This window comes from Benincasa hispida, chromosome 9 (genome assembly GCF_027475165.1).
Source record: "Benincasa hispida cultivar pf3 chromosome 9, pf3_genome.v1.1, whole genome shotgun sequence".
Taxonomy (NCBI): domain Eukaryota; kingdom Viridiplantae; phylum Streptophyta; class Magnoliopsida; order Cucurbitales; family Cucurbitaceae; genus Benincasa; species Benincasa hispida.
This window is the reverse complement of record NC_143486.1, coordinates 32,633,863-32,705,951: the sequence shown is the minus strand read 5'-3', so window position 1 is coordinate 32,705,951 and position 72,089 is coordinate 32,633,863. Positions and strand designations below refer to the sequence as shown.

At 35.5% G+C, this 72,089-nt stretch overlaps 2 protein-coding genes, 1 non-coding gene and 1 pseudogene across 7 annotated transcripts in view; 3 read left to right on the top strand and 1 right to left on the bottom strand.

Annotated features, from left to right (window-relative positions):
• Positions 1-4,636, top strand: part of LOC150033746 (protein GIGANTEA-like) — an 8,459-nt pseudogene extending 3,823 nt beyond the window's left edge. Inside the window, exons 4-7 of the transcript XR_016531701.1 lie at positions 2,794-2,862; positions 3,075-3,294; positions 3,444-3,536; positions 4,038-4,636. The product of XR_016531701.1 is annotated as a protein GIGANTEA-like (transcript). The remainder of the gene's footprint in view (positions 1-2,793; positions 2,863-3,074; positions 3,295-3,443; positions 3,537-4,037) is intronic.
• A 15,990-nt stretch (positions 4,637-20,626) lies between these two features.
• Positions 20,627-21,268, bottom strand: LOC120084663 (uncharacterized). The gene has a single exon (XM_039040473.1). It carries the CDS (start codon positions 21,266-21,268, stop codon positions 20,627-20,629), a length of 642 nt encoding a protein of 213 aa, XP_038896401.1.
• A 1,101-nt stretch (positions 21,269-22,369) lies between these two features.
• Positions 22,370-22,472, top strand: LOC120087415 (small nucleolar RNA R71). Its single transcript, XR_005484555.1, has one exon. It is a non-coding gene; the product is annotated as a small nucleolar RNA R71 (small nucleolar RNA).
• Positions 22,473-69,017: 46,545 nt separating this feature from the next.
• The window catches only part of LOC120087314 (lipase class 3 family protein), a 22,599-nt gene continuing 19,527 nt past the window's right edge, over positions 69,018-72,089 (top strand). Inside the window, exon 1 of one of the 4 annotated variants that reach the window (XM_039044283.2) lies at positions 69,018-69,512. In XM_039044283.2, coding sequence (XP_038900211.2) covers positions 69,240-69,512 — 273 coding nt within the window. In that variant the 5' untranslated portion in view covers positions 69,018-69,239. The remainder of the gene's footprint in view (positions 69,513-72,089) is intronic. The other 3 variants (XM_090317962.1, XM_039044284.2, XM_090317963.1) reach the window with 3 other exon arrangements.

The window sequence follows — 72,089 nt, the reverse complement described above, 5'->3', positions numbered from 1 at the left end:
AACGTTTACAGTTAACTTGCGTATTTAATGGATTTCTTCATAGTTGTTCATCGTTAAGACAATGTGGCACTTGTGTTGGAGACACTTGGGAGCTGTTTGGTAACATTCTTTGTTTGTGGTTTTTTGTCTTTTGTTTGCAATCTTCAGTAATTTATTTTTTGTTTCTTGTTTCTTATTTTCAAGAAATATTTTCAGAATTATGTATAAATTTTAAAAACAGAAAAATTAAATTATGTTTCTAGCTCCTGTTTCGAATTTTTTCAAAAACTATAAATAGAAGTACTGGTCTATCACTTTTTACTAATAAAATTTACTAAAAGTTTAAATACTATTTCGGTCCTTGTACTTTGAGTTTTGTACCATTTTAGTTCATGTACTTTCAAATGTCTAAATTTAGGTCGTGTGCTTTTTAATAAAGATTAAAATTTATTCGTTCTTTTTGTTAGTTTGAAGTTAATTTTGTCAAAATCGGTTAAATAATACTAATACTGTTAAGATATTAATATATTTATATTTATTGTTGTACTCCATACTTTGGAGAATATTCTCATATTATTTATTCAAAATAAAGGCATATATATATAGGGAAGCAAGAAACCCTAATTTAGGAAATGTATGATTATTGTAAAGGATAACTATACATAATAATATAAATACATATTATAACACTCCCCTTTAAGCTAGAGCAAATATGTTAATCATGCCCAACTTGTTGCATAGATAGTTTATTCTTGCTCCGTTTACAACATTGGTAAGTATATCTCCCAATTATTATCCAGTCTTCACATATTTTGTAGATATCTTTTGGAGACATTAACACTTTTTGTATTTTCTTGCAAATAAAATGACAATCCACTTCAATATGTTTAGTTTGTTCATAAAACACTAAGTTAGATGCAATGTGAAGTGCAGCTTGATATAATTTAGCTGGCATGGTAACACTAAACCCATCTCAGATAAAAGTTGGTGTATCTATACTATTTCACACACGGATTGTCATGGCTCTATATTCAAACTCAACACTCAAACATGAAACTACATTATGTTTCTTAGTTTTCTATGACATTAAGTTTCCTCTTACAAAGACAAAATATCCAAAGGTCGATCTCCTATCTTCTCGAGATCCAGCCCAATCAGCAACTGAAAAACATTCAATTCTTGTATGACCGTGATCTTTATATAAGATCTCACGTCCTGGTGCAACATTTAAATAAAAATAACGATCCACTATAGGAGAAGACATAAATTGACTCACAATACTCACAGAATAAGTGTTGTCTGGTCGTGTCACTGTTAATAATTTAACTTTTCAACTAATCTTCTATATGTCAGGATCTTTAAATAATTCTCCTTCTTTAGCAAGTTGCAAATTTGTTATCATAGGCGTACTACATAGTTTGACTCCTAGTTTCCAATCTCAGACAACAAATCAAGTACATATTTCCATTGTGACAAATGAATACCTTTCTTGCTCCTCATTACTTCAATACCCAAAAAATACTTCAATTGTCCCAAGTCTTTAGTATGGAATTGACCCTGAAGGAAAGTCTTGAGAGAAGATATACCTAATACATCATTTCCAGTGATAATTGATTATACGAAATAAACAAAGTAGGGTTAGTATAAGTACATTTACCTTTTCGAAGGGCAATGGGAAGATCATCACTCGATTCTAAATCAGATGTCGAAGAAGCCATTGGTGTAGGACATGTGTCGAAAGGTTGTTGTGGAAATTTCCTGGAGTAGACTTGAGTAATGGATGGACGAGAAGGAAGAGATACAAAAGGAGACGGAGTAGGAAATGATGGGGGAGAGGTAATCTTATAGATAAAAAGATCATCATCTTCCCCTCGACAATGGCTCGAGGATGATGGACCACAAGGTATATTTTGGGAAAACGTAACATTAGGAGAGACAAGATAACTACTTTTTCATCTTGCTCTCCATCCAGATGCTAAGGTGGCCAATGTGTGGATTGCGGGTCTAGAGGCTTGGTATTGTGCCTTCGTCGTAGTCTCAATGATTTGAAGATTCATGAATGGACTTCTTTATCCCATCTTAGGTCTTCTATCAGATTATGTCCTTCTTCCGATACCTGGTCTTGGTCCCTTGATTCATCTTTGTCTTTTTCTAAAAAATCTCTTATGGCATATTTCGTGCGTACAATTGAGCCTCTTGTGAAGGATCTTTATTATGTTATTTGAAAGGAACATTTCCTAAGAAAATAAAAAAAAATTGTTTTTTGTTTTTGGCATATTTCTATGGAAGTTTTTGGTTGGTCTTTTACGTGTCCTAATAACATTTTTTTATTTTCTCACTTTATTTTTAGTGGGTCATCCTTTTGGTGGTACTAAAAAGATGGTTAGGTTAGCAATTAGGCACGTATTCTTTTGGATTCTTTGGGGCGAGTGCAATGATCGTCTTTTCAAAGATTCTATTAGGAACTAAGATATTATGAGCTACCTTTGTCCCATATCAGTTAGAATGAGATAACCAATGTGGTACTTAAGTGGTTTGGCTCTCTCATCTTAGTAGCTAGCTTTTGGGGTGTGGTTCTCCAAGGTGCTTAAGTATCTAACAGATTCTTGTTCCTCCTTTGATGGGTTTATGAATTTGGCTGTCTACTGCTTTTTATTGGTGCAAAACTAAGCATCATTTTCCTCATTTTGGTTTATCTTAGTTTCCAATTGGAAATGTTTGCTGTAATCACCTATACGGGTTGGGGTTTTCCCATATTTCATTTATTTTATCTAAAGAATATATTTATTGAATTGCACTTTTTCTCTTAAATAGGTAGTTGATGCATTATGCAACGTGGTATCAGCTTCCCCAGCTAAAGCGGCTACAGCAATTGTTCTTCAGGTCTACATTTCTTTACTTCTTTAGTGTTTGCTTCCTAGTGCTGTTACCTTTACCAAAGAAAGAGTCGTTAGGTGATACTATTAGGGATTAGTTTTCTACATCTGATAACCAGTTTTTGAATCAATACCTCATTTTCTATTTCATGGTGTTATTGTTAATGAACATAAGACTTCATGTGTTTAGTCATTTTCATGGCCTTCTGTGCTTGTCAGGCCGAGAGGGAGTTGCAACCTTGGATTGCAAAAGATGATGATCAAGGTCAGAAGATGTGGAGAATGAAACCAGCGGATCATCAAATTGATAGTTGAGCTAATGAGAAATCATGATACTCCAGAATCACTGGTCGTATTGGCGAGTGCGTCAGATCTTCTGTTGCGTGCCACAGATGGGATGCTTGTAGATGGGGAAGCCTGTACTTTGCCACAACTAGAGGTAACAATGCAGTTCAAATTTGGATCAAGGAAATTATGTTTCTATTCCTCAGTCACACGGGAAACAAATAGTAAAATTTATATAAATGTTGTTTGTCTTCAAGCTTATTAATTATATGCCAATGTTCTCTTCTTGTCATGGAAGCACAGCTATTGGAAGTGACTGCTAGAGCAGTTAAGCCTGTACTGGAGTGGGGAGAATCTGGACTGTCCATTGCTGATGGCCTTTCCAATCTCTTAAAGGTAATATACATCGTTTCTGCACCCAAAGTAATCAAGTATTGCAATTTTTCAATGTACGACTATTTTGTAACAAAAGCAAAAATAAGTGTCAGACCTAAGAACAACTCCAACTTGTCAGGGCACTACTGGCCCTCTTATAATTCAAAGATTCAAATCTTCGTCTCCTTTGAATTGTAATTTCATGGGTTGACCTACCAGTAATAACAGTCAATGAGAACAATGAAGAGCACGAGAGAACAAATTCAAGGCGTTGCTACCACATAACTAGGATTGCACGTCAGACCCAAATTCTCTAACAGATTTAATATCCTACGAATTTCTTTACAACAAAATTTAGTAATGTCAAGCAAAGTTGTCTCTTGAGATTAGTTAAAGTGTAGCTAGTCTGCATATGGAAACAAATTGTAATACTCTAAAAAGAAGCAAACATAATCTTTTTCTTCCCAAATCTCTGTGAAGTACCTTTTGCCAATGTCTGTTGTCTGTTGTTTGTGTTTGTAGTGTCGTCTACCCGCTACTGTTCGATGCCTTTCTCATCCAAGTGCGCATGTCCGAGCTCTAAGCACATCAGTTCTTCGTGATATTCCGCACACCAGTTCAATTAAGTCTAGTTCAAAATCGATCAACATAAATGGCATCTATCCCTCTTATCAGTATTTCAGTTCAGGTATCATTGACTGGAAAGCAGATATTGAGAAGTGCTTGGGATGGGAAGTTCGTAGTCAACTTGCAACTGGACAAGCAACTCAGTTTCTTCAAGCTGCCGCCAAGGAATTAGGCTGCTCTATTTTCCTATGACATCCATGTAAACTTAGGTTTGTCCATTAATGTAGTGTCATGGAAGTATACAAGTTTGCGGAGACGATTTGTGTTATGTTTCTTATATGATACCGTAGATTATTATTATCCAATAATTCCTTGTTTGGTCCTGTATACATATCCTCTCACCAAGATGGTTGTGTATGAGGCCTTATAATGATGTGTTCAATTAGTTTTAGGTGTTTGGTAGTTCTCATGTACTTTTCTCTAGCATCAACTCAAGTATATGTTGTTTGGAACTAACACAAGTTTCTCTGATGTAATTTATTTCACCTTCTCCATATCCTTTCATTCCAGGTATATCTCAGGGCTGATTGTCTTCGTTGCTGTTTGAAGATTAGGATCTGTCTAGTTGCTAATGAAAACCGTTTTAACCTAGGTTTTGGGTCTAGTTTTCATTTGGTCCCTAAGTTTCAATAGGTTACGTATTGAGTCCTTAAATTTTGAATTTAATTTCAATTTAGATTTTAGATTTCATAATGTGATAATTTTACCATTGAGATAATGAGTTTTGAGTTTGGTGATAAGTTTTGAGATTTACACTTTAAACGTGGATTTTTCATTAGATACTCATTTTTAGTCTTAGACATTAATGTTTATTAATTAATTTAAAATAATTAAGAAGTGAAGTTTTAAAATTAATCTTAATAGTGATGAAAAATAGTGAAACTTAGGTTTCGTTTGGTAATTGTTTTATTTTTAGTTTATTATTTTCTTTAACTAAACCTATAAACACTTTTGCCACCTTTAACCTTTTTTTTATTTGTTATCTACTTCTTAACAATATTTTCAAAATCTTAGTAGATTTTGAAAACTAGAAAAAAAATTTAGTTTTCAAAAACTTGTTTTGGAATTTGGATTTGGTTAAAAATTTAACTCTTGCACTTAAAAAAAATGGAAATCGTTGTAAAAATTGAGAGAAAATAAGCTTAATTGTTTTTTTTTAAAAAAAAATGATTACCAAAACCTTAACTAACTAAAAAGAATTAATTCATTTAAATTAATTAATAGATATTAATACCAAAGATCGAACGTGACTTGGTAAAAAATCGAGGTAAAAAGTGGAAATCTTAGACAAAATTGAAACAAATTTAAATTTCAAGGGTAAAACTTTAACAGTATAAAATTTGGAGACTAAATTATAATCTAACACAAAATTAAATGACTGTGAGTCTATTTAGATTGATTCGAGGAAAAAGTGTTTTTCAAAAAACTTATTTTTACTTAAACACTTTTGATAAAAATCGATTAAAGTGTATTTGAAAAGCAATTTTGAGTGATTATCAAACACTTCAAATTCTTTCGAAATGACATATTTTTTAAATTAAATACTTGAAAATGTATTCCAAATACCTAAGACTCTGCTTTGTAACTATTTATGCTCCGTTTGGTAACCAACTTGCTTTTTTGTTTTGGTTTTTGAAAACTAAGCCTATGGACATTACTTTCACCTCAAAATTTCTTCCTTTGTTATCTACTTTTCATTAGTGGTTTAAAAAATAAACCAAATTTTGAGAATTAAAAAAGTAGCTTTCAAACCTTTTTTTTTAAAAAAAAAAAAAATTGGCTAAAAATTCAATCATTGATAATTTTGAAAGATGTAAATCATTGTAAGAACTGTGGATGAAACAAGCTTAATTTTTAAAATTAAAAACAAAAAATTAAATGGTTACTAAATGGGGCTTTAATTTTTTGTTCACCTCCAAATTTCTTCCTTTTGTTATCTAAACTTTGTCAATAGTTTAAAATACCAAGCAAAATTTTGAAAACTAAAAAAAAAAAAAAATAGTTTTTAAGAACTTGTTTTTGTTAGTGAAATTTGATTATTGTATTTAAGAAAAATGTAAATTATTATAAGAAATGGAGAGAAAATACTCGGTTTTCAAAAACCAAAAACAAAAAACGAAGTAGTTCTCAAACAGGGCCTAAATGTATAATATTTTTAGATTTAGGGACTAAATGAAAATTAGACCCAAAATTTATGGGTTAAAAAGGATATCAAATTTGGATTTAAGAAAAATTCTTACTAGGAGATAAATTAGATCACAGTTAAATAAATAAATTAGATTACGTTTGGAAAGGATGTTAGATTAGGTTTATGTTTCGTTTAGGATTGGTGTAACTTTTAAAATAATTGTTGGTAGTTGGGCTTCTAGAAAAATTAGCTATGGATAGAAGTAAAAGAGTGTTTGGTAAATTTTAATTTTAAATTATAAAAAATTAGTTAAGGTGTTTGGTAAATTAATCCTAAATTAGTGTAATTTAGTTATATAATTATTTGAAAATATATAATATGAATTGCAAACCTTTTTGTTTAATTAAAAAAGTTGTGAAATATTTTTTTATAAAAAATAATTATTATAAGAATTTGAATCGATTAAAATTTGGAATAAATGTGAGAAAATAAATTAATGAAATGAAAATTTGAGATGGGTAAGGGAATATACTAAATTTTTAGAAAAGCTAAAATCTAAAAGCTCCATCAAATAATTTTTGCACGTTAAAACAATTTTAAAAGTGATTCTGGAGAGATTAATCAATAAGATTTTTTAGTAAACAGACTAGGCAATTAAGATTCTTCTAAAATAACTTTTTACGATTTCATATGCAATCTCAAATGGGGCTTTAGCCTCGTAAAGGAGAGTTGTCACTCATTAGTTAACATATTCAACCTTTGTGAAGCCAAACATTTGTGCACGTCTGAATATTTGATATTTTAGGCAAATTAGAACAACATGAAGATGTTGTCCCTAGCGTCTCGACGCTGTAAATATGGTTTCTATAAATTCATCTTCGTGTATTTGATTTTAGGGCATTCATTTTGCTTTCTTACGAACGGTTTTTAGAATAGTTTTAAGAGTTTTTCTTCACTTTTTCATTTACTTGTATGATCACATCAATTCCATGGAGATTTTATCATATGGTCACGAATCAGGATGCTCAACTAGAGTTCACATTTCTAATTCAAGGGTTGGCTCAACTTCAATTATAGAACCATGTAGGTTCTTTTTTCTTTTTTGTTCTTGCTTTTATTTTGTATGAGATGCCAAAAGGAAGAATAGGGTCAAGCTCTACAATCTCAAACTCTATCACCCGAGACTCCTTCAGATGAAGTTCAAGCTCATAGTAACCTTACATACTTGTTCTGTGTTAGGTTTTATGTCCTAAAACTCATGGTTTGTAAACAATTAAACTTATTAGGTTAACAATAAAGATTTATTGAGGTTTATTCAATAAAGTTGCTATTGTATATATGAATTGCTCATTTCATTTTAGAAAGAACCTAAATCCAATAAATAAGATTCATGGCTATCAAGTATTTTATGTGGAGACATAAGAGTGGATCAAGTTCGAGTAGATAGCTAAAACGGTCTATAGTATACGGATAAGGTTAGGTACCTTATTCTAGGGATACTATTGGATGCGGCCCACTTTGTATTTACTACAAACGATGTGATCCTGAATCGTTCATATGGAGACATGCGAGTGGGGACGTCCTGTGTAAAGAGTTTGTATAAGACCGGACCAAGAAATTAATCACTCTTACTTTATAGCATTGTTTAATGTTTAAGACTGACTATTTCAAAGCGATGATCTAAGTAACTTGACCTTATCCTGAGCTAACTATGAACTCCTATTTATTAAGGATTATCTTTAGATTAGCATGGGTGAGAGTTTGCCCAACAGCGCCGGCTCAATAAACCTCTAATTTCAGGAATAAGAACAGGTAGATAGTTAGGAATATAAGGTGCAAAGACGGAATTCACCCTTACCCACTTTTAGGGATAGTAGAGACATTGTTCCCTTAACTGCTTACTCCAGGTCTTGAACAAGGGGTCTCATCTTCTCACTAGCCCGAGAGGGACTCGGTTTAGTGATTGGATAACAAACCAATTGTTCATTAGAGAATCAATGGGACTTAAGGAGCAAAATGTATTCTCGGGCATAAAACAGCTTTTGACCCAGTTGTTATCTTACTGATTATGATTAAATCAAGTGGACAAAAATATATCTACAGTGAGAAGAGTGCAGCTATGGGCTTTAATGGAGTGACCTAGTAATTAACGAATGTTGATTAATTTGGTTTAAAGAGTTTAGCCAATTAATTTCGGATCATTGGAGTCATAATTTGTAGGCTCATTAAGTCCCCTTACTAGCTCACAAACGGATCAAACCTTAGAATAGCATGATGAGTAAATTTGAAACGTTCAAATTCAAATTAAGAAAATTATTAATTATATATGATATAATTAAAATGTTTAATTATCGAACTAAATGAAATTGGGGAGTTGGAAAATATTTAAATATTAACTACATGAATAGGGATTCATGATCGTGGAATTGGTAGTTCAAAAATTTAATTTGATATTAAATTATTTTAATTAATTCAATTATTTAATTGATTATTTGAAATTAACTTTATTTATTTAAATTAATTTAGTATGAAATTAATTTAAATGGTATTTTATTTTATTTAATCAATTAAGTAAATTGATTTTAAAAATTTTTAATTTAAGAAAATCAATAAAGAAATTGGATAGTGGGATATCCCATAAAATCCACTTATTTAGACACTAAAAATTCCACTATTAGTGGTTAGTTTTGTTGTCAATTTTAGGTGCAAATAGTTTTCATGTACGATTGAACAAAAAGGAATTTCAACTGCTCTAAGTAGTTGAGGCAGATTTGGAATTTTGGAGAAAAAAAGAGTTCTTCATCTATTTCCACATAAAACTTTCTCATCTCCAAAAGATTGCCTAAATTACTTCTTATTTTGAATTCCACCATCCAATCTAAGGGTCAAGAAATAGTAGGGAAGATCTTATGGTGGTCTACATCAAGTTCTTGATCAATTTCTATTGGATTTTATATCCTAAAACTCGTGGCTTGTAAACATTAAGCTTATTCTGAAAATTCAATAAGTTGTTATTGAATATATGAATTGTTTATTTCGTTTTAAAAATAAATCCAATAAACTAAAAGATTCATGACTATTACACGAGTACTTGAACTTTATGTGGAGACATAAAAGTGGATGAGATTTGAGTAAAGAGTCAAAATGGTCTATAGTATATGAATAAGGTTGGGTGCCTTATTTTGGTAACACTATTGGATGTAGCCCACTCTGTAGTTGTTACAAGCAGTTGTAAAGTGCTGCAGACGAAGCAATCCTAATTTGTACATGTAATGACATGAGGAGTGGGAGCGTCCTGTGCAATGAGTTTGTACAAGATCGAACCACAAAATAAGTCACTCTTACTTTCTAACGCTATTTATTGTTTAAGTCTGACTATTTTAAAGTGATGACCTAGGTAACTTAACCTTAATCCTGAGCCAACTATGAACTCCTGTTTATTCGGGATTATCCTTAGATTTCCATAGGTGAGGAGGGTTGCTCAACAACACTGACTCAATAAACCTCCATTTCAAGGGTAAGACCGGGAAGATAGTTGGGGACATAGGATGCAAGATGGAATTCCTTCCTACCCACTTTGAGGGATAGTAGAGAGGTTATTCCCTTAAATGCTGACTTTGGGTCTTGAACAAAGGGTCCCACCCTCTCATTGGCGTGAGAGGGACTCGATTTGATGATCAGATCACAAACCAATTGTTCATTAGAGGATCAGTGAAACTTAAGGAACAAGAGGTAATCTCAGGGGTAAAACAGTCTTTTGACCCAAGTGTTATTACGAACAATCTGTGAAGGGTTTGTTGGGAATGACCTAGAACTCGTAGTTCGTGTTAAACATTCTATTTATCAATATAATGACTTGTTGATTTTGCATCTTATTATGAAAATTCAATAAATGTATCCTTGGCTATAGTCTGAATACTGTAACTTTATGTAGTGACATAAATGGAATCAAGTTGACAGTATATAGCCTAAATTATCTAATAAGTATATGGATGAAATTGGGTATCTCATCCTGGTAACACCATTGGATGCGGCCCACTCTGCAGTTGTAAAGTGCAACAAACGATGTGATCCACAAATCGTTCATGTTGAGACATGTGAGTGGGGGCATCCTATGGAATGAGTTTGCAAATAGACTGGACCACGAAAATAGTCACTTTTCTTTATACCGTTTACTTTTAAAATTGACTATTTTATTTATCAAATAACCTAGGTTAGCTCGATCTTAATCCTGAGCTAGCTATGAACTCCTATTTGTTTGTGATTATCCTTTGATTTGCAAACGGTGAGAGTAGTCAAACAACACTACTCAATAAGCTTCCCATTTTGGGGATAAGATCGGATGAATAGATGGGGACATAGCCTTGCAAGATGAAATTCGCTTCTACCCTATTTAGGGTTAATAGATAGGTTGTTCTCTTAAGTACTGATACCAGGTCTTGAATAATCGGGGTCCCCCTTCTCATGATAGAGAAAGGATTTGATTCATAGAGATTATAAATCAGAATTGTTCATTAGAGGGTCAGTAGGAACTTAAGAAACAAGATGTATTCACAAGGTAAAACAATAATTTTGACCTAGCTGTGATTACGAACAACCTGTGAATGATCGACTTACTGATTATGGTTATTAAGTGGACATAATATATCTACAGTGAGGGGAGTTCAACTATGGGCTATAGTGGAGTGTCTTATTAGTTAACGAATGGGGGTTAGATCGGACTAATGAGTTTAGCCAATTAATCTCAAATCATTGAAGCTCATGATTTATAGGTCCGCGAGGTCCCCCTACGAGCTCGTAAATGGTTAAGCTTTAGTGTTGCTTGAGAAATTAATTTGAAACGTTCAAATTAAAAGGAATAAGAGAATATATATTTAAATGTCCCCTACACTCCAGCCATCTCGTGAAGTTCGAACCGCCTCATGAGCTTCAGACATCCCGTGCACTCTAGCCATCTCAAGAACCTCCAATTGTCTCGTGAAGTTTCAACCATCTCGTGAGCTTCAGACGTCCCATGCATTCCAACTGTCCCATGAAGGTCCAACCGTCTCGTGAAGTTTTAGTCGTCTCGTGACGTTGCGCTTCAGCCGTCTCATGACCTGTCAGCTCGCATGCACCAGCTGCTCCATCCAATCACCCACTTAGCTGAAGATGGCTCAGCCGGTTTTGGAGCTATTTCAAGGGTTTTTCAAGTGGTTCAAGTCAATTCAAAGTGTTTAGAGGCGGTTCGAGACAATTTACTATTTATTATTGTAATAATTTAGGTTGTTTGCTTGCTTATGCTGCCAAAACTGGTCCATATTAATGTGTGTTTAATTATTTATGCATTATGAATGTATGTTATATTTAAATAAATCTTGTATATGCATATAGTATGCCATGTAGATTTAAAATCCCACCATAGAAAGCATGTGGCATGCATTGAAAGTATGTTATAAATGGTTATATATATAGTATGCATGTATTAGGATTTAATGCTTTAATGTAAAGTGTTTGGTGAATAGGGGAAGTAATTCATAATAAGTGGGTGAAGGATGTGTCCTAACGTATCCTGCGGTCTCTTCCATTAGATTGGACCGTGAGATTCTTATTTTGCTGTTTGTTGCTATCGTCATTCTCTCTAGGAGTGTTTTGTATAAAATAAATTGGAAGAATAAGTTCTAAGTATAAGTGATGCGTTTATGCTTTGATGCATTTAAGTAATTGTAACGTATTGGGGCGTTAGATATATGCAGCAGAACGCACACAACTCCTTCTAATGACGTTCAAATTTTCCTAAACCAGACCTAAGTATAAATCTAATTTAGGTTCTTGGTAAATCCAGGGTTGAACTCAGGGATTCAGTTAACCAAACGCAGACATTGCGTTGTATCTCTGTGGGGGTTTTCCTAAATAAATGTGAGAAATGGTTATTTACACTAAATTGTTGTGCCTATGCAAGAGATGCAAAAGAGTTGAGTAGTTAGTGATGGATCATGTGAGAATGGAGTTTAATGTAAGTGGATGTGTCAGTCTAAGATGAATGTACACAAACCAGGATGTGATGTGGATGAGATGGAGTGATTTGCTTATCTTTTGTTTATACGTTAGACTTCATTCAACATTTCTCAATACGAATAACATACAAAACCTATCTCTAGGATGCATGTGTTTAACACAGAATGCAACAAACACCAGTAAGTCTATCTCTAGCTGTACTAGGCATCCTACTTGATGCAGCTTAATTATTCTTTCGAACAATCTAAGTTAAAGATGCTTTTTACCAATTTGTCATGTTGGCTTAAGCATTGAAATGAAGTTTGCATAAAGTATTAATGTATTCAACATAAACAAGAGACAAACAAGGGTAAAGTGTGATGGATCAAATATATGAATTTTATAAAGAAACAGAGAGTCTTTACAAACGCAATATTTGATCAAATGAAATGAAAGCGATAAATGAGATGAAGGAAACTGAATCAAGCCAAAGGATACAATCTCTTGTATTTCTTTGGCTCAATCTCGTTTGTGTACAATCACTTGTATAGGAATTGGACGAAGTGTCTTTCTTACGATTGGCTTCCTCCGCTCCCTGACCGGCGGTGGTGGTGGTTCTCAACCCTTCTGATCGTCTTGGCATCACAACACAACTTCTAAAAGACTAAAACTATGACTACACTATATAGAGAGAAAGGATCTTGATAATTTTCGAACTTTTTTTTATTCTAGAGGGACTTCATCTATTTATAGCCGTTGGTCACGTCCACTTGGTGTGGGCAGCATTAAAGTCCATGCCCTGGTTAGCCGCCTGACTCTCGGAAGCTTTTCAGATGCCACCTTTTGCAGGTGCTCATACTTGCAAGTGGTGTGTGACACAATCAGCTTGGATCAATGAATCTTCTCTGCGTTGAACTCCCTCCGACACATGGCCCATGCGTTAGAGCTTTTCCTGCGGCATTTGTCTAATACGTTAGCGTTAATCCTCGTGTTGAAATCCTGCAATACAGTGCATTAACGCCGCGATATTTAGTAATAAAACTTCTTTTGCATGAGTTTGCTAATGTTTGAATAAATCAATGCGTTTCTTCTAAAAATGAGGAGAATTTATTATTAAAAACCTTAGTTGTTCCAATTTAAGAGAAAAAATAACTTGTACTTCTATAAGTTATCACCACCCCCAAATTTGAACAATGCTTGTCCTCAAGCATTCCAAAATAATTCTTTGTTATCTCCTTTGCTTCAAGTGTGCAGAGTTCGCCTCTCATCATATTTAGTCATAAGCTTGAGATAAAAGTTTGGAAAATATAACTCAGATTGACTCTTTTCTTAAAAGGACTAATGTTTAGTTTCAGGTGCAACAGGCCTTTTATCACAACTCCTTTCATTTCTTAAAACATTCCTGTTTTTTCTAAACCAGCAATGCGTTAGATGCTGTTTTTTTTTTTAAATAAATGTCGGATAAAATTATGAATTTACTTACCCATGCGTTGTTCCACGTGTCCCGCTTTCGTTTTGGCTTGCCCCCACGGGTGTCATGCGAGCATCCAACTACGGGTGAGAACCCTTCACAACTAAACTCATATCTAAGATTCATGCATTTCAAGATATAATTTCTTTAGACTAGATAGAGGAGTTATATGGGACGCGTTGGTCTAGGAGACTTAACTTCGTTTTGACTTGCCCCCATGGGTGTCATGCGAGTATCCAACTACGGCTAAGTGCCTGTTCCAACTTAACTTATGACATTTTAAGGTTTTTCTTTTAAAGTAATGACAGAGGAGTTGCGTTTAACATTTTTCTTATTTTGTTCCATTTTCTTTATGATGTACTTGTTTGACGCGTCTTAACTCAGATTTCCCTCATTCCCAAATTTGGAGATGAGCTATACTCATCCCAAATTTGGAGATGAGCTGTACTCATCCCAAATTTGGAGACGAACTAAATCCACATTTCTCAAAGAGAAACAAAATTTCAAAAAGCCTTTGAGAATCCGAAAGGAGTTTAAGACTTAAAGCTTGTATGCATTAGAAAGAAGACATAGTCTTTTTAGAGAAGTTCAAGCCTTGTTGATTTTCCTAACACCTACTCTATACTTATAGATTTCATATAATTTATATCATTGAGGTCAGGAAAGCACAAGACTTTAGAAAATATCTAAAGAACAAAAATCAAGTATGCCAAGGTCAAAACACAAGGAACAAAATGATAAGAATTTCTCATTCATTTTCATAGATTCACATGAAGTAAACAAACAAGTCAAGCATATACAAAAGAATAGTTAAATCAAAATAGAAAAATAACCCAATATCCCAAAACTCTATTGTGCTAGCGCGTCATCTCTGCGTTCTTCCTCATGGTCTTCATCCATAAAATGCAAGGGGTTTCTAAGATGGGCAGGCAGTGGAGGCAGAGCAAACATTCCAACCAAGACTTGATTGATGTATTGCGTCGTGTAAACGAATTGGTCTTGCATTCACCTTGTTTGCTGCCTTAGATAATCTCTTAGAACCCAGTTCTATTGCTGAAGACCTTTAATGGACGCGGCCAGTGGTATGAGCTGATCACTGATAAAAGTTTTCAACTCTTCTAAATCAGTGTTGCGTTCAGGTGGTGTTGGTTCTTGATTTCTTCCAACTGGGTCTTCAAAATTTGCTGCGTTACTTGATCCTAGCCCAATTGGTTCAAAGATTATTGGAGAAGGCACAAAGTTGGGAATTAGACTTGGTGGGGGCGAAGGAAGGGAATAAAGGATGTCTTGATCTATATGAATTGGTTCTTAGTGCATTTGATCAGGACTCCCTTCTGGCAGGGCCAATGGTGAGTCATGGAGAGTAAGATTGAGGGTTGGTTACGCTTCTTTACCCTGAAGTTCAAGCTCAGCTTCATGTTCTTCGTGCTCTGAAGCTTCATTGCTATGTTCAACAATCTGGATGTGTCTTCTTTTGGGGGTGCATTTTGATGATCGAGGCTTGGTTGCCACTTCCTTGGTAGGTAAGGTGGGTTGATGCGAAAAACCGTAAAGTAGATGCCTTACTAACTTTATATCTATCAAGCAATCGATATCTTCATGATCATCCCCCAGAGGGATGCCCCCGCGTTCGCATAGTGCACAGATTAGCCATGGAAAATAGAGTTGCCCTCGTGGCTTAATCTTGATGGCCTTGATCTGATCCCTTATAATTCTTCCAACGTCCAAAGGGATGCACTGCATGACACAATAGGTAGCCAGGACACGTTCCTTTGATAATGTTTCATCATGTATTGTAGGCTTGATGCTCTATTTGATCAAGTAATACCATAAATTCGCGTCTGGAGTTAAATTCCTGGAAGCTAACATTTTTGCCCCATTTTTAGATGTTTACCATTTGCTTCCAAGTTTGGCTACCGTCCTTAATGCATCTTCTAATTGGCTTGGTGTTGGCTATTCCAAGATGCGATTTCCTTCCACGTCCAGATTACTATCAATGTTGAACACTTTGTTGATTTTATCAGCTGAGAAACGCATTAACACCCCATCAACGAAGGCTGTGTTCTTCTCCATATCAAACTCACTGTTGTAGAACATGCGGATGAGGTTAGGCCAAATACGGGTGTGCCCAACGCAGAACTGATTCCACCTCAATGTGTTTATTGTTTCTGTTATATATATTGGTAGTGGGTGGCGCTCGGGAAAGAAACCCTTTTCTACGAGTATGTCACTAAATTGACGCTTTCTTCCCGAAGTCTTCTTAGGTAACGCGTCGATTACTTTGCGTTTTCCTGCCGCGTGCTCTTTGGCTTCCCTTGCCAGTTCTCTCAGTTCATTCTCCAATTCCTTTTGGAGAGCCGTCTTCCTTCGCCCTTGCCTTGCGGGCTGATAGTCTTCCAATTCCTGCTCTAATGTGTCGTGCCTTGAGTTATTTCCACGCGCTGCATCCTCAAGGCTGGAAGCAGATTGCTCATCTTCTTCCTCCAATATTAACCTTCTTTTCCTTGTTACTCTTTTTGATTTTAAGGGCCTTTCATTCACATCGGATGGGTGTGATCGAGATGCGTTAGGGCTAATTCTCCCTTTTCTATCTTCTTCTTCTTCCCTTTCTTCTCTTAATTCTTCTTATAGTTCCTCTTCAAGCATCATAGCATACCGCTCCGCTTCGTCTAATTCAAGTGATACGTTAGGTGGGTCTGAACGCATCACTTACTCTTCCTCTTGGATTTGATTGAGAGACACCAAAATCGCACCAAAAACTTCCTACTCGTCCAGTCGAGCCAATTCTGCCAACTCTTCAAGATTGCGCTCTGACACAGGACTGTCAGAGGGGGGTATGGGTGGAGTAAATGAAGGGGTGCCCACTAGGGTATGAGGCGTCCCAGGGGAGGATAAGACGATGGGCGATTGAGGTGGCTGGCTCAACGCGTTTGATTCCACCAGATAAATGGTGGCTATGGGCTGGATCGAAAGTGGAGGTGGTGGACGCAAGACTGGTGACGATGCGTTGTGGAGGTAGGCTGGGAGTGGGTCATGCGTTGCACCCACCATAGTGATGTTAGCAATAACTGGTGGTGGGGCAGGCTTGGTGTAGGGTTTAGAGGCGACCGTAGATAACAGATGCGTCCTTAGTTTTGCAGGTGTTTTAGCCCTTGGCTTAGGGGTAGTTTTGGGTTTTGGTCGAGGGGTCTTAGGTTTAGGTTGAGGGGTCTTGGCCGGAGGGGTAACGATGGTTTTAGAGGTTTTGGAAGGGAGTTTCGTGGGTGGTGTAGAAGGTTTCGAAACAGACAGCTGTTGGGAAGAGGTAGCTCCGCCGTGTGTGGGTTTTGTTTGGGCAAGGGTTTTGGTGGTTTTTCTAGGGCTCGGGGGAGGTGAAATTGAAACAGAGGATGAAGAATAGGAGCTTACCGGTGATTCATTCCCAAAGCTCACGGTCTGGTTCTGGCTATCTGAGGCGAAAGACATTGTGGCCAGAGAAGCTCGAGCAAATCGGAAGCGAGGGAGACAGAGAGGTTTTTTTTTTCTTTCTTTTGTTTCAGAGAACTCGAGAGTGAAAATGAAGAAGAAGAAGACTTCGAATCGTTGGGTCCTTTTATAGGCTGAGAGAGAATTAGTGGCTGACGTCAGGCGACGCCTGACGTCTATAATAAATGCAAAGATGAAGAGATGTCTCGGATTTCTAAATACTCGAGTGTTTTTGTGTTCTCGAGACGCGTCCCTTCAACTAGGTCATGCGTTAGACTTTCATCTAACGCGTCCGTTATTCCCAACTCGACTATACACAACTTTTAAAGAAAAACAAACAAGTTTCCAACTTTTATAAAAGCAAAAACAAAGAACAATCTTAAAACAACCAAACAAATAAATCAACGAAGTCAAACGCATTATAAAATACAGAATGCAAAAAGATAAGGATAGAGGAAGCGTCCTTGGAATATATGGCGATGCAAACTCAAGGATACTTCGACGCGGGCCTCAATTGGCTTTGTGTAGTGCGAGAGATGATTTTTGGCATTCAGTCCATCTTCAAAGTAAGGCTTCACTCTCTGGCCGTTTACTTAGAATGCGTTGGTGCCATCTTCTCACGTTATTTCTACAGCTCCATATGGAAAGATTCTCTTAATGATAAAGGGTTCTGACCACCTGGATTTTAGTTTTCCTGGAAACAAACGCAGACGTGAATGAACAATAGAACTTTTTGGCCAACAACAAGTTCTTTCTTACTGATGCGCTGGTCATGCCAATGCTTTGTCTTTTCTTTGTACAGCTTGTTGTTCTCGTACGCGTTCAATCGCCACTCCTCGAGCTCATTGAGCTGAAGTTTACGTTGAGCACCCGCGGCATCCAAGCTCATGTTTAGCTTTTTAACTGCCCAAAATGCCTTGTGCTCCAACTCTAAAGGTAAGTGACAAGCTTTTCCAAATACAAGAGAGTATGGAGACATACCTATAGGAGTTTTATAAGCAGTTCTGTAGGCCCAGAGTGCTTCATCTAGCCTCTGTGCCCAATCCTTTCGCGTTGCATTGACGACTTTCTCCAGGATAGACTTGAATTCTCGATTTGATACTTTCGCTTGACCGTTTTTTTATGGGTGGTAGGCAGTGGCGATCTTGTGCTTGATATTATATTTTGCAAGTAATTTGGAAATGATGTGATTAATGAAGTGCGTACCTTCGTTGCTTATCAGAGCTTCTAGCATTCCATAGCGTGTAAAAATGTTCTTGGTAAGAAACTTAGATACAGTGGACGCATCATTCCTAGCACAGGCTACTGCTTCTACACACTTAGATACATAATCTACTGCAAGCAGGATGTACTATTGGCCACAGGATAGGGGAAAAGGTCCCATAAAATCTATGCCCCAAACATCAAACAGCTCAACTTCGAGAATATTGTTCAAGGGCATTGCGTCCCTTGAAGAAATATTCCCGGTGCGTTGACAGGGGTCACATTTTCAAACAAACTCCCTCGCATCTTTAAAGAGGGTGGGCTAAAAGTATCCGCTTTAAAGGACCTTCGCTGCAGTTCTTTGCCTACCGAAGTGCCCTCCGTAAGGGGAGTCATGACAGTCAGCTAAGATGCGTTGTGTCTCCTCCTCCGGAAAGCATCGACGCATTATGGAGTCAGGGCCTTGTTTATATAGAAATGGTTCATCCCAAAAATAAAACTTGCTGACATGAATTAACCGCTTCTTTTGCTGAGAGTTAAAGTTCCCGGGGAATTGCTTGGTGGTTAAATAATTGACTATGTCTACATACCAAGGTTCCCTGCCTTCAACTCTAAACAGGCTTTCATCAGGAAATGCGTCCTTGATTTCACCTTCTTAGGCTTGCATTTCTTCATTCTCTAGCCTGGACTGGTGGTCAGCCACCTGATTTTATGTTCCCTTTCTGTCCTGGATATCAATATCAAACTCCTGTAGTAGCAGCACCCATCTTATCAACCTTGGCTTCGCGTCTTTTTTGCTCATCAGGAATTTTATGGCTGAGTGCTTAGTGTATATGATGGCTGACGCACCAACTAAGTAAGATCGAAACTTTTCAATGCCAAACACTACAGCCAACATTTCTTTTTCAATAGTGGTGTAGTGTTCCTGAGAGTCATTTAATGTTTTGGACGCGTAAGAGATGGGATGTATCAAATTACCCTTTTTCTGCCCTAACATTGTTCCTACTGCCACATCACTCGCGTCGCACATGAGAATAAAGCGATGCGTCCAGTCCGATGCTATCAGTACTGGAGCTGTCGTCAACACATACTTCAAGGTTTCAAATGCGTCAGTGCAGTCTTCATTAAAGTCATAGGGTAGATTCGCCTCTAGTAATGCGCTCAGAGGTCGCACAATCTGAGAAAATCCTCTAACGAACCGTCTATAGAACACGACATGCCCTAGAAAACTTCGTAAAGTTTTAACATTTGATGGTGGTGGAAGTTTTGCTATGACATCTATTTTGGCTTCATCTACTTCCAAGTCAGCCTTAGATACTTTGTGACCTAAGACAATTCCTTCAGTCACCATGAAGTGACATTTCTCCCAATTCAACACCAAGTTTGTTTCCTCGCATCGAGCGAGGACGACCTCCAAATTATCTAGGCATGACTGGAATGAGTCTCCAAAGACTGAAAAGTCGTCCATGAAGACTTCAACGGTCTTTTCTAGGAAGTCAGAGAAGATAGAAATCATACATCTTTGAAATGTCCCAGGTGCGTTACACAGCCCAAAGGGCATGCGTCTGAATGCAAATGTTCCAAAAGGACAAGTAAACGTAGTCTTCTCCTGATCTTTCGAATCTATCAGAATCTGGTTGTAACCAGAGTATCTATCGAGAAAGCAATAAAATTCTTTGCTCGCAAGTCTGTCAAGCATTTGATCGATGGAAGGACGGGGGAAGTGGTTTTTCTTAATTGTTGCGTTGAGTTTTCTGTAATCCATACAGATGCGCCAGCTTGTGATAGTCCTCGAGGGTATGAGTTCATTATTGCTGTTGACTATCACGGTCGTTCCCCCTTTCTTGGGAACGCATTGGACTGAACTTACCCAGCTACGGTTGGATATACGATAAATAACTCCCGCATCTAACCATTTTAAAATTTCTTTCTTGACCACTTCTTTCATTATGGGGTTCAGCCTTCTTTGAGGCTCGATTGACCCCGACTTCGCTTTATACATGCAATAAGATGGACTAATGCCATGGATATCTGCAAGCGTCTAGCCTATTGCACGCTTGTACTTTTTCAGCATCTACAAGAGAGATTGCTCATTAGGCTCTGTAAGATTTGCGGAAAGGATCATAGGTAAAGTGTTGTTGGTTCCAAGGAATGCATATTTCAAGTGTCCAGATAACTGTTTCAACTCGAGTTCTGGTGGTTCTTCAAGTGATGGACACATTGGTTTTGTCCACCGCTCACTCAGACTTGGTGTCTCTGATTCTTTCGAGTTTTCCTCCAATGGAGGACCTCACATACATGAGTCTCTTCTTCAGGCAACTCAATACTATTGAGTTGACAATCTTCACTATCTGGGAACTTTAATGCGTTGAGCACATTAAACCTCACCTCTTCATTGTCCACGCGCATAGTTAATTCGCCTTTATGCACGTCAATTAAACCTTTCCCAGTAGCTAAGAAGGGGCATCCAAGGATAATTGGTACCTCCCTATCTACTTCATAGTCCAAGATAATAAAGTCTGCTGGGAATATGAGATTATCAACCTTCACCAAAACGTCTTCAATCTTCCCTTCTGGGTACTTAATTGTTCTGTCAGCGAGCTGAAGAGTAACAGAAGTAGGTTGTGTTTCGCCAATCCCCAATTTCTTAAAAATTGAAAGTGGCATGAGATTAATGCTGGCTTCTAGATCGCACAACACATGACCCACATCCAATCCTTCTATCGAACAAGGAACTGTGAAACTCCCAGGGTCCTTCTGCTTCTTTGGTAGACTGTTGCTTACTAATGCGTTACACTCCTGCGTTAGTGCTATTACTTCCTTCTCATTGACTCTTCTCTTCTTCGTCAAAATATCCTTAAAAAATTTGACATATGTTGGCATCTACTCCAAAGTCTCTACAAGTGGAATGTTGATATGCAGCTGCTTTAGGAGCTCAAGAAATCGCTTGAATTGTTGTTCATCATTCTTTTTCATCAGACGTCTAGAAAATGATGCGTTCAAAGTCACTTCAGGCTTTCCCGCGTTAGACATACTGGGTTCTGAATGGCTTGTAGTCTCGGGCGTTCTTTCTTCCTAATTCATTGAACGTGTGATGCATTCTTTCAAAGGACTGCTATTTCTTTGATTCATTCTTCTTTCTTCAAGAGCTCTTCCACTTCGCAACGTCACCGCGTGACATTGCTCATTTCCATTATTGTTCCCAGGTGTTTCAGTATTGCTAGGTAGAACTCCAGGCTGCCTGTTTTTCAACTCGCTCGTTATCTGCCCTACCTGGATTTCCAGGTTTCTGATAGATGATGCCTGGCTTTTCAGCAACGCATCATTCTGGGCTATGTACTCCTTCAATAGGTTCTCAAGCGGAGATCCTGAGCTCGACGCCTGTCCTCCTCTATTAAAGGGTTGTTGATGTTGCTGATGCGTTTGTTGTAATGCAGCCGGCGGTGCATTCCTTTGGTGATGGTTCGCCCTTGGGTGGTGCTCCTGATGATTTCCTTCTGTCCAAGAAAAATTCGGATGGTTTCTCCATCCAGGATTATATGTATTAGAGAATGGGTTATTTTTGATAAAACATACTGACTGGGGGTCTTGTGGACATTCAGCATAAGAGTGAGGATCTCTACAACCCACACAGCTAACCATGGGCTGCCCAAACGCCTCTATCTGATTCACCTTCTGCTGATTTGATGTGTTTCCCAGCGTTATGTTCTGCAAAAGGCTGGTTATCGTAGCCACTTGAGTAGAAAGTGAGGCTATTGCATTGGAATCGATAGAATTAACATTCTGAGATCTCTTCTTTCTATCAGCTCTTCCATCATACGTATCATCCACCCATTCCATATTGTGTTTAGCAATGCAGTCTAGTATCTCTTTAACCTCATTGTAAGATTTGTCCATAAGTCCACCAGCTGTTGCTGCGTCTGCTGCTATCTGCGATGCTCTATTCAGTCCTCCATAAAACGTCTCCATTGGATAGTTAGAGATAGTCCATGGTTCGGGCAATTCTTGACCAAGCCCTTAAAACGCTCCCATGCGGCGCTTAAGGTCTCACATCTTCTTGTTCAAAGTTCATAATCTCTCAACGCCTCCTCGTGTTGGTGGTAGGTGGGAAGTATTTTTGCATAAATTTTTCTACCAACTTCTCCCAGGTGGTGATTTCACTAGGCTCAAGTGAGCTCACCCATTGTTTTGCATCATCACACAAAGAATAGGGAAACAAGGACAGCCTGATCGCCTTTGGGGTGATTCCAGGAATCACAAATGAATTACACGTTTTCAGGAAACGCTTCATGTGGGCGTGAGGATCTTCACCACGACCACCCCCAAATTGTCCAGCAGACTAGAACATTTGAAGCATAACAGATTTCATCTCGAACCTAGTTCCATTCGGCGTTGAGTATATGATTCCTGGAGAGAAATCATACAGTACAGAGGACTCGTACTCCCTCATGGGACGCGTGCTGCTATTCGCCGAAACGGCGCCAAAAACTTGTTCGTTGCTATGGTGATTCGCTCTAGGAGTATTTTGTATAAAATAAATTGGAAGAATAAGTTCTAAGTATAAGTGGTGTGTTTATGCTTTGATGCGTTTAAGTAATTGTAACACGTTGGGGCGTCAGATATATGCAACAAAATGCACACAACTCCTAATGACGTTCAAGTTTTCCTAAACCAGACCCAAGTATAAATCTAATTTAGGTTCCTGGTAAGTCCAGGGTCGAACTCAGAGATTCAGTTAACTAAACGCAGAACTTGCGTTGTATCTACTGTAGGGGTTTTTTCTAAATAAATGTGAGAAATGTGTTATTTACACTAAATTGATGTGCCTGTGCAAGAGATGCAAAAGAGTTGAGTAGTTAGTGATGGATCATGTGAGAATGGAGTTAAATGTAAGTGGACGCATCGGTCTAAGATGAATGTACACAAACCAGGATGTGATGTGGATGAGATGGAGTGATTTGCTTATCTTTTGTTTATGCGTTAGACTTCATTCAACATTTCTCAATGCGAATAACATACAAAACCTATCTCTAGGATGCATACGTCTAACACAGAATATAATAGACACCAGTAAGTCTATCTCTAGCTGTACTAGGCGTCCTACTTGATGCAGCTTAGTTATTCTTTCGAACAATCTAAGTTAAAGATGCTTTTTACCAATTTGTCAATTTGGCTTGAGCGTTGGAATGAAGTTTGGCATAAAGTATTAATGCGTTCAACATAAACAAGAAATAAACAATGGCAAGTATGATGGATCAAATATACGAATTTTATAAAGAAACAGAGAGTCTTTACAAAAGCAATATTTAATCAAATAAAGTGAAAGCGATAAATGAGATGAAGAAAACTGAGTCAAGCCAAAGAATACAATCTCTTGTATTTCTTTGGCTCAATCTTATTGTGTACAATCCCTTGTATAGGAATTGGATGAAGTGTCTTTCTCAAGAGTGGCTTCCTCCGCTCCCTGACCGACGGTGGTGGTGGTTCTCAACCCTTCTGATCATCTGGCACCACAGCAAAACTTCTAAGAACTAAAACTATGACTACAATATATAGAGAGTAAGGATCTTGATAATTTCCGAACTTCTTGACTCTAGAGGGACTTCATCTATTTATAGGCGTTGGTCACGTCCACTTGGTGAATGGGCAACATTAAAGTCCATGCCCTGATTAGCCGCCTGACTCTCAGAAGCTTTTCAGACACCGCCTGTTGCGTGGAAGAGTTTCAGACGCCGCCTGGTGCAGTTTCCCATACTTGCAAGTGGTGATGTGACACAATCAGCCTAGAGTAATGAATCTTCTCTGCGTTGAACTCCCTCCGACACATGGCTCATGTGTTAGAGCTTTTCCTGCGGCACTTGTCTAATGTGTTAGCGTTAATCCTTGCGTTGAAATCCTGCAATACAATGCGTTAGTGCCGCGATATTTAGTAATAAAACTTCTTTTGCATGAGTTTGCTAACGTTTGAATAAATCCATGCGTTTTCTTCTAAAAGTAGGAGAATCTATCATTAAAAACCTTAGTTGTTCCAACTTAAGAGCAAAAATAACTTGTATTTCTACAAGTTATCAATATAACATAAGGTTAGTTATATATGTCAAATAGATAATATACATACATATATATATATATATATATATATATATATATATTAAATAACGGGGAGGGATTTATCGTAACTCCCTCCACCCCACTCTTTGATAACCAACTGAAAGTTGATTTCACGTTAGGAGCAGATAGTGAAATTCATGATTGTTTCACAGAGAGTTCTCAGTCTCTTCTCCTCAGAAGAATTTCTCTGCAACACTACTCTCTAAAATTACTTTCTTTCCATTTCCAAAATTAAGTATAAAGCCCACAAAACTCTTGTGAATTCTAAACCTCCGAGAATATAGAGGAAACTTGTTGGTGGTGTTCATCTTGGGTGTTCGTGGTAGTTCGTAATTGTTTGTTGTGAGCAATACCGGAGATGAAAGTGAAGATCTTTTGACTTCAAGGGTAAGTGTTATCTCCCTTTTGTTCTTCTCTATTCTTGCTAACGTGGAACTGAGCCACTACGAAGAAGTTCCGGGAGTTACGAAGGAAACCTCGAGCTCATAGTGGACATGGGTTAAGAACGAGAATAGCATCTTATGAATGTTTATCACGCTTTGTTTCTGACGCATCTTTGATTTTAAGTAGTATTATGTACAATAAATTGAGAGATGAGATGCTTTTTTCACGCTTTCGTTAGATTTTTCCAGACCTTCAGTCGGATCCTAAATGTGCAAAATGATCTATTGTGGTTTGACTCTTGAACTCGTAAAAAGAATGATAAGTTGGTTTGGTTCCCACACTTAAGAGAATCCTTGCAGTAAAATACCCAAAAAGGAGTCTTTGGGAGTGAAGTGAGGATTTTGAATCACTATAACAATTACTTTTTTAAGGCACACTATAGAAATTATTGGTGTCATCTCTTTCTTCCTACTCTTTTATTTTATGCACTTAATTATTTGCATATGAAATTGCATACTTAGTATTTTACTTTAATTCACTGTGCTAAATTTTGATTGCTTATTTATTTATTTTAGATTGAATTAGTTTAGTTTAAATTTATAGAAAAAGTTTTAATTTGTGAAGCAATCTTATTCACCCTCTAGTGTTGCCATACGATCCTACACATCCATCTCAGGCTTCATTCATCTTTCTTAATTAAAAGTAAACTTGAAACATATGACATTATATCAAATAAATTTAGGGTATGTTTGGAATACCTTTTCAAGTGTTTAATTTAAAAAATGATTCATTTTGAAAAGAAAAAAAAATCAAGTGTTTGGCAATCAACCAAAATAGATTTTAAAAATGAATTTATAAAATAAGTTGGTTTAGGATAATACTTGAAATCAACTTTTAGCAAAATGACTTTTAAGTGTTTAATAGTTAATTGTTGGGATTTATACCCTAAAACCTCATAGTTAATTTATTATTTGATATAATAGTTTATTATTTTAAATATGCAATAATGAGTTATCTATTATGGGAAAAATCCAAGGTTATTTCATGAGAACTTGAAACAATATGTAGTAAACATACAAGTAGATCACGTTCAAGAAATAACTTAAGGGATATATAGTATATGGATAAGATTAAGTGTTTTATCCTGGTAGCACTATGGATACGATATATTTTGTAAGTGTTATAAACAATGTGATCCAAATCATTCATGTGGAGACATAAGAGTGGAGGTATCATATACAATGAGATTATATAATACCAGACCGCAAAATACTTAATCTCTCTTTGTAACATCATTGACTAAAAAGATTTGTAACACTGTTGGCTGAAGAGATTAATATTTCATAGGATAACCATGTAACTCGATCTCAATCCTAAGAGAGTTATGGACTCCTATCTAGAATGTCCTTTGATTTGTATAGGTGAGAGTAACCGAGTCGCCGACTCAATAAACCTACCATTTTGGAGACATGCTTGAGTTGGGAGCTGGGAATATAGTTACATAAGATGAAATTCACTCCTTCCCATCTTTAGGATAAGTAGATGAATTGTTCCCTTAAGTGTTGATTTCGGGTTTTGAACAAAGGGCACCCTGCCCTCCCACTGGCCCTAGAGGGACTTCGTTTATGGTGGGACCATAAACAGTTTGTTCATTAGAGGGATCGGTGGTACTTAAGGAGTAAGAGGTAATTACATGGGTAAAATGGTAATTTGATCCAACTGTAATTACGAACAACTTGTGAAGGATCAACTTACTCGTAACAGTTAAATCCATAGACGCAAAATATTCTACAACGCAAAAAGTGCAACTGTGAGTTTTTAGTGGAGTGATCCACAGTTAATGAATGTTGATTAATGTAATTAAAGATTTTAATTAGTTAATCTCAGATCATTGGAGCTTCTAATCTGTAGGTTCATTAGGTCTGTCTGCTACCTCACAACGGATAAACAAGAACCAATAGTTTTGGAAGATTTTGAATTGTTCAAATTATTAAAGGGAATAACATTACTTGTATATGATACAATTAATATAACGTATATAGGTACATTATAATATAAAATTAATTTTGAATAAGATTCAAAATTAAACTTTATAATAAAGGGAGATTTAATATATTTAAATATGTTTGAAATATTGAAATAATATGAATCTAATTCATATTAAAACTATAAGTTAAAATTTAATATCAATGAGATTCATATTAAGCAATAAGCTATGAGATAGATGTGCATTTGAATATAATTTAAATGTACATTTAATTAAATATGAGATATTTAATTAAAATGTTGATTCATTAATTAGTTTATTTAATTAAATAAATATTATTTAATTTTAACTTATAATAGGAAATGAGAGTTATGTTTTAATTCCACTTCATATTTTAAATAAAGGGAGGGAAAGGAAGTTTTTTTTTTTCTTTTTGAAGATTTGGTTATTGTAAAAAAAAAAACTCCTTCCATCTCATCCTATCTTCTCCCATCTTCCTCTTCTCTCTCAATGTTTTTTTTTTTTAACAGAGAAATGAGTTCTCTATAAAAAGATTTCCAAAATTCAATTTCATTTTATCTCTTTCAAGAGTCGGTAAATTGGTCATTGCCAAGAGAATAGCAGGGAAGACCCTATGGTGGCGTCACAATATTGTTCGTGAAAGACTGGTTCACTAAGGAAGAAGAAGATGTAAAAAAAATTTTTGAAGAAAAAATTCTTCAAACGTGAGTTCTTTCTTCTTCTTTATAAAATTAACTTTTATTTCATGTTTTTAACCTTTATTGCATTGTGAATGCATGTTGTGTTTTTTATTATATGTTGAAAATTTCAAAACAAAATTGAAAGCAAAGTGATCACCCACTTCCACTGTGGGATTCGATCTCTTTATTAATTTTTTCCTAATTTGTATAATTCTTAAAATTACTAATGTTGGGGTATGTGCCCTAAATCTTGTGGTTCTCGTAGTTTATAAATTATTTATTTGATAAAAAAATGGTGTTATTTTATTCAATATTTATATTGTATTAAAAATTCAATAAACTAAGATCTAAGATTATTTTAGATAACTTAAACATGTATTTGGTTACATACAGATAGATCATATTTAAGTAATAACCTAAGTGGTCTGTAAGATATGGATAAGGTTGGGTGTCTTATCCTGGTGACATTATGGATACGACTCATTTTGTAATTGTTACAAAAATTGCAAAATATTATAAACAATCTGATCCTAATCGTTCATGTGGAGACATACGAGTGAAGGTATTCTATATAAAGAGTTTGTATAAGACCAGACTGTGAAAGGATTAGTCTCTCTTTTTAACATCATTAATGGAAGAGATTAACATTTCATAGGATGACCATATGTGACTCGGCCTTAATCTTGAGTGAGTTATGAACTCTTATTTATGAGGGCGATTCTTTGATCTATATGGGTGAGAGTGACCATATTTGTCGATTCAATAAGCCTGTCATTTTAAGGATTTGTCTGAGTAAGGAGCTGGGAACATAGCTACACAAGATAAAATTCATTACTTCTCATCTTTAGGGTAAGTAGATGAATTTATCCCTTAAAAGTTGATTTCGGGTCTTGAACATTAAGGAATCACCCTCTCATTAGCCCGGGAGGGATTAGTTTATAGTTGGACTATAAATTATTTGTTCATTGGAGAGATCGATGGTACTTAAGGATTTAGATAAAACTACAAGGGAAAAACAGTAATTTGATCCAATTGTAGTTATGAGCAATTCATGAAAGGTCGACTTGCTATTGGTTGGTTATATCCATGGACACAAAAATATATCTAAGTACGAAGACTGCAGCTATGGGTTTTTAGTGGAGCGACTTGTAGTAAACGAATATTGATTAATTTAATTTAAAGAGTTTAATTAATTAGTCTCATATCATTAGAGGTTCTAATCTGTAGGTCCATAAGGTCCCCTTGCTAGCTCACTAAAAGTAAAATAAGAATAAATTAATCTTAGATTAATTTGAATTGATCAAATTAAATATGAGAATTAATTAATTAATTATATATATAAGAGATAAATATTTGAATAAAATTCAAATATTAGTTATATGAATGAGATTCATATAAAACTATAGGTTAAAATTAATATAAATAAGATTCATATTAAAACTATAGGTTATAATTAATATGAACATGATTCATATTAAAATTATAGATTATAGTTAATATGAGATTCACATTACACCATATGTTATGTGAGAGAATATTATTTGAATATGATTCAAATAAAATTAAATATACGATATTTAATTTACAAACTAATTAATTATTATTTGTTCAACAATATGTTAAACTAGATTTAATATACATTAATTTAAATAATAAAGTAATTCCCATTGGGAATTATTTGGAGATAATGGAAGGAAGTTATAACTTCCCCTCCAAACAATCTTTACACTCTCACAAGTAAAAAGGAGGAAAAGAGAGATCCGTTGAAAAATGCTCTCCAACACATAACAAGCACACAAGAAGAAAATGATTCTCTTTGCAATCTCAATCTTCTTCCTCAAGAACTCCTCTCACAAAATTACTTCTCTCTTCCAAATAAGGATCCTAAGGATCCCACACATCATGTATTCTTATTTGGAGAAAAGCAATATATATATATATACACATATAATTGCGTAATAGATGTTTACAAATATTGACACTTAAATTTACAACTTTTTATTTTGATTTGATCAACATAAATGTCCGGTGTTTGGGAAATCGAGTTTGTAAGTCCAGGTTACTTGTGACGAAGTGTTTGTTGTGAAAAAGTTATATATATATATATATATATATATATATATATAGAGAGAGAGAGAGAGAGAGAGAGAGGTGAAAGATGGATTATGGAGTGCAAACCCGAGAGGTATTTGTACAAATTTCTATCGTCCGTCATGTTTTGTCCGTCATTAACTATCGTCCATCATTGGTTGTGCATCATGAAAGGGTCGTGGCAGTTTTCTTTCAACATGAATGTGGCAATTTTCTTCAAGCACGAAAGTGACTATTTTCTTCAAACGGTTGAAGGTAATTTTTATTTTTAAATTATAATGTAATTTAATTTAATGTTTTTATTATGGTGCCAATATTTGGTCTATTATTGCTATAATATATTTTTAATATGCATGAGATGTATGTTTAATTATATTAATTATATATTGCATATAGTATGCCATATAGTTAATCAGGATAAATATATTGATACATCATATTTAATATAAATGTTATATTATATGATGAAAATAGAAATGCATTGAACATGATATTACTTCACAAATATAATAATTATTTTTTAACTAATATCATTACTGTGCATGTTATAGTTTTTAATAATTTGTTAAAATATAAGTGATATATGTTTAATGAGATAGATTAAATCTATAACAAAGAGTTGCATGCAAATATAAGATCTTAATTATTTTTAAATTGTTTAAAATTAATTCACTAGACTTATGTTAAAATATTTCTAATATGATTAGAAACAGGTTAATCTTTTCTTTTTTTTAAAATGTATTGAAAATGAAAGCATAAAAGATTAAATTTATAAAATATTTACTTATAACAGACATTGGTATAAGGATGGTTTTGTCTAGGACTGGGTATTTACACTGACGGTAACGAAATACTCCTACCTGGGGATTGACCTGGAAGGTGAATTAGTCAAATATTTTATAAGCATGAAATAGAAGATTAACATTTATTAGAGTGTCTAATAAATAATGATAATATATTGTTAAACTATCTAATATAAGTGTTATATTGGACAAATTAACAAATGACTTAGATAAATTATTAGCTGGATTTACCTAAGTAATAAACCCTAGGTTTAAAACACGTAATGACACCTTGATTTTTGACCCCCTTTGGAAGGTGTTTGCATAGGTCAATATCAAGGAGAAATTTATTATAGTAAGTGGGAGAGAGATGTGTGTTAACACATCCCACGACCATTTTCATTGGTTTGCAAGTGAAATTTTATACTCGGTCTCGTGGCACCTCAATTTTTGTCCCCCCTTCAAAAGATGTTTGCATGGAATCAATCTCAAACACCAGTAATGGATAGGGTCGCTTTACTTTTTGCCCCAACCGATTTTTTTCTTCGGTTGCCTCATTGAGGCAGAACTCTAGAATCTAAAATGGAGGGTCACACTAGTTAATAATTTCTTGGTCAAACCAATGGTAACTAATTATTATAGGAATAAGAGTTATTATGGTGTAATAATTAGTTGAGAGTGTCTCAATTCAGTGAAGGGGTGAATATGCACCCTTCGGTGGCTTTTTCCTAAATCATTGAAGCGTCATTGCAAAATTAGATGTCACATAGGGTATATTAAAATTTTGCTAAACTTGATTGGATTTAAAAAGTTATGCGCTTCCTAATATAAATAATTTGTTTGTTTTCAATAAATATGACTAGCGCTGCTATTAACTTGCTTAGTGCCGACAAATTGACTGATGATAATTATACAACCTGGAAAAACACGACAAACACTGTACTAATCATTGACGACCTAGAGTTTGTCTTACTATAGAAGTGTCCTCAAGTCTCCACTCTCATTGCATCTCGAAATATTTGGGATGCATACGAAAGGTGGATGAAAGAAAACAACAAGGCCAAAGCATATATACTTACTACCTTAATCGATGTCTTGGCTAAGAAACATGAGAACATGGTCACTACACGCGAGATCATGGACTCGTTGCGAGAGATTTTTGGACAATCTCCACACAAATCAAGCATGATGCTCTAAAATTCATTTTCAATACCGTAGGAACCAGGGGGCCTTGGTGCTAGAATATGTTCTCAATATGATGTTCCACTTCAACGTGGTAGAAATGAATGGGGTCGTCATTGACAAGTCCAATCAAATTAGCTTTATTCTAGGATCTCTTCCAAATAGTTTTCTACTGTTCTAGCAATAATGTTATGAACATAATTTATTACAATCTTACCACCCTCCTAAATGAGCTACAGACTTACGAGTCTTTGATGAAAGTCAAAGGACAGAAAAGGAAGGCAAATGTTGCTACTTCCTTTAAAAATTTTCACAGAGGTTTGACCTCTGGAACTAAGTTTGTGCCTTCTTCCTCTGACATTAAGAAATGGAAGAAGAAGAAGGGTGATGAAGGGAATAAAGCTAATCAGGCTGCAGCCCACAAGTAAGAAAAAAGCCAAGGCTACAAAAGAAAATTGTTTCCATTGCAATTAGGAAGGACACTGGAAAAATGAATTGCCCTAAATACTTGACAGAGAAAAAGAAGGTTAAACAAGATAAATATGATTTACTAGTTTTGGAAACTTGTTTAGTGGAGAATGATGATTCAGCTTGGATAGTTGATTCAAGGGCCATTAATCACGTTTGTTATTATTTTCAAGGAAATTAGTTGTTGGCGGCAACTTAAGACTGGTAAGATAACCATGCAGGTTGCAACTAGGCAAGACATTTCAGCGGTTGCAGTGGGAAGCGTCAAATTACTTTTAAAAAAATCTTATTTATTATTGAACAATGTATATGTAGTTCCTGGTTTGAAAAAAGGAACTTAATTTCTGTAAAATATTTGCTTAAACAAAATTATCCTATCTCATTTAATGTAAGTAAAACGTTTATTTATCAAGATGAGGTTCATATTTGTTCTACAATTTTATAAAGTAATTTGTATGTGCTAAGGCTGTTAGCATCTAAAGAACTTCTAAATACTGAAATATTAAGAACTACAACAACTTAAAATAAAAGACAAAAGATTTCTCCTAAAGAAAATGCCTATCTTTGGTATCTAAGGTTAGGTCACATAAATCTCAATAGAATTAAGAGGTTGATTAAGAGCGAACTTCTAAGCAAGTTAAAAGAAATTTTTTTTGCCATATATAAGTCATGCCTCGAAGGCAAGATGACAAAAATACCTTTTTACTGGAAAAGGTTATAGAGCCAACGTGCCCTTAGAACTTGTACATGTAGACCTCTATAGTCCGATGAATGTTAAGGCAAAAGGAAGGTATGAATATTTCATCTCTTTTATAGATGATTATTCAAGATATGGGTATCTTTACTTAATGCAATACAAGTCTAAAGCTCTTGAAAAGTTCATAGAGTATAAGGTTAAGGTTGAGAATCCATTGGGTAAAACCATTAAAACACTTCGATCAAATTGAGATGGAGAGTATATGGATTGGGATTCCAAAACTATTTGATAGAACATGGAACCACTTCTCGACTCTCAGTACCTGGTATACCTCAGCAAAATGGTGTATCAGAAAGGAGAAATAGAACCTTGTTGGACATTGTTGGTCTGTGATGAGTTATGCTCAGTTACCTCTCGTTTTGGAGCTATGCAGTGATGACTGCAATACATACTTTGAACAATGTTCCATCCAAAAGTGTTTTTAAAAATTCTTTGGAATTATGGAGAGGTCGTAAAGGTAATTTACGACACTTGAGAATTTGGAGTTGTCCAACACATGTGCTTGAGATAAATCCAAAGAAATTGAAACCTCGTCCAGCCTATTTGTAGGCTATCCCAAGAAAACGAGATGTGATTTCGTTTCTGATCTTAGAGAACATAAAGTATTTGTATCGATAAATGTTACATTTTTATTAAGAATATCACATCAGTGAGCATAAGCCACGCAGTAAAATTGTGTTAAATGAGCTTTCTAATGAAATTACTGAAACTTCAATAAGAGTTATGGAAGAGGCTAGTACATCAACAAGAGTTGTTGATGTTGGTTCATCTAGTCAAGAACATCCATTTCAAGAGTTAAGAATGCCTCGACGTAGTAGAAGGGTTATGAACCAACCTGCTCGCTATGTGTTTTTAACAGAAGCCCAAGCCATCATACTAGATAATAACGTTGAGGACCCATTGACCTATAACTAGACAATGAATGATGTAGACAAAGATGAATGGGTTAAAGACATGGATTTGGAAGTGGGGTCATGTACTTCAGTTCTGCCTGAGATCTTGTAATTCAACCTGGTGGGGTAAAACCTATAAGATGCAAATGGATCTAGAAGAGGAAAAGATATGCAGATGATTAAGTGCACACCTTTAAAGCTAGACTTGTGACAAAGGGTTATACCCAAGTTAAAGGAGTGAATTATGAAGAAACTTTCTCACCTGTTGTCATGCTTAAGTCTATTCGGATTCTCGTGTCCATTGCCACATATTATGACTATGAGATATGGCAAATAGACATCAAGACTGCCTTTTTAATGGTAATCTTGAAAAGACCATTAACATGCAACAACCAGAAAGATTCATTAAACAAGGTCAAGAGCAAATGGTTTGCAAGCTTAATTGGTCATTTATGGATTGAAACAGGCATCTCGATCTTAGACTATAAGATTTGATACTGCGATCAAGTCTTATGGCTTTGACCAGAATGTCAATGAACCTTGTGTCTACAAGAAGATCATCAACATTTCAGTAGCTTTCTTAGTGTTGTATGTGAAGGAACTCTTATCAAAATGACTAGTGAGCAGAAGCGAGATCGTTCCAAACCCCATTGTGACAGAACATACACATTTACAATCAAACAGTAATAATTATGCATACACTCTAAATTATAGCATGCTTCAAAAGGAAAATACTAAGGATCAAGAGAACTTACCCTTGAAGAACTATTCTTCTCGTTCCCTCGATCTAACAGCACAATCGTTCACCAACACGAATCATCACGCCTCAGCAATCTCCTCGAACAAGAAAAAATAACACTCGACCCTCGATCAATAAGTAAACACCACCAGAAGGCTACCTGGGTATTCTCGGTGTGAGAATCCAAGAGTTGTGGGCTCTGGATTTGGTAAAGGATAAGAGGAATTGACAAATCGTATAGACGATCGAGTAAGTGGGAGATGTCTAAAGTCTATCATATAGACTGAGTACTCGATCGTTTAGAAAACAAGTGACTATCGTATAGCAAACTTATTGCACGATCGTTCATGCTCTCAAGCTATCGTATGGCTATTTATTTTATGTGTACGATTATCAATCGCTTAATGATCATATAGTGAAAAAATGAAAACAATTTTTATTTTATCCATCAGTTACCATAACTGATCACAACTTCCTACTAAGTTGGTTATTGGGAGAAAAAATTGAAACCAATTATCCCATAATTGATTAAATTACAAATAAATAATATATTCATAACTTATAGCTTTAATATCATATCTCATGCAATATATAAACCATAATTCTCTTTCTCCCTTATAGCATTTAATAATAATTCCTCCAATTAATGTATCTAATACATTAAGTCAATTATATTTCATATAATTTATGCAATTTAATTATATCATATATAATCAAAATTTCTCTTGTTAATTTGAACACTTCAAACTAACCCAAAAACTGATTCCAAACATGAATCCATTGAGCTACCAAGGGGACCTTATAGACCTGTAGCTTGAAGCTCCAACGGTACATGAATAACTAACTAAACTCTTTAATCACGATATCTACCATCTGTTAACTGTTAGGCATTTTACTAAAGATTGGCAACTGCACTCTTCACGCTACAACTATATTTCTATGTCTATTGGATATAACCAATCAACAATATGATGACCCTTCACAAATCGCTCGTAAATACAATTGGGACAATTTACCGTTTTGCCCCTGTAATTACATCTAACTTCTTAAGTACCACTGATTCCTCTAATGAACAATACATCATAGTCCTACGATGAAAAAATCCTTCTCGGGCCAAGAGAATGTGTGGCACCACATTGTTTAAGTCCCGGAATTAGCCCTAAGGGAGCAATTTATCTACTTATCCCTGAATCAGGGAATGAGTGAATTCCATCTTGCATAGCTGAGTTCTCAGCTCCCCATCAGACGAATCTCCAAAGTGGTAAGTTTGAGTCGATGATATGGCCACTCGCACCCATATAAATCAAAGGATCACCCTCATAGGCAAAAGTTCCCAACTCACTTAGGATTAAGGTCATGTTACCTATGGTCATCCTGATGAAATTAAAGACTTTGTCATGAACGGCGTTATATAACGAAACTAAACATTTCGTGGTCCGGTCTTATACAAACTCTTTTGTATAAAGCATCCCCGCTCGCATGTCTAATACATGAATGGTCAGGATCAAACCATTTGTAGTACTTAACAACACTTGTAACATCTACAAAGCAGGACACACTCGTAGCGTCATCAGGATAATCCCTCTTTTATCTATATACTACATACCATTTAAGTTGTCACATAGAGCACGATCCATTTGTATATCATCACATACATGCTTAAGTTACAACAATAACCATGGATCTTAGTTCATTGGTTTGTGGTTAATGCAACTAAAATATCTCATATTTCATAGATAGTAGTGAATAAAATATCTCATATTATTACATCACAAAATATTTGTTCATACAAGTGTTTACAAACTACAAGACCCTAACAAGATTTAGGGCATCAACCTCAATAATCTCCCACTTTTCCTAAAGCTAATGGGATGTACAAGAGAAAAAAAATAAGCACAAAAAAATAAATTATGGCATAAAAGGCCAGTACAACAATACTCCCACTTGCTCTAGTCAAACCGTGGACGGTCTCGTAAACCCATGATGAAGGTGACCTTCAAACACTGTAGTCGTGAGAGCCTTCGTAAACGGATCAGCAACATTGTGCTTTGAAGCTATCTTTGTGACAATCACGTCCCCTCAATGCACAATCTCTCTGATGAGATGGTATTTTTGCTCGATACGCTTGCTGCGCTTGTGACTCCTAGGCTCTCTGAAATTCACCACAATACCACTATTATCACAATAAAGAGTGATGGGCCTAGACATATCTGGAACAACTTCCAAATAAATCAGGAACTTCCTGAGGCAAACGACCTCCTTAGTAGCTTCACAAGCTACTACACATTTGGAATTGGTGTAGTTGGCCAGTTCTTTCATTTGGAATTGGGTCATTGGCTAGTTCTTAACTGAAGTCAATAAACCTACATCATTCCCAATGAGTAGGTGATAATGGGTAGAAATGCACGTTATCATAGTGCTAAGTTCTTAAACAATGTTGGATTGCATTGATGAAATATGTTAACTTGCGTCTATTAAGCATCATTTTCATGATATTGCGATCGCATACTTTCGGCGCATTAGAACAGTTGATTTTTGTATTTTTGTGCAGAATTTGCGTTAACGCAATCCAAAGATTGTGATCATAGGAATTCATTGGTCGAGCACAACTTCATCGCAAGGCTTTATGTTGATCATGCTCGCAAACATTCACACAAGAAGGATCGCCGCAACTTGGTCAGCGCAACATGGTGGGCGCATCCGGGTGAAAGGATAATTAAGAGCGATGGGACAGAAAGCTGATGACAGTCGAATCCAAATTAAGTTGACAAACGATAATGGTCATAAAGTACATTCAGCTTTATCGGTGAAAATTATTCGGCGCATTAGTCAGGAATTAAAGTTGTCCCATCTATACAACCAAGAGAGAGAAGCCACCTTTTATCATGGATGCTCTATAAATACCAAGGGCATTCTTCAGTGAAGGGGTTGATCGGTTCATGAGTTCAACAGTTAGAGATTTCATACTTAAGTTCGCACATCTTTGTTCTTAGTTTTCTTTCATTTTAAGGCGGACGCGAGGGAAGAAGTTGTGCTGGATCGTTTCGGTAAGCTTGGGACAGCGCCGGAAGCTTCAAGGACAAAGAGAAGGCCGACGCCTGCAGAAGCGGGAACATCTTTAGATCAGAATAGAGATTTCAGTGTAAAAAGCCTTGGCTAGCAAGGAATTGCTACCAAGCTCTCTACCTTTACTTTCCATTGTCATTTTGTACTCAGCTCATCTATAAAAATGGAATTCCCTTTTCTATATTTGTTCACTCTCCGTTATTCACACATGAGTAGCTAAATCAGTTGAATGGGTTGAGAAGTATTTAGCTAGCACAACTAGGGAATCTTCATTCTTTGCGATTATCTTGTTTATGTATGCTTCATTCGCCCATTAGAGATACTCGGGAGGGTAGTCTAAGGACAGGATCTAGATTTGGAAAGGTCAGGTTAGAATCTAGTCTCGAAAGAGCCAGATTAAAACGCATAAACAAGAGATGGGCGCTTAGGAATGAGCACTATTTGTTATCAACGCATCGCATGCATCCTAGAGATAGGATATGATTGTATGCGGTCACCTTGCTTTTATGCATTTTGCATCATCGCATAGAACAAAAGTAGAGACTTAGGGATGAGCTCTATGGAGATTTTGCATTCAACACATGCATTCTAGATTTACGAACATCGCATTTACATTGGAAAATGACTTGCTATGCATGGTTGTAACATGATCGCATAGTCTGACGCTTTCCTAAGTAATGCTAGCTAAAGATCTTCTCAACCCGTTCATCGCATACTCATTGCATCTATCAACGCAACTGTCTTTTCTTAACTCCGCCACTATTGTTTATTTATTTCTTGTCAACACAATCAAACAACAAACCCATAATTTATTTACTTGGTTACCGTAAGGATTCATAAAATTATTAATGCAAACTGTTTTCACAAGTCCCTATGTTCGACCCTGGACTTACCAGGAAACTCAGAGGAATTTACCCTTGGATTCCGCTGGGGAAACTTAAGTGCACAACGCAATTCCATCAATGCATATCATCCATATTTCCATTTCATAAATACAAGCATCAAATTTTTGGTGCCGGTGTCGAGAACTTCGGCAAAATAGAGTGCTAACGGTAATTTTTCTGATTTCTTTGTAGACTCTCAATCTCTGGTGAATTACAACCCAGAGATTGAGAGGAATTTTAGACGAAGATTAAGAGACAGCCAACAACAACAAGAAGGAACACCAAGAATGGCAGAACAACCAGCAGAAAAAGTCACGAATGCGAACAATATGATGGGCAACCCCATCCTTCTGGCGAATGACCGCAATAGACCCATTCGAAACTATGCGTCACCTAACCTCTACGATTTCTCTCCAGGAATCATGAGGCTGGCACTAGATGGATCGAGGTTTGAAATGAAGTTGGTAATGTTGTAGATGATCCAGGCTGCTAGGCAGTTTGGAGGAAGGCGTGGCGAAGACCCGCACGTCCATCTCCAGAGCTTCATAGAAATCTGCAACACTTTTGTGTACCCAAATATCTCAACTGAGGAAGTTCGACTAACTCTGTTTCCCTTTTCTTTGTGTGATCAGGTAAGGAAATGGGCATATTCTCTCGAACCGGGAGAGATAACTTCGTGGGAACAGGTGGTGGAAAAATTTATGAAGAAGTATTTCCTACCAACTGAGAATGCTAGGAGAAGGAAATTAATAACAAATTTTGAACAAGAAGATGACGAATTGCTCAACAATGCTTGGGCGAGTTTTAAGCGGCTGCTAAGAGACAGTCCACATAATGGCTTACCAGATTGCCTGCAAATGGAAATTTTCTACCAAGGATTGAATCCCTCTTCGCAGACCGCTGCCAATGCGGCAGTCGCTGGTGGTCTGCTCGACAAAACATATGAGAAGGCTAAGAGTATACTTGATCGCATTTCCAAAAATCACGAGGATTGAAGGGAAAGCGATCAGAGATTAAGAATTAAAGATAATGACGCAAACAATGGAGTCATCGCATACCTGCAAAATTAAATAACTTTGATGATGAGTCTGATACAAGGCATCGCAATTAATAATACGGGAGCGAAGAAAGGGCAGGTTAGTGCAATTACTCAAACGTTCGTAAGTTGTGTCATTCGAGGAGATGCTCACCCGATGGAGGAATGCCCAACAAACCCGCAGTCGGTATGCTTTATGAGAGATAATCCCTATTCCAATACATATAACCCCAAGTGGCGAAACCACCCAAATTTTGCGTGAAAAAATCAACAACAAAGCTTAAAACCTATGGCACAAAAAGGAGGGCCACCCAGATTTTTCCCGCAAAACAACGGTCCAACGCAAAGCCAAGCTAGCAACTCACAACCACCGCAATCTTCATCCTTAAAGAGCTTGCTGAAGCAATACATTGAGAAAAACAAATCTATGCTTCAGAATCAAGCTACATCCATTAAAAATCTCAAAATTCAAATGGGACAAATTGCGGGCGAGCTGAAAAATAGACCGCAAGAAGCGTTGCCGAGCTCAACTGAGCTCTCTTGCAATGCTGGGGGAATGGGAAGGAACAATGCTTAGCAGTCTCCTTGCTAAGCGACAACATGACTGCGGAAGTAGGGGAAAAGAACATTGCGACCAACTTGAATGCAGCATTTACCGAAGACCCATTGACCTATATTTTAGAGAAGCCCGAGAAAATAAACCCTGAAGTTGCGTCCACCCTTAAGCCTCTAAATCTTGGAATAGAAGAGGTCCAACCACCAGTAACTCCACAAAGACTGAAAGAGGAACAAAATGAGGAAGGAAAGATCGCAATAGTGGCTGTAGCGCAAAATGCTATGATCCCACTTAAAATGGGCGACCTAGGAATCTTCGATACCATGCTCTATCTGAGGGACCTATAGAGGCCAAGCACTAAGCGATCTTGAGGCAGGTATAAACATAATGCTGCTATCAATCTTCAAACAATTAAATGCCAGCACACTTACGCCCACAAAGGAAATTCTCCTGCTCGCAAATAGATATCGAATATACCCTGAAGAAGAGTTGAAAAATGTCGTAATTTCAATCGATAAATTCATCCTACTGGCATACTTTCTCATTTTGGATTATAAAGCAGACGAAGATGCGCCCATCATATTGGGACAACTGTTCCTGTCAACCGGTCACGCTCAAATTGATGTGCGCAAGAGAGAAATCATAATGAGCATTCATGGGGAGAAACTCCGGATTAAGGCAGTAAAGATCCCCGAGGACAAAGAAAAGAGAGAAAAGCCACCATGGATGTGAACAAACCAGCCTAAAATAAGTGGTACCTGAGTATTATATGATTCAACCTCATCAAGGACGCAATCCTTTTGAATATCCTTTTCCTGCATCAAATACTTCATGAACTTTTATCTTACTCGTTATTATCTACGATCGCAATCACTTTGTTTACTATTTATCTACACTCCTTAAAAAAAAGCTTGTTGTTTTGTTTTAAATCATTTGACCCTCTCTTTATTTGTTTACAACGATTAAGGCACAGGATTGTGGAGATGCTATTTGAAGCAACAAATTATATCACTCTATCACCGCAATCCAAAGAAGAGAGATCGCCGCAAAGATGGACGCGTCAATACACAATGCGGGCGACAGCGCAAATTTGGGGGTGTACTCTTCCTTATCTTTATTTCAAATTTTGCGCTATCGCATCACATATTAGTCTTTACAATTTTTATCACCGCATCCTCTTTGATCACCGCAATCATTTGACATAGATAAATTTAGTAGTTTACTGCATTCTGTTTCTTTACCAAGTATGATTTCAATGATGAAAAATATGCTTCTATTTCTTTCGTATATACTAGAGTCAACTTAGTCTTAAGATAGTCACCGCATGAAACATTTCTAGAAGTTAGGGGTTTGCTAGCTTTCTTTCAAACTCTCTTTACAACGCATTCTAAGAACATCGCATGACTCATTTCAATCGTTTGGCAATGAGAACATTGTCGCATTTTAAATTTGGGGGTGAGGTATTTATTTTCAACCTTTCTTCTCTAAGTGATATATATATATATATATATTGATAATAGCAACTCCACTGTCAATGCAATGGGATACCCATGTTGATAAGAGTTAAGTTGTGAAAGGCACTTACCCATAGTTGGGTGTCCGCATGACACACGTGGGAGCAAGCCAAAACGAAAGTAAGTCACCAGGATCAACGCATAAACAAATGACTGCAACTCCACTGCCAAATTGGTATGAGTTTAGTCTGAGAAAGAGTGCATTGCTCGTAGTTGGATATCCGCATGACACTCGTGGGGGCAAGCCAAAACGAAGGCAAGGCAGTTGGACCAGTGCAAGGTCAGAAAAAAATATCAATGAAGAAAATTTTTGTGCAAGGATAAAATCATTTGACACCCCAGTAGAAAATTTTCTTTTTGAAATAAATCATGCGATGCTCCGGAATTTAGTAAAGTTTATTTAAAAGTTAAGCTTGCAGTCCCTAAGTCTTAGAAATATTTTAAGAAGAGACTTGAATAAGACTTAAGGAAATTCAGGTATATAGGATTTGAATGAAGTATCCTTGAGAAGTCTAGGAAAAGAACTTTCTGATTGACTTGTTAAAGGAATCTTTAGCTTATGTTTGAGGACAAGCATTGTTTAAATTTGGGGGTGTGATAACGGTTAGAAATGCACTTTATCATAGTGCTAAGTTCTTAAACAATGTTGGATTGCGTTGATGAAATATGTTAACTTGCGTCAATTAAGCATCGTCTTCATGATATTGCGGTCGCATGCGTTCAGCGCATTAGAATAGTTGATTTTTGTATTTTTGTGCAAAATATGCGTTAACGCAATGCAAATATTGCATTATAGGAATTCATTGGTCGAGTGTAACTTCGCCACAAGGCTTTGCGTTGATCGTGCTCACAAACATTCGCCCGAGAAGGATCACCGCAACTTGGTCAGCGTAACATGGTGGGAGCATCTGGGTGAAAGGATAATTAAGAGCGATGGGACAGAAAGCTGATGGCAGTCGAATCTAAATTAAGTTGACAGCCGATAACGGTCACAAAGTACATTCAGCTTTATTGGTGACAATTATTCGGCGCATCAATCAGGAATTAAAGCCGTCACATCTGTATAACCAGGAGAGAGAAGCCGCCTTTCATCATGGATGCTCTATAAATACCAAAGGCATTCTTCAGAGAAGGGGTTGAGGGCCGACGCCTGCGGAAGCGGAAACATCTTTAAATTAGAATAGAGATTTCAGTGTAAAAAGCCTTGGTCAGCAAGGAATTGCTACCAGGGTCTCTACCTTTACTTTCCATTGTCATTTTGTACTCAACTCATCTATAAAAATGGAATTTCCTTCTCTATATTTGTTCACTCTCCGTTATTCACACATGAGTAGCTAAATCAGTTGAATGGGTTGAGAAGTATTTAGCTAGCACAACTAGGGAATCTTCATTCTTTGCGATTATCTTGTTTATGTATGCTTCATTCGCCCATTAGAGATACTCGGGAGGGTAGTCTAAGGACAGGATCTAGACTTGGAAAGGTCAGGTTAGAATCTAGTCTCGAAAGAGCCAGATTAAAACGCATAAACAAGAGATGGGCGCTTAGGAATGAGCACTATTTGTTATCAACGCATCGCATGCATCCTAGAGATAGGATATGATTGTATGCGGTCACCTTGCTTATATGCATTTTGTATCATCGCATAGAACAAGAGTAGAGACTTAGGGATGAGCTCTATGGATATTTTGCATTCAACACATGCATTCTAGATTTAGGAACATCGCATTTACATTGGAAAATGACTTGCTATGCATGGTTGTAACATGATCGCATAGTCTGACGCTTTTTTAAGTAACGTTAGCTAAAGATCTTCTCAACCCGTTCATCGCATACTCATTGCATCTATCAACGCAACTGTCTTTTCTTAACTCCGCCGCTATTGTTTATTTATTTCTTGTCAACACAATCAAACAACAAACCCATAATTTATTTACTTGGTTACCGCAAGGATTCATAAAAATTATCAATGCAAACTGTTTTCACAAGTCTCTGTGTTCGACCCTGAACTTACCAGAAAACTCAGAGGAATTTACACTTGGATTCCGCTGAGGAAACTTGGGTGCACAATGCAATGCCATCAATGCATATCATCCATATTTCCATTTCATAAATACAAGCATCAGTAGGATATCGTCTACATATAACACTAGGAAAACTACTAAACTGTTGATGATTTTCTTGTAGACACAAGGCTCATCAACGTTTTGGTCAAAGCCATAAGATTTGATCGCAGTATCAAACCTTATGTTTTAAGATCGAGACGCTTGTTTCAGTCCATAGATGGACCGATTCATTTTACAAATCTTTTGCTTCTAACCTTGGGCTATGAATCCCTCGGGTTGTACCATATAAATGGTATCCTCAAGATTACCATTCAGAAAGGCAGACTTGACATCCATTTCCATACTCATAGTCATAATATGAGGCAATGGACAGAAGGATGCAAATAGACTTAAGCATGGCAATAGGTGAGAAAGTCTTCTCATAGTCAACTCCTTCTACCTGGGTATAACTCTTTGCCATAGGCTAGCCTTGAAGATTTTCACCTTCCCATCAGTACCCCGTTTCCTCTTGTAGATCCATTTACAACCTATAGATTTAACCCCATCAGGTAATTTACAAGATCCCATACTAAGTTGAAGTACATAAACTCCATCTCGAGATTCATGGCTTTGACCCATTCATCTCTGTCAACATCCTCCATTGCCTTCTTATAAGACAACGGATCCTCAACCTCGTCATCAACGGACTGTGCTCCCTTATATGATCCTCCTCAAGGAACGTAGCATTTTTCAACACAAACACCTTGTTTTCCTTAGGATCATAAAAGTAACCCCCTTGTGTTCCTTTGGGGGTAGCCTATAAATAGGCACAACTTCGAACGTGGTTCCAATTTCTTAGGATCAACCTCAAGCACATGTTCTGGGCAACCCCAAATGCGATAGTGATGCAAACTAGCTTTACGCCCATTCCACAACTTCAAAGGTGTTTTGGCAACACTCTTGGAAGGAACATAGTTGAGGATATAAGTTGGAGTCTCTATTGTAAAACCCCAAAACGAGTTTAGTAAGGAAACATAACTCATCATTGACCGAACCATGTCCAACAGGGTTCTGTTTCTCCTCTCCAATGCACCATTCTGCTAAGGTGTACCAGTGTTGAGAGTTGGGAAACGATTCCATGTTCTATAAAATAGTTCTAAAACTCAGAGTCCAAAAGTTCTCCACCTCGATCAGATCGAAGTGTCTTAATTCGTTTATCTAATGCGTTTTCAATCTCAGCCTTGAACTCTTTGAATTTTTTAAAATATTCTGACTTATGTTGCATCAAATAAACATACCCATACCTTGAGTAATCATCAGTAAAAATGATGAAATACTCATAACCTCCCTTGGCTCACACATTCATCGAACCACAAAGGTCTGAATGTACTAACTCTAGAGGCACTTTGGCTTGATAACGTTTTCCAGTAAAAGGTCTTTTAGTCATTTTGCCTTCAGAGCATGACTCGCACACAGGTAAAGAATTTTCCTCTAACTCGTTTAGAAGTCCACTCTTCACCAATCTCTCAATCCTATTGAGATTGATGTGCCCTAATTGAAGGTACCAAAGTTGCGCATTTTCTTTAGAAGAAAGTTTAAGTTGTTTGTTTTGAGTTATAGAGTTTAAGTCATTTATTTTGAGTTATGACAATTTTAAACATCTCTATGTTATTAAGGGAATTTGTTGCTAACGGTCTTAGCACATACAAATTATTTTCCAATAATGCTGAACATATCTTAACACCATCTTTTAGAATAAATAATTTATTCATTGAAAAGTTGAGAGTATGTTTACATTCAAGCAAACATTTTACATAAATTAATTTCCTATTTAAGTCGGGAACAACATATACATCATGTAAAATGATAAATCTATTATGTAAAGTTAACTGGAGGTCTCCAACTACCACAACTGAGACGACGTGCCCGGTGCCTACTCGGATCGTCATTTTACCAGCCTCAAGCTGCCGCCAGGATTTAATCCCCTGAAAAGAAGAACAAACATGATTGGTTGCCCTAGAGTCTATAATCTAGGCAGAATCATCATTCTCCACTAAAAAAGTTTCCAAAACCAGTAAATCACATTTACCTCATTTGGCTTTAGCCTTAGCCTTCTTCCTCTTATTTAGCCAACGTGGGAAATTCTGCTTCCAGTGCCCATCCTGGTTGCAATGAAAACATTTTCCTTTTTCAACCGATGTTGGTTGCCTACCTCGCTATGTGGCAGGTTGTCGGTTAGTTAGTGTCTTCCCCTTCTCTTACTACCCTTCTTCTTCTTCCACTTGTTAGTGTTAGAAGAATAAGGTGTAGATTTAGTTTCTAAGGTCGAACCTCGGTGAAACTTTTTAGATGATGAAGCAACATTTTCCTCACCTACTATTGTCTCCTTTCTTTTCAGCAAGGAATGGAACGTCTGTAACTCGTTGAGGAGAGTTGTAAAGGTGTAATCAACCCTGTTCAGAACATTGTTGCTTACGAAGTGCAGGAAGCTTTCTGGCAATGTTTGTAAAATAATGCTAACCTGGCTGCCCTCATCAATGCAGGCTCCGTTCATCGCCGCCACAGCCATATTAAAGTGGATCATCATGTTCAGAATATGTTCTCAAACAGATGTACCCTTCTTCATTTTGGAGTTGAAAATGCTCTTGAGAGCGTCATGTTTGAGTTACCCGAACGGTTGTCCGAACATTCCTTTCATGGACTCCATGATCTCTCGTGCAGTGACCATGGGCTCATGCTTCTTGGCCAAGACATCGTTTATGCTGGCTAAGATGTACGCTCAAGCCTTCTCGTTCGCCCGTGTCCATCGCTCATATGCGTCTCGAACATTTCGAGCAGCAGTAGGAGCTGAAATAGGAGGACACTCCTCCATAAGGACGAACTGAAGATCATCGATGATTAATATTGTAAGTATTGAGTTTTTCCAACTAGCATAGTTGTCGCCAGTTAGTTTATCGACGGCTAATAAAGTTAAAGTCGTGGTTTCCATAATTTAAAAGTTATTGAAAAACAAGAACAAACTTTATAAGTCTTCTTGCATTACCACTTTTAACACCAATTTTAGGTTTTAGCAAAATAGTTTTATTGTACACAAAGTGAAAAGACATCTATTTTGCAATGATGCCCCAGCGAGGTTGAACAAAAGTCACTAGTGGGGTGATTAAGTGCCCTTTCACTAGGATGAGACATTCTCAACCATTAGACAAAAACGGCTTTTGTAACTGACTCTAACAGTCACCATTTTTTCGGTCCAGAATTTGTTAACATTTAATAATTTCGCGTAAGTAACCCCTCATTTTAGGCCCTAGAGTCCCACCCTAATATGCCCACTATAGGAAAAAAGCAGATTAGGACAAGAGACTAAAGCAACCTTATCCTATTCAGGAGATCAGATAAAGAGTCGTGTAAAACTGTCATTCTTTAAGGGGACACTCCCAGGGTGTCTCGAGGCGATGCACAAAATGTTATCCAACCTAATGAGAGAGACTGTGGGATAAGTTGACACACGTCCCGTTCCCATTTACTATGAACATACTCTCCGTTCACCTTGGTATTGACCGACCTAAACACCATCTTTTAGGGGGACACTCCCATGGTTCCACAAGGCCGAGAATAGATCTTACGGTGTAAACTTTAGGGAGAAACATGTAGAGGTTTAAGTGAAGTATCATATACCCCAAATACCTCCTACTGAATGATCTACCTAGGATTCATTAACTTAAACAATCTGGCTACTGATTTTATCTAAGTGAGAGTTTAATTTGCTCAAAAACGACTCTTGCTTTTGATAATTAAACAAGTTTGAATCAAGTCCCATTAAACACTTTAACAAACTATCATCGAATTTGCATGCATGCATCAAATCTATTTAATTCACCTCTCTAGGTAGGTTCCCAGGTAGGGGTGTTTTGTTTCCGTCACCTTAAATACTCTAACCTAGACAGAACCCGCCTTAGACAAAAGGTCCCTGATAGATAGATTTGGTACATATTTGAACTTTTATTAGGCAATTTAATCCTATTAAACCGATTAAAAGATTAAACTTACGTTTCTAATCTCATTAGAACCGTGATCTTAGGTCTATCTCAATCAAATTTTAAAACTCTTTTAAAACCTGATTAAACCTAAGTATACATGCATGTCTTTCTTATTGATTTTAGTTCTAATTTATAATATAACTCTTATAAAAGAAACAACTAAAATCATTCACATTGCTAAGCTAGACTGGGTATTTATAACTTTTATAAATTAACCTATGTGTCAGGCCTCATGCAATGCTCATTCATTACTTTATATAACTCTTATATAACTTGTAATGAACTAAGCATAAATGCTTTCAAACACCGTTATACTATAACACTTATAATATAAAGATGATATATGGATATGCTTAATGCATGCATATATTATAACTCTTATATTATATGATGCATGAGCATGCTTTAAAGCAATTTAGTCATGCAAGCTACTATATCATAACTCTTATAATATAGAGATGATGCATGACAAATGCATAACCTATGGTGGGTTTTAAAAATTATATGGCATACTTTATGACATATATAAATAAATATACATCACATGTACATTCATCAAGAATTAATGGACCAAGATGATTAGCCACAAAAACCGAAAAAAATAAAGTTATCTATTACAAAACCAATAAACTAACCGGTTCAAACAGGCGAACCGGGTCTTGACCGCCCAAATAAAGCATTGTTCCTATGATCGTATAGCAGCTCCTTGTGATCGTCTAGAGACGCTGAACGAGTATAAACGATCGTGTAGCATGGACCGTATGCCTATGACAATGCGATGAAGCATGAAGGCCACATGATCGTTCAACACACATCGTGTAATGCATGCCTAAACGACCAAGTAGACGACTACTATGCGGTGAAACATGATTGTCTAAACGATCGTGGAGCAAGCGTCAAGTATCATATATCAAGTGATCGAGTAGCCAGTTACTATGTGATGAAGCATGTCGGCTAACTCAATTGTTTACTGCTCGCACCTACCATACGATGAGTATTAATACCTCAACGATCGTTTACCTCAGCGTCTACACGATCGAGTAGCCAATGCAACACGACCGAGTAAACCCTTTACCCAATCGCTTAACACCAGCCATACAATCGTTTGGCAAATACTACACGATCAAGTAGAATATTTCTACATGATCGTGTAGCCAAATGTAAACTATCGTTTAGCCTGGGCTATATGAAGTGACCAACCTTTGGTCTTCTTCCTCGATGAGAACGACATCTTTATGCATTGCTGCTTCTTTATGAACGACTCTTATAGACTCAAACACTTTGAATACAGACTCGATAGTATTGCCATTATGCCCAAAAACACAGGAGCCCTCACAAATGAACTTGAAATGTAATGAAAGCTTTAACAAGCAGAGGAAACCATCCCAAAACATCCATCGACTCACATCCACAACTACATTTAATGTTAAAACACATTACAGACTACATAAAACCCACCAAGACCGTAAATGTAATTCGATGAATCAATGAAATTTAGACTATCAAAATAACCTGGTTGTGAGATACCAATTGAAGAAAATCTTGTCAAAGAGACCAGTGAGCGGAAACGAGATCGTTCCAAACCTCATTGTGACAGAACATACACATTTACAATCAAATAGTAATAGTTATGCATACACTCTAAATTACAGCATGCTTCAAAAGAAAAATACTAAGGATCAAGAGAACTTACCCTTGAAGAACTATTCTTCTCATTTCCTCGATCTAATAGCACGATCATTCACCAACACGAATCGTCATGCCTTAATAATCTCCTCGAACAAGAACAAATAACACCCAACCCTCTATCAGTAAGTAGACACCACCAGAAGGCTACCTCGGTATTCACGGTGTGAAAATCCAAGAGTTGTGAGCTCTGTATGGATTTGGTAGAGGATAGAAGGAATTGACAGATCCTATATCAAGTAAATGGTAATGAGGATGATGCCCTAAACTCTCGTTGGATCTTGTAATTTGTAAACACAATATTGAACAAACGTTTGGGATGTAATAATATATGATATTTTCTTCAATATTGTCTATGGAACATTGGATGTTTTATTTGCTTTATCACAAACCAATAAACTAAGATCACTGGTTGTCGTTGTAACTTAAGCATGTATGTGGAGACATACAGGTGGATCATGTCTTAAGTGATAACCAAAATGATATGTAGTATATGGATATAGAAGGGAAACCTTATCCTAGTAACGCTACAAATGTGACCCGCTTTGTAGGATAGTTACATGTGTTGTGACTTGCTACAGATGGTCTGATCCTGATCATTCATGTGGAGACATGTAAGCGGGGGCGTCCTATACAAAGGAGTTTGTATAAGATTGGACCACGAAATGTTATAATCTCGTTATATAATTCCTTTCATGACAGAGATTTCACTTCACTAGGATGATCATAGGTAACATGACCTCAATCCTGAGTGAGTTAGGAACTCATACCTTTGAGGGCGGTCCTTTGATTTGCACGGGCGCGAGTGGCCAGATCGTTGACTCAAACCTACCACTTTAGGGATTCATCTGATTTGGGAGCTGGGAACTCAGCTACACAAGATGGAATTCACTCCTTCCCCAAAACAAGGGTAAGTAGATAGATTGCTCCCTTAAGGGCTGATTCCGGGGCTTGAACGATGTGGCACCACACACCTTCTCATGGCCCGAGAGGTGTCCGCACATAGTAGGACTATATTGTATTATTCATTAAAAGGATCAATGGTACTTAAGGAGTTAGATATAACTACAGGGGCAAAATGGTAAATTGGCCCAACTATACTTACGAGCATCTGTGAAGGGTTATCATTCTATTGATTGGTCATATTCGATGGACACAGAAATATATCTGTGGTGAGAAGAGTGCAGCTGTCGGTCTTTAGTGGAATGTCTGGCAATTAACGGATGGTGGATCTCGTGGCAAAAAAGTTTAGTCAGCTATTCATGTACTGTTGGAGCTTCGAGCCATAGGTCTATAAGGTCCCATTGGTAGCTCAATGGATTCAAGTTGAGAATCAGTTTTTTGTTCAATTTGAAGTGTTCAAATTGACATAAGAAGTTTGATTATATATGATATGATTGAACTGGTCAATTATATATGATATAGTTGACATGATGTATGAGATACATTAATTGGAGGAAAATGATATAATATGATTTATATCTAGTGGAAGAGAAAAGGACTATGGTTTATATGTTGCATATGATGTGATATTAAACTATTGGTTATAAATATAATACGATTTTTTTAAAATTAAACAATTATAAGATAATTGTTGACAGTTTTTTCTCTATAACCGAATGAGATAATGGGAGGTTGCATTTAGTTTTCGTAACTGAAGGATAAAATGAAAATGGTTTTCATTTTTCAAAGAGATCAGATAATCGCTCCCCATTGAGTACACTGCCCATCGCCTAGCAAACCGAGAGCATACATGATAACTCAAAGTTTACTAAACGGTCGTGTACACACGCGCATGTCCTAAACGATCGTATAGTATTACCTAAATGATTTTCTAGCTTTTTCTAAGCGATTGCACGCCCGAGCGTTTTTACTAAATGGTCATCTAAACGATCAAGCCCCGTTTACTACACGATCGTGCATACGATAGATTTCTAATATCTCCCACTTTCTTGGTCGTGGTAAATGATTGTTCCTTCCTCTTTCCCTCTACCAAATCCAATAGAGTCCCCACCTCCTGAATTCTCACTCTGAGAATACTGAGGTTTTCGAGTGGTTGTGTCCTCCATTGCTGCCTTGTTCGTGAGGAGTCCATTCGTGGGTAGACGACAACGAGATTTGGTGAATGATTAGTTTGGCTTGCACAGCGACAGTGAGAGGTGCAATCCTTTTATGAGAGCGAGATTGAAAGGCGAAGAAGAGTTCTTCAACTGGTATGTATCTCATTCCTTTGTTGTTTAAAGTTCAAAGCATGCTGTAATTTGTTGTTAAATGCATAACTTGTATGTTTGTTAGTGAATGCAGTATTTCTGTCACTCGTATTTCTATCACAATGAGTTTGGAACAATCTTGCTTCCGCTTAGAGGTACTCTTTGATAAGAGTTCCTTCAAATGAGAGATGTCTAAAGTTTATCGTATAGACTGAGTACTCGATCATTTAGAAAACAAATGACTATCGTATAGTAAACTCATTGCACAATCGTTTATGCTCTCAAGCTATCATATAGCTATTTCTTTTGTGCGTACGATTATCATTCACTTAATGATCGCATAGTGGAAAAATGAAAATAATTTTCATTTTATCCATCAGTTACTATAACTAATCACAACTTCCCACTAAGTTGGTTATTGGGAGAAAAAATCGAAACCAATTATCTCGTAATTAATTTAATTACAAATAAATAATATATTCATAACCTATAGCTTTAATATCACATCTCATGCAATATATAAGTCATAGTTCTTTTTCTCCCTTATAGCATTTAATAATAATTCCTCCAATTAATGTATCTAATACATCAAGTCAATTATATCTCATATAATTGATGCAATTTAATTATATCATATATAATCAAATTTCCTCTTGTTAATTTGAACACTTCAAACTAACCCAAAAACTAATTCTCAACATGAATCCATTAAGCTACCAAGGGGACCTTATGAACCTATAACTTGAAGCTCTAACGGTACGTGAATAACTGACTAAACTCTTTAATCACGATATCCACCATCTGTTAATTGCCAGACATTTCACTAAAGACTGACAGCTGCACTCTTCATGCTACAGTTATATTTCTGTGTCCATTGGATATAACTAATCAACAGTACGATGACCTTTCACAAATCCCTCGTAAGTACAGTCGGGCCAATTTACCATTTTACCCCTGTAATTACATCTAACTCCTTAAGTACCACTGATTCCTCTAATGAACAATACATCATAGTCTTACTATGGGTAAATTCTTCTCGAGCCAAGAGAAGGTGTGGTGCCACATTGTTCAAGTCCCGAAATCAGCTCTTAAGGGAGTAATTTATCTACTTACACCTGAATTAGGGAAGGAATGAATTTCGTCTTGTGTAGCTGAGTTCACAGCTCCCCAATCAGACGAATCCCCAAAGTGGTAGGTTAAAGTCGGCAATATGGCCACTCGCACCCATACAAATCAAAGGACCGCCCTCACTCAGGATTAAGGTCATGTTACCTATGGTCATCCTAGTAAAATGAAAGTCTCTGTCATGAGCGGCGTTATATAACGAGACTAAACATTTCATGGTTCGGTCTTATACAAACTCTTTTATATAGGGCATCCCCGCTCGCATGTCTAATATATGAATGGTCAGGATCAGACCATTTATAGTACTTTACAACACTTGTAACATCTACAAAGCGGGTCACACTCGTAGCATCATCAGGATAAGGTTTCCCTCCTTTATCCATATACTACAAACCATTTAGGTTATCACTTAAAGCACGATCCACTTGTATGTCATCACATACATGCTTAAGTTACAATCATAACCAGGGATCTTATTTTATTAGTTTGTGGTTAATGCAACTAAAATATCTTATATTTCATAGACAGTAGTGAATAAAATATCTCATATTATTACATCACAAAATTTTTGTTCATACAGGTGTTTACAAACTATAGGACCCTACGAGATTTAGGGCATCAACCCCAATAGTATGTGGATAATATCCTACTGATTGAGAATGATGTAGGTTTACTGATAGATGTAAAAAAATGTTGGTCGCCCAATTCCAAATGAAAGATTTAGGTGAAACACAGTTTGTTCTAGGGAATTAGATCATTAGAGATCGTAAGAACAAAACGTTGGTCTTGTCTTAAGGATCGCATATTGACAAGATATTTGTCAGATATTCAATGCGCAATTCTAATAGGGGTTTATTACCTTTCAGATACGGAATTGTATTGTCTAATGAATGGTGTCCTAAGACTTCTCAATAAATTGAAGAAATGAGATGGATTTCTTATGCATCGATTGTAGGTAGCTTATGTATGCCATGTTGTGTATAAGGCCTGACATTTGCCATGCAGTTGGGTAGGAGTGAGCATAATAGACCGAAAAATCGAGCCGACCGACTGAACCGCAGTCGGTCATTCGAAGAAGAAGATGGGTCGAACAATGTCGGTTTGGAAAAATTCTAAATCGATAATTTTTTAAAAAAATCAAAGAATAACCAACCGACCAACTTTTACTTCTTGAAGATTGAGGTCGGTTTGAAAATTTATTAAACTGACTAAGTCTGGTCGGAAAATCAACTCTGACCGACCGATGCTCACCCATATAGTTGGTAGTTAGTAGATATCAATCAATCCAAGATATGATCATTAGGAGTGGTCATTCAAACTGCAAAAACTGAACTGAGCCGAATCGAAAACTCAGTGAAACCGAAAATGTGGTTCGGTCTAATTTAAAGAAATTTTGAAACCGAATTAATTCAGTTCAGTTCAGTTTCAATTTCGAAAACCGAATTTGAAATTGAACTGAATCGTTTTTAACTGATATATATATATATATATATATATATATTTATATATTTAAAAAAAGAGTAAAATTGAATTTAAAATCGAACAATTTTTAATTTAAAGAACAAAAGCGAATTTAAAACCGAACCAAATTGAACCTTTTTTTAATTAAAAAAATATAACATGGATTTTTAAAAATATCAAAACCGAATTTAAAAACGAACTGAATCACAAATATGCGGTTCGGTGGTTCAGTTTGAACCAATAAATCGATTCGGTTTGATTTCACATATTAGAAAATTCAGTTTGGTTTGGTTTGACCACCAAACCGAACCTTTTTCACCTCTAATGATCATTGGACTGCATGTAAGACATCCTCAAGTATCTTTGAAGAACGAGACAGTACATGCTTGTGTATGGGGCTAAGGATTTGATCCTTACAAGATACACTGACTCTGATGTTTAGAGATTCTAGGAAATCCATATCAGGATCAGTGTTTACTCTTAATGAATAAGCTATAGTTTGGCGTAGCACAAAGTAAGACTGTATTACTGACTCTATCATGGAGGTAGAGTATGTAACTGCTTGTGAAACTGCTAAAGAAGTTGTCTGGCTCAAAAAGTTTTTGACAGATCTGGAAGTAGTTCCTGACATGTCAATGTCCATCACCCTTTATTATGATAATAGTGATGTTATAGCAAATTCTAGGGAGCCCATGAGCCCCAAAAAAGGAAAGTATATAGGGCGCAAGTATCATCTGATGCGGGAGCATCAAAGAGATATGATTGTCATGAAAATCGCTTTGGAGCACAATGTTGCTGATCCATTTACAAAGGCTTTCACGACTAAAGTATTTGAGGGTCACCTTGAGAGTCTGAATCTACGGGACATGCGTCATCTTGTCTAGGGCAAGTGAGAGATGTTATTGGGTATAGTGTATGCCCTAGTTTATTGTATTGTGTCATTGTGTGTAGCCACCTATTTTTGTCCTATTTAATTTTTATTTCATTTTACGAATTTGTGCTAGAAATAATAATAATAATAAATGAACAATTAAATAAGTTTTTTTTTTAAATAATTAACATTTAAATCCTTTTTTTTTTTGTTTTAGTGAACAAGGTAAAATAACATATTTTATATTATATATATAGAAAGAGGGAGAATAAAAAATTAAATGATCTTTCTTGTTTAGGAAAATTCATACTGAAATAATTTAGGAAAGAAACCACCATATATATATATATAGGGGTTGTTTTAAAATATAGAAAAATAAATCAAAATATTTACAAAATATAGCAAAATTTTAGAACTATCAATGATAGACGTTGATAGACTTCTATCAGTGTCTATCATGATATTAGTGTCTATCATTGATAATTCGAAAATTTTGCTATATCTTGTAAATATTTTCAACAGTTTTATCATTTGAAATAATTTCCCTATATATAGCTTAATTTTCAATTTATTTTTTCCTTCTAAAAGGGATTTGATTGATCCTTTCCTTAATCAATGGTATTTCAATAGTCTATAAATTGGTGGTTTTTTGGTCTTTTGAGGATGGGAGGAGAAAAAGGAGATATTGCTCAAAAGAAAAAAAAAACCCTTAGAAATCTAAGAAAAAGTTTGTAGAGGAAGAAAATATACATTGAGTTCGACATATTATAAGGTAGTAAAAGGAAAAGGGAAGGATAGGAAAACACAAGTCCCGATCTGAGTCGGAGGTTGCATTTTGGTAGGGTTCTGTCCCAAGAATTCGCATCTCGGAACGGCATGGGGGTTTGTGTTCTTCATCTCTCCAACCTTCTCTATTCTTTCTTGACCCCCCAAAAAACTAATAGTGTTAGAGAACTTTGCTATTGGTTCTTGTATTATATCTGTAGTATTTTCATCATGTGATTATGACCTATCTCTACCTACATTTGTCTTAGATCTATGAATATTTGTTATTTTGCTTTATTTTGGGTTTATTTTCTTTGTTAGTCATAAACACATATATATTTTTAGTCCCTTCTTTACCATGTTTAAACTAATGCCTTTAAAAAAGAGATTAAAAAAAATGGAGATTGAAGGAGAGGAGCAACATACCTTGAGAGGAAGATAAGAGCTTTTCATTTATGCTTTTAAAAAAATCAATAAAGAGTAAAAAGAATCAGTAAAGAAAGGATGAAGAAGATGAGAGAAGAAGTTTGAAGTTAGAGAAAAAAAACAAAAAGTTAGGAATTCTTTGAGAAAAGTGATGTTTTAGAAGGTTTAAGTTAATTTGGGTTTATTATTTTTTAGAAGTTATGTTGACAAGTCATTTATTATTATTATTATTATTATTATTATTGTTATTGTTATTATTATTATTATTATGTCTAATCAATCTTTCTTCCTATTATTGTTACAATAATATGTCTTTTTAATAGTTATTGATATTAATATTAGTAGTATTATTTTCGTTATTATTATTATTATTGTTATAATTACACGTGTGGGGTTGTATGGGTGGCAATATCTGCTTTCTTTTGAATTTTTTTACACTGTGTTATCGTGTCAGTCTTGACTTTCTTTCTTTCTTTCTTTCTTTTCAATTTTAGATTCTTTGTTTACTTATTTAATTTCCTTTATATCATTCTTAATCTTAATTTCTGTCTATTTGTTATGATCTTTTAGTTATTTATTTATTTTCTTTGATTTATTCTATTTGATTATTGCATTACAGTATCTTTTCAGAATGTTTGTTCTTATTATTTTAAATGTTATTCATGTTGTTAATATTAATATGCCATTTAATTTTTAAATTACATTGTTAATCTTTTATTTCATAATCATCTTTTAAAAACAATCGATGACGGAATCTAGAAAATTTGGGAGTCCGATTTTTTAAAATTCTTGAGATAGGGAATCGATTCTTTGATATCTAATATGTTTTCACTAGATATTTAATTAATATGCTCTTTCATGTTTATTTAATTTATTATTATGTTCTTTTAAGTTATATCGGTTGCTTATATAATCTTCACATTAATTTTTATTTAGATGTTCAAATTGACATTTCTCTAAGTTTTATAATCTTCTTTAAAAGCTCTTTTCAAATCATTTAAAAACTTCCTTAAATTACACCCTTTTTGTGTTTCTGAATATTTAAAAACTAATATTATTTTTAAAAAATTTCTAATAATTTTTTTCTGTAAGACTGCACTTTTCTTAAAAAATTCCTACCATGAAATCTAGAAAATTTGAAAATCGGATTTTCTAGAATTATTGAGGTGAGAGATCATATTTTTGGGAGTCTACAATTTGATCCCAAGAAAAAATGAAATTAATTAATTTTTTAAAAAAAAAACTTCATTTTTTAGAAGGCTATTCCTATGATGAATTTTGAGGAATTGTAATAATTTCTCACATTCTTGAGGTGAAGAATTTTTTTTTAAATTGTAATATGTCTAATTGATGGAAATTGTTCCACTTATTTTATGGGATCATGATTTTAAATATTTGAGAAATGAGGTGTAAAATAAGCCATTATTTTTAGAAATGGATAATTACAATTGGTAGTATTTTTAGGAATAATAAGCAAGTGTATAACATCATTTAAAAAAATTATAAATATACCCAAGTCTATCAACGATAAACTTCTATCATTGATAGACTATTACCGGTAATATGGTCTTTCATTGATAGACTCTTACCAATAATATTTAAATTTGGTCATATTTGTAATTTTTTTACCTTTTGTTATATCCGCTAATACTTTGGGTCTAATGTCTATATTTGCAACTGTCCTTTTAAAAATCTCATTTTCCTAAATAAATTTTATTTAAATAATGACTTCAATTTAACATATAAAATTTGATCATCGTTTTCTAAACGTGTTATGGGGTGTTAACACCTTCTCCATACACAAACGATTCCTGAGCTCTATTCTAGTTTTGGCAAACCATTTTTTTATTTAAAAAATTATTTACTTTATTTCGGTGTCGAATCACACCGTAAAAAAGGTTTGTGGCGACTCCTATTTATTTTCTTTTAAAATTAACCATTTTCGAGGACGTCAGCTACTCCTCATTGTCTCAAGCACGTGACAACAGCTTGGCGACTACACTACAAACATGAGCTTCCACCTCGAGAGTTTGGCCTTTTCTTTTACCTTGATTTTATTTTTCAATGCTATATTTATTTGGTTGTGTTGCTTTATTATTATTGTTTCACACACAATCACAAGCCTCTTACTCGGACTTTACCTAATAGGAGTAGAATTGAGGATGTAGTGGTGTTGACCTTCAAAGAGCTTATACTCCTATGTAGGCACACAAAAAAACCTCACTCAAGTTAGTCATTGTATCATGCATGACTTTTGACCAATTTAAGGGCCTTTTTTTATAGGATCTTAGAGCCGACCTCTCTTTACTTGAAACCATTATATTGATTTTTATTGTTTTATTACTTTACTTCACACACTATCACAAGCTTTGTACCCGGACTTTACCAAATAGGTTTGGAATTGAGGATGGAGTAGTGTTGACTTTCAAACAGCTTATGCTTTCGTATAGGCATACGAAAAGTTCTCACTCAACTTGGTCATTTTGTCATCTACGATTTTTTTACCAATTTGGGGACCATTATCATTTAGGGTCTTAGAATTAGTCTCACTTTATTTGAAAGCTTTTATGTAATGTTTTATGTTAATTTTTCATCATCATATCCTCTTATTTGCATTGAGAGTCATTTCATCATCATGCATGACTCTAGGTTTATAAACCACATTTGCATGTTGTATCATTTTTAGCTAGCATTTTATTTTCTTTAAAACCTCATTAACTATTGCATTTAGCTATTGCTTCTTAAAATATTGATGGATATTGTTCACATTAGGCTTTTATAAATACTTGCATTATCAATGAAATCATGCATACCCTTCATTTTAGTAATTAATTAACTTTGATTAATTAAATCCTTCTCATTTTTTAAAAAAAAAAAAATCAAAAGAGTCAGAATTTTTAGAAAATAGCTCAAAAGATCTCCACTCCACTGTCATTATTGGACTAGAATGAAAGTTGAGATCATGGAGGAGTTCACTAGCCAAGTACAAAAAATCAGAAAGGATGTTGAAGAGTTAAAAGGACAAATGACAAAGGTTTTAAAATTGCTCACTTCGAAGAATGAGAAGGTTATAGTAGGGGCATCCAAACAAGCAAAGTTGGAACAAAACCAAGCTTCATATGACATCTCTCTTTACCCACAGGGTTTTACTCCAAAGAAGTTGTTAGATCCATCATTGGTAGGATTGAAGAACTACCTTACACAAAATCCTAGTCAAACTCCATAACAAATAAACCATTTGAGTGACCCATAATCCACCTTAAACATACATGGCTATAACAAGAAGATTTCTGAAGATGTAGACAATAAAAGAAGATTGGATTTTCTAGAAGAAAGATTGTGTGCATCAAAAGGTATCAATATTTATGAAGGCATTGAGGCGTCACAACTGTCTCTAGTCTTGGATGTCATTATTCCACCCAAGTTCAAAAAACCACAATTTAAAAAGTATAATGAGACAATTTACCCAAAAGGTCATCTCATCATGCACTGTCGAAGGATGTCGGTCCAGGTTTATGATGATAAATTATTGATTCACTACTTTCAAGATATCCTGATTGACTCAACTGCTCATTGGTATTTGCAGTTGAATAACTCGCACATTCACAAGTGGAAGGATTTGGCAAATTCGTTCGTGAAACAGCACAAGCACAAATATTGATTTAGCCCCAAATCGTTTAGACCTCCAATGTATGGAAAAGGAAGCAGTAGAGAATTTCAAGGAGTATACTTAAATATGGAGAGAAATAACTGCTCACTTACATCATCCATTGGCTGATAAAGAAATTTCAAACTTCTCCGACATTATAAAAATTGGAGAAATAATCGAGAATGAAGTTAAAAGTGGAAGGATTATAAATGATGCAAATGTGGAAGCTAACACCATGAAAAATATGGTTCCACAAGAAGGGGAAGATGATAAAGTGCATGAGATCAGCTCGGAGCAGAGCATTATTATCCACGTGTCAGTACAGTCATTTAAACAAGTGAACCATGTTTAGAGTCCTCAACAAAGAAGAAAAATTCAACTAGATGCACCAAATTAACAATTAATAAATAAAAGGCAATAAAGAATCTTGGTCACTATCATCCAACTTCGTTTGATGTGTTGGTTTATTCATGCTCGCCAATATATGTGCTGAGAAGTCAAAGAGCTACCAAAGATCACTAGAGAAATGTAGGAGTAATTGTAATTGGCTATCCTTAAGGTCGTGGCAAAGTCTTTATAAAAGGGACACTTTTAATATTTTGTTCAATTGAATGTAATCTTGACAACCCATGTATCTCATTTTTTTCTAGTGAAACAAAATGAATTGTTGGTCCCCAACATTCAAGTATATTCCTAATTTTATCGACCCTCCTATTAATCTAATCATAAAAGATAATATAGGATCTGTAAAATCCGCATCTTACTTTCTCTTTTTTAATTATGATTATTATTTAAGTTAAGCAAAATTATGGGTTAAATATTTAAATTAGATTGGATTTGTGCATTTTGAGGTAAGGGATGAGTTTGAAGAAGGAAAATGTTTAAGTATGGAAACTTAGCTCTCGGTTACTTATTCTAGCTTTGCAAAGAGAATTTCTAGCTAAGTGTTGCTCGTGTTGAAGGGTGATTGAGCATCGAGTGAGCACAAGATATACATCGAGTAAATGGTGCCGACCATCGAGTACAAGTGGTTGAGGAAAGGCTGAGCGTCGAGTATAAGGAATCGAGGAAGGGTTGAGCGTCGAGTATAAGTGATCGAGGAAAGGGTCGAGCATTAAGGGTAAGCGAGGAAGGGTCACGTGTCGAGTGCGAGCGATCAAGTAAGGAGCGTGCATCGAGCAAGCTCCCAATACTGAGTTTCCCATCGAGTATCGAGTCCTTCCATCGAGTATTTACACAGAGAGCCTCATAATCTTCCATCGAGTAAGGACCTTCCTGCATTGAGTTTTCCCAGTGAGGATCGAGTTGCTCGAAATGCTCAATTTTAAAAGCTCAATTTTAAACTTCTCTTTTAGTTACTCGGACAGATGATAATTTTGGTCTTTAATCTCCACTAATGGGTGATGTGGCTTAAGGAGATTTCATGCAATGGGTTGGATAGTAGTATAAAAAAGGAAGAGAATTTCAAGGGCTCGTTTTGGACGATTTTCTAGAGCAAACCAGATGAACTTGGTACAATTGGAAAGCTCTATGAGTCTAGTTTATGAAATCAAGCATTTGGAAGGGAGTTCTTGTCAGAACGAGGGTCAAAGAAGGAAGGAAGAGTCAAAGGTTCATTTTTGTGTGTTTCCGGGCATTCAATGATGAAACGTAGATCTAGAATAAACAACTTGGATTTTCAAGCCGAAATTTTAAGGTATTATCGTGAACACCATTTCAAGTAAGTTTGTAGAAGGAACCCTGGTAAGAAAAGTCTAGGGTTCGAGGTATATATTTTGGAAATTAAACCTAGAATCTTTGCTCAAGCAGGGAGTTGCAGTTAGGGCTTTTAGGAAAGCTTTGAAGGCTTAGGTTAAACCACAAGGAGTTTCATGCTGAAACTTTGAGGTAACATTGTTCACAAAATTCTGAACATGTTTGGAGAAAGAACTTTCTTAAAATGAGTTCTAGTTTTCAAGTCATTTACATTAGAAGTTGAATCTAGAAATGATGGACGAATAGGCAACTCCTTGCTAAGTATGAGCTTGGTTAAAAGAGTAGTCTCAAAAGGGAGGTCAAAGCAGCAACTAAACTCTTATTGTTTTATGCGTAGGAGTTACATCCATTAGGAAGGCTTACAAAGCTTAGGAAGAACCAAGCTCAAAGATCCGTGAGTGACTAATGTTTTCAAATATGTCCACGAAAAGGGATATGCATTCCAAATGGATTTCATGCTAACGTTCATAGATTTTCCAAGCAATTAAAGTTTATACTCATGTTTTAAAGAGTTGTGCCATTTCCTAAGCATGACGTTTTAAGTTATTTAAATGAATTTTACTAATCTTAGCATATGTTAAGAATGTATGAAAGAGTATTGCAACTACATGTGATTAATTGTGAAGTATGCATGTTGAATGGTAATAATGTTCTTAGGGCGAAGCTAAGTAAGTGCTAAGTCTAAAGCTTATGATACTCGAATTTCTATGAATGTTACGTTTCTAATATACCGAGTACTGAAGGTATAGAAGGTATCCGGGGAAGTACCTAAGGTGTTGACGGTACTTAGTATACTCCACGTGCACGTAGGTAGTTCTTCATGAGAGGCCAAAGTATGGGTCTCCTAGCTACGGTCTTTATAATGGGACCGAAGTATGGGTTTCACGATCATGAATGGACGTTGGGAGCTTGAGCTATGAATGCTCGTTCTCAACTAAGGTTTGATGGTATGATTGATTATAATGCTATGATTAATGTATGATACTATGTAAGTTTCTTGAGATTGTTTTCCAGCATGTTTATTATTTACATTAATGCATATGAAAGGTTTGAGAAGATATGTATTTCTATGAGTCACTCACTGGGCAACCAGCTCACAGATTTCAAATGTTTTCCTTTTTCCAGGTAGCGATCAGTTCCCTCGCGGTTGAATCCACTACAGCTTGCCACCCAAAGTTTGGTGACCTTAGGAAGAAGCTTAGGTTAAGCTTGTTTTGATGTACACATATTTGGAAAGGAATCGGGGACTTGTGAAACTTATTTTCTTTTGGGACCCATGTTTATCTTATCATTTTATTTCGTTGGACATATGTTTGTTTTTTGTAACTGTAATTAAGTCTTGCACTGTTTAACTTCATGGTTGTGTTTTTGCCAAGTCGTTTTGCATATTGAGCTTTTAAGCAGGTTCACATAAGTTAGGCAGAAAGTGCTGGCAAGTGGTCGGTAACTGCTGCTGTCATATCTTCTTTCGATTTTAGAGGGTAAACCGGGAAGGGGTGTGAAGGATCAATAAGGACATTAGAAATGAAGTCAACATAAAGGTTTGATTTCAAATTTACATCTTTTAAGGAAAGGAATTAAAGTATGCTTGAGTAGTTGAACAAAGAGAATAAAAGGATTATGCAGCCAACAGGACAAAATCTTTGGAAGTCCTTTGAGCTTGCATTTTATGTTTTCAACCCCCAAAACTTTACTTTGTGAGCATACATATGCATTAGATTTGGGTACAATTTTTTGTAGCATCAGCTATTCCCTATTGAAATTTGAGTTGGTATAGTGAAACCATCCAACAAAGTATCAGGGTCACTGGAAAAAATGATGGTTTAGAGATGATATCATTTATTTACACCCCAACAACAAAAATCTCTCCTAATTTAAAATTAAGGAGATACCAGTCTTCTATAACAAATATTAAGTAAAATCTCACAGCATGGAATGTTTGTCATCTTTTCTTGCAAAAAAGAATGAGTTTAAAGGAGGATTCTCTCATTCTATTAAAGACTATCAAGAACGATTATATAGACACCTATAAAAAAAAAGTGTTTTCTTATGAAGTATTTAAAGATTGAAGGACTTTAGCCTTTTAAAATGAAAAGATCAAGGTTTGAGTTACAAGATCACTTTATCTTTTATAGATCCACTTTTTATCATCAATGCCAAAGACTAGAGATGGTATTTTATTTGATAAACAATCACTCCAAGAAGATTTCCAAGGCAAGATAGAAGTCGGATTACAACTCAAATTTATGGTACCCAATTGCCAGTTTTTGTGGAAAAGAAAATGAGCTATTTTGTATGCTTTAACTTGTTTTTTTCTTTTGAAAAGAAACTAGAGAAGGGTTAAAAAAACTATTAAAATAAGCATGTTTTAGCAAGCATATTCATGCGTACATACATAAGTGACATTTGTCTATATTTTCGATTTGGTAACTTAATATGGTGTCATGAGGCGTTTGTTTTTATCCGCTGGCCCTTAACACTTTATCGCTGCAGTAACACTTGTTTTATTCCTGGCCCAATGTTTTTTTTTTTTTTGGTCTAAGATGCTTGTTTTATCTCTGACCTTTGATACTTTTTTTGTTGTGATGACACTTTTTTTTTATCCCTGGCCTCCAACATTTTTTTATTTGTTATGAGGCACTTATTTTATCCCCGACTTTTGACACCCTATTGCTGCGATGACACTTATTTTATCTCTGACCTCCAGTGTTTTTATTTATTTGTCATGAGGCACTCGTTTTATCCCTGGTTCTTGACACCCTATTACTACGATGACACTTGTTTTATCTCTGGCCTCCAATGTTTTTTTATTTGTCATGAGACACTTGTTTTATCCCTAGCCCTTGACACCTTTTTGTTGCGATGACGCTTATTTTATACTTGTCTTCTAACATTTTTTATTTTTATTTTTCATGAGGTGTTTGTTTCATCCCGGGCTCTTGACACCCTATTGCTACGATGACACTTGTTTTATTCCTAGCCCCTAACGTTATTTTTATTTGTCATGATGCAGTTGTTTTATCTCTGACCCTTAACACCTTTTTGCTGTAATGGTGCTTGTTTTATCCCTGGCCTCTAGCATTTTTTTTTTATTTGTCACGAGGCGTTTGTTTATCTCTGACCCTTTGACATCGTTAATATATTTGAAGTATTTTACCTCAACAAATTAGTAGCTACATCTTCGTCCACCTTCTAATGCTAATATATTATTTCAAGAGGTAATAATTTTATTTTATTTTTTGTAAGAATGCACTTTTTCTAAAAACTTTCTACAATGGAATCTAGAAAATTGGGAAGTCCGGTTTTCTAGAATTCTTGAGGTGAAAAATTATCATAAGCCTAATTTGGAAGACTATTCTTATGACTGATTTTGAGAAATTATAATAATTTCTTACACTACTGAGGTGAATAATTTTTCCTAAATTCTAATAAGCCTAATTGATGGAAATTGTTCTACTTATTTTATGGAATTGTGATTTCAAATATTGGAGAAATGAGGTGTAAAATAAGAAATTATTTTAAAAATCTTATTTTCCCAAATGAATTTTATTTAAATAATAACTTCAATCCAAGATATAAAATTTGGTCATCGTTTTCTAAATGGATGTTGTGGGTGCTAACACCTTTTCCATACACAAACGACTCTCGAACTCAACTCTATTTTTCGCAGGCCATTTTTGTTATTTTTTTTAAAAAAAAAATTATTTACTTTATTTCGGTGTCCAATCATACCGTAAAAAAGATTGGTGGTGACTCCTATTTATTTTCTTTTAAAATTAACCCTTTTCGAGGGCGTTGATTGCTCTGTGTTGTCTAAGACACGTGACAAATTGTGTATTTTACTTGTATTGCACTTTATATTGTACACCCCACTAGCTTCAGAAGATTGTTGGGGTTGGTATCGTAAATCTCGTGGTTATCGTAGTTTGTAAATTTTGTATATGAATTATATATTTAATCAAATAAGGTGTTATTTTATTCGACATTTAGATTACATTAAATAAATCCAATAAACTAAGATCCAAGGTTATTTTATGTAACTTAAACATGTATGTGGTTGACATACAAGTGGATCATGTTTAAGTAATAACATAAATGGTCTGTAGTATATGGATAAGATTGAGCGCTTTATCCTAGTGGTATTATGGATACAACCCACTTTGCAATTGTTACAATAGTTGTAAAGTATTATAAACTATCTGATCCTAATCGTTCATGTAGAGACATGCGAGTGAGGGTATCCTATACAAAAAGTTTGTATAAGACCATTGCGAAATGATTAGTATTTCTTTATAATGTCGCTAACTGAAGAGATTAACATTTCATAAGATGGCCAAGGTGACTCGACCTTAGTCTTGAGTGAGTTATGAACTCATGTTTATGAGGGCAATTATTTGATCGGTATGGGTGAGAGTGACCAAATTCATCGACTCAATAAGTCTACCAGTTTGGAGATTTTTCTAAGTAGAGAGCTAGGAACATAGTTACACAAGATGGAATTCGTTTCTTTCCGTCTTTAGGGTAAGTAGATGAATTGTTCGGATTGATTAGGGGTTTTAAACATTGAGACCTCATTTCTCACTAGCCCGAGAGGGATTAGTTTATAGTTGGACTATAAATTGTCTGTTCATTAGAGGGATCGATGGTACTTAAGAAGTTAGATGTAACTAAAGGGGTAAAACGGTTATTTGACCCAATTGTAGTTACGAGCGATTCGTGAAAGTTAACTTACTGCTGATTGGTTATATCCATGACACATAAATATATCTACAGTACGAAAAATGTAGTTGTGGGTCTTTAGTGGAGTGACCTGCAATTAATTAATGTTAATTGATATAATTAAATAATTTAATTAATTAATTTCATATCATTGGGTCTTCTAATCTATAGGTCCATAAGGTCTCCTTACTATCTCACTAAGGGTAAAACAAGACTCAATCAAGTGATTTGAATTGTTCAAATTAAATAAATGAATTAATTATATATGATATAATTAATATAATGTATATGGATACATTGTAATATAAAGTTAATTTTGAATAAAATTCAAAATTATACTTTACTATATGAGAGAGAAATAAATATCTGAATAAGATTCAAATATTAATTATATAAATGAGATTCATATAAAACTATAGGTTCAAATTAATATGAATGAGATTCATATTAAAACTATAGGTTACAATTAATATGGACGAGATTCATATTAAATCATAGGTTATGGGAGAGAATATTATTTGAACATGATTCAAATAAAATTAAATATTTGACATTTAAATTTTAAATTAATTAATTGTTATATATTTAAATAATAAAGTAACTCCCATCGAGAGTTATTTGGAGATGGTGGAGGAAGCTATAACTTCCCCTCCAAACCATCTTTACACTCTCACACGTAAAAAGGAGGAAAAGAAAGATTCATCGAAAAATGCTCTTCAACGCATAACAAACACACAAGAAGAGAAAAGTTCTCTTTGCAATCTCTATCTTTTTCCTAAAAAATTTCCTCTCTTACAAAATCATTTATCCATTCCAAATAAGGATCCCACACATCTTGCATTCTTGTTCGGAGAAAAGCAAGGAAACAGAGTGGTGGTGTCTTGCTACATATTTGTATTCTTCATGAGTTCGGGAAGAAGTTTCGGTGTTTGTGAGTTCGCAAAAAGGAGAATGACTTTGTTGAAGAAGGTCTACAAGAAGTATTCTTCTTTTTTCCCTTAAAAGCATGTTGTAAGTATATATGTTTATCTTGTGCATGTTGTATGTTTTCTCTATTTTTCAAGTTTTCAAAATGAATAATAATGACACGTGTATTCGCACGCTTCTGCTATTAAATTCCATTCCTTCAACTAGAATGCCCTAAAAGTCATCTACCTCACTTCCACTATGTTGTCGTGGCTACCATCGTCTCCACATTCCAACTCTAGCCACCACCATCGCCGCCTTCAACCAACTCCAGTAACCACCACTGACCACCTTCGCCCACCATCATCGACGACCAACTTCGACTGCCACCATCGTCGTTAGCGACCAACTCCAATGGCCACCTCCATCAACTTCGAGAACTAGGCATAGTAGAGTGTTGTTACAACCGTAGTTTAACATGTTAACTCAACAAAAATGTCATGTCGAGATCTTATTTTATGAAAATGTCTTGGATAATTATTCCAGAAAATCTTAGAAAAGGTAATTACCATTTTATTGTTAATATTACATTAGCATTAGTTAATTTTATTGGCATTGCACTTTTTTTTTAATATTTCATCATTTTTTTAATATAATAAAAATGTCGACTCATCCCAAATGATGTCAAATATATCAAATATGTATAAATGTTGACAAAAATTTAATAATTTGGTTACAACTTACTACACGTGCAACTAGCTCTTTGGAGTGATTAATGGATGATAGCCCATCTACTTTTTCTAACTTGTCTAAGAAGGATAGCTACTTTAGGTCAAGGGATTGGTTGTTGAGAGAAGTTAAACAAATTGTTAAAGCCTAAGAAGTGATCTAAAACTATGTGACTATAATAATATAATAATTAAATTTATATCAATTAATTTAGTTTCCCAGCTTTCTATCTTATGTTTAAAACGTGTGAAAGTGTCTAATAAATCTTTAATTTTTTATTTCTTATGTTACATGTCAATATATTTTTGTATGTATATGTCAATAAACTTTAAAAATACCGAATAGAACGACCATAAAATTTTAATTTTATGTTTAATAAGTTCATAAACTTAAAAAAATATCTAATGTACTTAAGGCATCGTTTATAACAATTTTGTTTTTTATTTTATTTTTGAAAATTAAGTCTATGAACATTACTTTTACCTCCAGATTTCTTCACTTATTATCTACTTTTCACCAATGGTTTAAAAAACTAAGCTAAATTTTGAGAACTAAAAAAAAGTAATTTTCAATTTTTTTTTTTGATTTGACTAAGAATTCAATCATCCTACTTAGGAAAGATGCAAATCATGGTAAGAAATGTAGATTAAATATGCTTATTTTTTTTGTTAAAAAAACCAAATGATTATCAAACGAGACCTAAAATTTCAATCTCTTTCAATAGTCCTCCAATTCTTAGAAAATAATTTTTTGAGTATTTTGTATATTTAACTAAGAATAAAGATGAAACTACAAATTTGGTCCTATGATATAGAGAAAATTAGCATTTAGTTTTTATGATTTATGATTAGATTTTAGTGCTTCTGCTTTGATGAAATACTAAATAATTCCTATTGTAGAGTTCATTTATAAGGTAGAGATTATTTAAGTTCCATCACTAATATATGCTGATAGGCTTCTATCCGACTATCATAGAAGATTAAATTTTACTTTTATATGTAAATAATTTTTTTTATTTTTCTATTTAAAATATTTTTGGATTATTCATGTAATTTAAACTATTTATGAGAGTTTTATCGCTTCATTAAGATTAAATTCTAACTATTTACATTCTAAACACTCAATTCTAAATTTCTATAAACTATGGGATTAAATTTGGATACGACAAAAGTTTGTAGCATATTCTTCATCGAGAGAACGCGATCCTTTTCTTCCATGGTCCCCTAAATCGTCTTCCTCTCAAAATTTCAGCAAAACCTTCCATTGGTAGCATTTTGGTGAGTCCTTCTTCCTGCCCAGTGGTTCCGATTAGGGCTTTTGGATGGACCGTATGCAGTCCATACAAAGCCGAGTCGAGTCGTGGATCAAAGATCAGCGCGACAAGGTCCTCAAGGTCTCCTGGGGACCTCTGCAATGGAAAATGAGGTGGCCCTTCTGGAACTCCAACTACAGGGAGCAGAGGAAGAAGATTCAGCAAGAGTACGAACGCCGGCGGCAGCAACTCCACGACCTCTGCCTTGCTCTTAAGGCTGAGTCTGTTGTCGACCTACAAGAGATTCTCTGTTGCATGGTTCTTTCCGAATGCGTTTACAAGGTATCATCAATCTGGGATGTCTTGTAGTTGTTTCTTGATTTGTTTGCATTTCGATGATTCTGCAAGTTTGGGAGAATGGAAACGGACTTGATTCTTTTCCTTTCACAAATGTTGGGTTAATGATGTTAATAGGAAATATAATGGTTCGTACTGAAAAGAGTACCACTGGCGATTGGCTTCGCGAGCTACTTGTGGAAGTTTATGTGAGGGAATTGTAAATTTAGAGAATTTGGTCCTTCTCTTTATGATGATTGAACTTTCCCTTAAGCTTAGAGTGGTCGAGTATCTTAGGAGCCTAGTAAAGATGATTTGAGAATATCAACAGGGAATGATCACAAAGTGAATATCTTTTTGTATGTTAGTGATCAAGATCAGTGCTCCATATTTATAGGCAAACTGTGTAAATTGAAATAAAAAGTTTACAACTGAAAATCAGAAAAGTAGAACAAATTGTACAGTTGTGTAAAAAAAAAAGGTAACAGATTGAAATACAAAACAACTTCTTAATGAGCTCTCTTAATGCCCCCCTCAAGCCAATGTATTGAGAAGAACAAACATTAAGCTCTTGTCTCTTAAAGGAAGAAAATTTGAAGCAGAGAGCAGTTTTGTAAGGATGCTTGCAACCTGTTCATTACCTATAAGATGACGAATCAACACCTTTCTTTGCAAAACAAGATATTGAACAATGTAGATATCTATTTCCACGTGCTTAATTCGAGAATGTAAAACTGGATTTGCACTTGGGTGAACAACACTGAGATTATCACAGCATAAAGTAGGAGGTTGACAAGTGCAAATCCACAAACAGTGGCTGTAGCCAAATCAGATCAGCTGAGACATGAGCCAAACTTCTGTATTAGATCTGGAAACTATTGCTTGCTTCTTTGTAGCCAATTGCCTTCAAAGTATACACAAAATCTAGAGGTTGATTCTGTCATCAGGATTAGATGCCCGATCTGCGTCAGCAAAACCTTGGATAAGCGAATCTTTTGGCTTTTTGAACAGCAAGCCATGATCCAAAGTGCCTGCTAGATATTGTAAAATATGCTTGACTGCTTGCCAATGGATAATGTTGGGAGAGTGCATAAATTGACACTCTTTGTTTACACTATAGGCAATCTCAGGTCTTGTCAATTTAACATACTGAAGTGACCTAGTTTTTCGTCCAACGAAACATCAGTAAATTTTTCACCATAATGAGCAGAAAGAACAGAACCACTAATTATAATTTGGCCAAGCACCCTGCATATTTGTCTTATACAACAAGTTTGAAACATCTTTTGAGAAAGAAACAAACCATCAAATGGTGGATAAGACACTTCGACGCGAAGAAAATAGCTTAAAGAGCCCAGATCTTTAAGTGAGAATGTAGTATTTAAAACAGAAACCAATTGATCCACAACCTTTGATGATCTTCCAGTGATGACAATATTGTCCAGATATACCAAAGCAAACCGTGCTTATGATTTACCAGCAAAGTGGAGTCTGCTTTATAATTAACAAAACCAAGGGAATTCAAAAAGTGAGCCTTTCAAACCAAGCTCTAGGTGCTTGCTTTACACTATACTATGCTTTCTTTAATTTAGAGACCATAGTAGGAGCTGAAGGATCAATCATACATGATTTGTTTGATAAGAAATATTTCATTGAATAAATGAAATAATGGTGCAGAAGGATCAATCATGCATGATGGTTGAGACATACTTCTTCAGTCAATAAGCCATGCAAAAAGGCATTATGAATGTCTACTTGTCTCAAGGACCAACCATAAGCAAGTGCAAGAGCAAAGAAAACTCGTATTGTCGTACTTTTACCACTGGACTAGATGTTTCAGTATAGTCTAGATCAACCTTCTCAAAGTTTCCCTTGATTTTGAACAACCATTTACACCCAATGATCTTCTTATTAATAGGAGGTGAGACCAAGGACCATGTTATATTTTCCATTAAGGCATTAATGCCTCTGACATCACCTTAACTCAATGATCATAATTGATTGCTTTTTTAACATTCGGTGGTCCCACTTCAAGATATTCAGCCATAAGAACTTTTGGTTTAAAGATCCCGTTCTTCCCTCTCATAACCATAGGATGCTTGTTGAGAACTGAAGATGAATCGAGCAAAGATGCAGACTCAGATGAGCTTACGATCCACCTTTTGGGGAGAAAGGCCATTTTCTTCGACTTGCTAGTGTGTGTGCGTTTTTATAGGTTTTGTGGGGTGAATGGAATAGTAGGGTGTTTAGGGGTGTGGAGGAGGGACCTTAGGGAGTTATGGTCCCTTGTTCGCTTTCATGTTTTCCAGTAGGTTTCAATTTCAAAGCTTTTTTTTTCTTTTTCCTTTTGTAATTATTCTATAGAAACGATTTCATATAGCTGGAGTCCCTTCTTGTAAAGGGAGTCCCTTTTTTTTGGGACTTGGTTTTTTGTATGCCTATGTATTCTTCATTTTTTCTCAATGAAAGTTGTTTTCATTAAAAAAAAAAGAAAAAAAAAAGATGAACTTACAACAGTAGGTGGATTTGAAGTATTTTGGTCTGGGAGATTTTGATATGTAGAGTTAGAAGTTGAGGGTGAGA

Coding starts and splice junctions, on each gene's coding strand:
- LOC120084663 (XM_039040473.1), bottom strand. CDS start 21,268: ATGCCAACATATGTCAAATTTTTTAAGGATATTTTGACGAAGAAGAGA.